The following is a 61,515-nucleotide window of genomic DNA, read 5'->3' on the forward strand; positions in this document are numbered from 1 at the left end:
TACGCTGAGTCGGTTTGTGCCACGGAAGAGCTGAAGTTTTACAAAGACAAGGTTGATCCGGTAGACATGACTTGTTTGAAAAAGCCAACTACGGAGCATGATCCGGCGTTGAAGTTTAAATCAGCCACAGACACTAAGATGGTTGATTTTGTTCCTGGCGATTCATCCAAGCAGTTCAACATCAGCACTAACCTGGATCCCAAATAGGAAAGCGCGCTCATCGAGTTCATCCGTGAGAACCGGGACATCTTTGCATGGAAGCCTTCTAACATGCCAGGTGTACCGAGGCAACTCGCTAAGCACACACTTAATATTGATCCTAAGTTTAAACCGGTCAGACAGTTTCTCCACCGCTTCAACGAAGAAAGGCGCAAGGCTATTGGTGAAGAGGTAGCTCGGTTGTTGGCCGCAGGGTTTATCGTGGAGGTCTTTCACCCGGAGTGGTTGGCTAATCCGGTGCTGGTTCTCAAGAAAAACAGCACTTGGCGTATGTGTGTGGACTACACAGACTTGAATAAGGCTTGCTCAGCGGATCCCTTTGCCCTCCCTCGTATTGATTAGATTATTGATGCTACGGTGGGTTGTGACCGCTTGTGTTTTCTGGATGCTTATTCTGGTTATCATCAGATCAAAATGGCAGTTAAGGACCAGGAGAAGACAGCTTTTATAACTCCCTTTGGAGTCTTCTTCTATGTCTCCATGCCCTTTGGGCTCAAGAGTGCCCAGGCGACTTATCAAGGTTGTGTTTAGAATTGTCTTCATAAGCAGATTGGGCGCAATGTTCATGCATATGTGGATGATATTGTGATAAAGTCCAGGAAAGAGGAAACGTTGATAGATGACTTGAGGGAAACCTTTGACAACCTTCGGGTTTACAAGATGATGCTCAATCCGGACAAATGTGTCTTTGGTGTCCCGGCGGGCAAACTCTTGGGCTTTCTAGTATCAAACAGGGGCATTGAGGCTAATCCAGAAAAAAAATTAGCAATCACGTCTTTGGCTAAACCGGCGTGTATCAATGGCGTTCAAAGTTTGGCCGACCGGATTGCAGCTTTGAGCCAGTTTATCAGTCGTCTCGGAGAGAAAGCTATCCCTTTATACTAGATGTTAAAGAAAACAGATGACTTTATCTGGAGCGATGCGGCCGATAAAGCGTTTGAGGATCTGAAGAGGCAGTTAGCTGAACCGCCTGTGCTTGCAGCTCCGATCGATAAAGAGCCTTTACTGTTGTATGTGGCTGCTAATGCTAGGGCTATTAGTGTGGCCATTGTTGTGGAGCGCAAGGAGGCTGGAAAGGAGTATCCGGTTCAACAGCCGATTTATTATATCAGTGAGGTGCTTATCGAATCAAAGCAGAGGTATCCACATTGGCAGAAGCTGGTGTATGGGGTGTTTATGGCAAGCCGGAAGCTCAAACATTATTTCCAGGGTCATCCTATCACAATGGTCAGTTCCGCCCCTCTGGGAGATATCATTCGAAACAGAGAAGCAACTGGCCAGATTGCCAAGTGGGATATTGAGCTTGGACCTCACAGGCTCAAATATACACCTCGCACAACAATCAAATCTCAAGCACTTGTGGACTTCATCAATGATTGGACAGAGTTGTAGGTACCAGAGGAAAAGCCAGATAACACGTATTGGACTATTCACTTTGATGGGTCCAGGAAATTGGAGGGCTCGGGGGCTGGAGTTATATTAACTTCCCCACGAGGTGATAAGTTTTGTTATGTTCTTTGCTTAATGTTCCCTTGTACTAACAATGCAGCTGAGTATGAGGCCTTACTCCACGGTCTTCCGATGGCTAAGGAGATGAACTTAAGCCGGGTTAAGTGCTTCGGTGACTCGGACCTGGTGGTGATAACCCACAAGTATAGGGGACCGCAACAGCTTTCGAGGGTAGAGTATTCAACCCAAATTTATTGATTCGACACAAGGGGAGCCAAAGAATATTCTCAAGTATTAGCAGCTGAGTTGTCAATTCAACCACACCTGGAAACTTAGTATCTGCAGCAAATGTTTAGTAGCAAAGTAATATGATAGCGATGGTAATGGTACCAAAAGAGTAATGAAAGCAAAGTAATGTTTTTGGTATTTTGTAGTGATTGTAACAATAGCAAGGGGAAAGTAAATAAGCGTAAACCAGTATATGGAAAGCTCGTAGGCATCGGATCAATGATGGATAATTATGCCGGATGCGGTTCATCATGTAACAATCATAACATAGGGTGACACAGAACTAGCTCCAATTCGTCAATGTAATGTAGGCATGTATTCCGAATATAGTCATACGTGCTTATGGAAAAGAACTTGCATGACATCTTTTGTCCTACCCTCCCGTGGCAGCGGGGTCCTAATGGAAACTAAGGGATATTAAGGCCTCCTTTTAATAGAGAACCGGAACAAAGCATTAGCACATAGTGAATACATGAACTCCTCAAACTACGGTCATCACCGGTAAGTATCCCGATTATTGTCACTTCGTGGTTAACGGATCATAACACATAATAGGTGACTATAGACTTGCAAGATAGGATCAAGAACACTCATATATTGATGAAAACATAATAGGTTCAGATCTTAAATCATGGCACTCGGGCCCTAGTGACAAGCATTAAGCATAGCAAAGTCATAGCAACATCAATCTCAGAACATAGTGGATACTAGGGATCAAACCCTAACAAAACTAACTCGATTACATGGTGAATCTCATCCAACCCATCACCGTCCAGCAAGCCTACGATGGAATTACTCACGCACGGCAGTGAGCATCATGAAATTGGTGATGGAGGATGGTTGATGATGACGACGGCGATGAATCCCCCTCTCCGGAGCCCCGAACGGACTCTAGATCAGCCCTCCCGAGAGGTTTTAGGGCTTGGCGGCGGCTCCGTATCGTAAAACGCGATGATTTCTTCTCTCCTATTTTTTTCTCCCCGAAAGCAGTTATATAGAGTTGGAGTTGGAGTCGGGAGGTCTCCAGAGGGCCCACGAGGTAGGGGGCGTGCCCCCACCCTCGTGGCAAGGGTGTGGGCCCCCTGGTCTTCATCTTTGATGAGGATTTTTTTTTATTTATTGTAAGATATTCCGTGGAGTTTCAGGTCATTCCGAGAACTTTTGTTTTCTGCACATAAAACAACATCATGGCAATTCTGCTGAAAACAGCATCAGTCCGGGTTAGTTCCATTCAAATCATACAAGTTAGAGTCCAAAACAAGGGCAAAAGTGTTTGGAAAAGTAGATACGATGGAGACGTATCAGGTGGCTCAACAGGTATCTGGCACTTGGGATTCTAAGGACCCACTCATGGCTGCATATCGACGAGAGGTGGACATAGTGGCTGGTCATTTCTGTTGGGTTTCGTAGTAATTTCAAAAAAATTCCTACGCACACGCAAGATCATGGTGATGCATAGCAACGAGAGGGGAGAGTGTTGTCTACGTACCCACGCATACTGACTGCGGAAGCATTGACGCAACATAGAGGAAGTAGTCGTACGTCTTCCCGATCCGACCGATCCAAGCACCGTTACTCCGGCACCTCCGAGTTCTTAGCACACATACAGCTCGATGACGATCCCCGGGCTCCGATCCAGCAAAGCGTCGGGGAAGAGTTCCGTCAGCACGACGGCGTGGTGACGATCTTGATGTTCTACCGACGCAGGGCTTCGCCTAAGCACTACAACGATATGATCGAGGTGGAATATGGTGGCAGGGGGCACCGCACACGGCTAAGGAACGATCTCAAGGATCAACTTGTGTGTCTAGAGGTGCCCCTTGCCCCCATATATAAAGGAGCAAGGGGAGGAGGCGGCCGGCCAAGGTGTGGCGCGCCAAGGGGAGTCCTACTCCCACCGGGAGTAGGACTCCTAGTTGGACAAGGAGAGAGAGGGGGGGGATAGGAGGAAGAGAGGAAGGAAAGGGGGGCGCCGCCCCCCTTCCCTTGTCCTATTCGGACTAGGAAGGGGAGGGGCGCGCGGCCACCTCTTGCCTCCTCTCCTCTTCTCCCTTAAGGCCCAGGTAGGCCCAATAACCCCCCCCCCCCGGGGGGGGTTCTGGTAACCCCCCGATACTCCGGTAAAATGCCGATTTCACCCGGAACAATTCCGATGTCCAAATATAGGCTTCCAATATATCAATCTTTATGTCTCGACCATTTCGAGACTCCTCGTCATGTCCGTGATCACATCCGGGACTCCGAACTAACTTCGGTACATCAAAATGCATAAACTCATAATAACTGCCATCATAACGTTAAGCGTGCGGACCCTACGGTTCGAGAACAATGTAGACATGACTGAGACACATCTCCGGTCAATAACCAATAGCGGGACCTGGATGCCCATATTGGCTCCTACATATTCTGCGAAGATCTTTATCGGTCAGACCGCATAACAACATACGTTGTTCCCTTTGTCATTGCTATGTTACTTGCCCGAGATTCGATCGTCGGTATCCAATACCTAGTTCAATCTCGTTACTGGCAAGTCTCTTTACTCGTTCCGTAATACATCATCCCACAACTAACTCATTAGTTGCAATGCTTGCAAGGCTTATGTGATGTGCATTACCGAGAGGGCCCTGAGATACCTCTCCGACAATCGGAGTGACAAATCCTATTCTCGAAATACGCCAACCCAACATCTACCATTGGAGACACCTATAGAGCTCCTTTATGATCACCCATTTACGTTGTGACATTTGGTAGCACATAAAGTGTTCCTTCAGCAAACGGGAGTTGCATAATCTCATAGTCATAGGAACATGTATAAGTCATGAAGAAAGCAATAGCAACATACTAAATGATCGGGTGCTAAGCTAATGGAATGGGTCATGTCAATCAGATCATTCAACTAATGATGTGACCTCGTTAATCAAATAACAACTCTTTGTTCATGGTTAGGAAACATAACCATCATTGATTAACGAGCTAGTCAAGTAGAGGCATACTAGTGACACTCTGTTTGTCTATGTATTCACACATGTATTATGTTTCCGGTTAATACAATTCTAGCATGAATAATAAACATTTATCATGATATAAGGAAATAAATAATAACTTCATTATTGCCTCTAGGGCATATTTCCTTCAGTCTCCCACTTGCACTAGAGTCAATAATCTAGATTACACTGTAATGATTCTAACACCCATGGAGTCTTGGTGCTGATCATGTTTTGCTCATGGAAGAGGCTTAGTCAACGGGTCTGCAATATTCAGATCCGTATGTATCTTGCAAATCTCTATGTCTCCCACCTAGACTAGATCCCGGATGGAATTGAAGCGTCTCTTGATGTGCTTGGTCCTTGTGTGAAATCTGGATTCCTTTGCCAAGGCAATTGCACCAGTATTGTCACAAAAGATTTTCATTGGACCCGATGCACTAGGTATGACACCTAGATCGGATATGAACTGCTTCATCCAGACTCCTTCATTTGCTGCTTCCGAAGCAGCTATGTACTCCGCTTTACATGTAGGTCCTGCTACGACGCTTTGTTTAGAACTGCACCAACTGACAGCTCCACCGTTTAATGTAAACACGTATCCGGTTTGCGATTTAGAATCGTCCGGATCAGTGTTAAAGCTTGCATAAACGTAACCTTTTACGGTGAGCTCTTTGTCACCTCCATATACGAGAAACATATCCTTAGTCCTTTTCAGGTATTTCAGGATGTTCTTGACCGTTGTCCAGTGATCCACTCCTGGATTACTTTGGTACCTCCCAGCTAAACTTATAGCAAGGCACACATCAGGTCCGGTACACAGCATTGCATACATGATAGAGCCTATGGCTGAAGCATAGGGAACATCTTTCATTTTCTCTCTATCTTCTGCAGTGGTCGGGCATTGAGTCTGACTCAACTTCACACCTTGTAACACAGGCAAGAACCCTTTCTTTGCTTGATCCATTTTGAAATTCTTCAAAATCTTGTCAAGGTATGTGCTTTGTGAAAGTCCAATTAAGCGCCTTGATCTATCTCTATAGATCTTTATGCCTAATATGTAAGCAGCTTCACCGAGGTCTTTCATTGAAAAACTCTTATTCAAGTATCCCTTTATGCTATCCAGAAATTCTATATCATTTCCAATAAGTAATATGTCATCCACATATAATATCAGAAATGCTACAGAGCTCCCACTCACTTTCTTGTAAATACAGGCTTCTCCGAAAGTCTGTATAAAACCAAATGCTTTGATCACACTATCAAAACGTTTATTCCAACTCCGAGAGGCTTGCACCAGTCCATAAATGGATCGTTGGCGCTTGCACACTTTGTTAGCTCCCTTTGGATCGACAAAACCTTCCGGTTGCATCATATACAGCTCTTCTTCCAGAAATCCATTCAGGAATGCAGTTTTGACATCCATCTGCCAAATTTCATAATCATAAAATGCGGCAATCGCTAACATGATTTGGACAGACTTAAGCATCACTACGGGTGAGAAGGTCTCATTGTAGTCAACCCCTTGAACTTGTCGAAAACCTTTTGCGACAAGTCGAGTTTTGTAGACATTAACATTACCATCAACGTCAGTCTTCTTCTTGAAGATCCATTTATTCTCAATTGCTTGCCGATCAACGGGCAAGTCAACCAAAGTCCATACTTTGTTCTCATACATGGATCCCATCTCAGATTTCATGGCTTCAAGCCATTTTGCGGAATCTGGGCTCACCATCGCTTCTTCATAGTTCGTAGGTTCATCATGATCTAGTAGCATGACTTCCAGAACAGGATTACCGTACCACTCTGGCGCGGATCTTACTCTGGTTGATCTACGAGGTTCAGTAGTATCTTGATCTGAAGTTTCATGATCATCATCATTAGCTTCCTCACTTATTGGTGTAGGTGTCGCAGAAACAGTTTTCTGTGATGTACTACTTTCCAATAATAGAGCAGGTACAGTTACCTCGTCAAGTTCTACTTTCCTCCCACTCACTTCTTTCGAGAGAAACTCCTTCTCCAGAAAGTTTCCGAATTTAGCAACAAAAGTCTTGCCTTCGGATCTGTGATAGAAGGTGTATCCAATAGTTTCCTTTGGATATCCTATGAAGACACATTTCTCCGATTTGGGTTCGAGCTTATCAGGTTGGAGCTTTTTCACATAAGCATCGCAGCCCCAAACTTTCAGAAATGACAACTTTGGTTTCTTGCCAAACCACAGTTCATAAGGCGTCGTCTCAATGGATTTTGATGGTGCCCTATTTAACGTGAATGCGGCCGTCTCCAGAGCGTATCCCCAAAATGATAGCGGTAAATCAGTAAGAGACATCATAGATTGCACCATATCTAGTAAAGTACGATTACGACGTTCGGACACACCATTACGCCGTGGTGTTCCGGGTGGCGTGAGTTGCGAAACTATTCCACAATTTTTCAAATGTACACCAAACTCGTAACTCAAATATTCCCCTCCACGATCAGATCGTAGAAACTTTATTTTCTTGTTACGATGATTTTCAACTTCACTCTGAAATTCTTTGAACTTTTCAAACGTTTCAGACTTATGTTTCATTAAGTAGATATACACATATCTGCTTAAGTCATCTGTGAAGGTGAGAAAATAACGATATCCACCACGAGCCTCAATATTCATCGGACCACATACATCTGTATGTATGATTTCCAACAAATCTGTTGCTCTCTCCATAGTACCGGAGAACGGTGTTTTAGTCATCTTGCCCATGAGGCACGGTTCGCAAGTACCAAGTGATTCATAATCAAGAGGTTCCAAAAGTCCATTAGTATGGAGTTTCTTCATGCGCTTTACACCGATATGACCTAAACGGTAGTGCCACAAATAAGTTGCACCATCATTATCAACTTTGCATCTTTTGGTTTCAACATTATGAATATGTGTATCACTAATATCGAGATTCAATAAGAATAGACCACTCTTCAAGGGTGCATGACCATAAAATATATTACTCACATAAATAGAACAACCATTATTCTCTGATTTAAATGAATAACCGTCTCACATTAAACAAGATCCAGATATAATGTTCATGCTCAACGCTGGCACCAAATAACAATTATTTAGGTCTAATATTAATCCCGAAGGTAGATGTAGAGGTAGCGTGCCGACCGCGATCACATCGACTTTGGAACCGTTTCCCACGCGCATCGTCACCTCGTCCTTAGCCAATCTTTGCTTAATCCGTAGTCCCTGTTTCGAGTTGCAAATATTAGCAACAAAACCAGTATCAAATACCCAGGTGCTACTGCGAGCATTAGTAAGGTACACATCAATAACATGTATATCACATATACCTTTGTTCACCTTGCCATCCTTCTTATCCGCCAAATACTTGGGGCAGTTCCGCTTCCAGTGACCAGTCTGCTTGCAGTAGAAGCACTCAGTTTCAGGCTTAGGTCCAGACTTGGGTTTCTTCTCTTGAGCAGCAACTTGCTTGCCGTTCTTCTTGAAGTTCCCCTTCTTCTTCCCTTTGCCCTTTTTCTTGAAACTAGTGGTCTTGTTGACCATCAACACTTGATGCTCCTTCTTGATTTCTACCTCCGCAGCTTTCAGCATTGTGAAGAGCTCAGGAATAGTCTTATTCATCCCTTGCAAATTATAGTTCATCACGAAGCTCGTGTAGCTTGGTGGCAGTGATTGGAGAATTCTGTCAATGACGCAATCATCTGGAAGATTAACTCCCAATTGAATCAAGTGATTATTATACCCAGACATTTTGAGTATGTGCTCACTGACAGAACTGTTCTCCTCCATCTTGCAGCTATAGAACTTATTGGAGACTTCATATCTCTCAATTTAGGCATTTTCTTGAAATATTAACTTCAACTCCTGGAACATCTCATATGCTCCATGACGTTCAAAACATCGTTGAAGTCCCGATTCTAAGCCGTAAAGCATGGCACACTGAACTATCGAGTAGTCATCAGCTTTGCTCTGCCAGATGTTCATAACATCTGGTGTTGCTCCAGCAGCAGGCCTGGCACCCAGCGGTGCTTCCAGGACGTAATTCTTCTGTGCAGCAATGAGGATAATCCTCAAGTTACGGACCCAGTCCATGTAATTGCTACCATCATCATTCAACTTTGCTTTCTCAAGGAACGCATTAAAATTCAACGGAACAACAGCACGAGCCATCTATCTACAATCAAACATAAACAAGCAAGATACTATCAGGTACTAAGTTCATGATAAATTTAAGTTCAATTAATCATATTACTTAAGAACTCCCACTTAGATAGACATCCCTCTAATCCTCTAAGTGATCACGTGATCCAAATCAACTAAACCATGTCCGATCATCACGTGAGATGGAGTAGTTTCATTGGTGAACATCATTATGTTGATCATATCTACTGTATGATTCACGCTCGACCTTTCGGTCTCCGTGTTCCGAGGCCATATCTGTATATGCTTGGCTCGTCAAGTATAACCTGAGTATTCCGCGTGTGCAACTGTTTTGCACCCGTTGTATTTGAACGTAGAGCCTATCACACCCGATCATCACGTGGTGTCTCAGCATGAAGAACTTTCGCAACGGTGCATACTCAGGGAGAACACTTCTTGATAATTTAGTGAGAGATCATCTTATGATGCTACCGTCAATCAAAGCAAGATAAGATGCATAAAAGATAAACATCACATGCAATCAATATAAGTGATATGATATGGCCATCATCATCTTGTGCCTGTGATCTCCATCTCCGAAGCACCATCATGATCACCATCGTCACCGGCGCGACACCTTGATCTCCATCGTAGCATCATTATCGTCTCGCCAATCTTATGCTTCCACGACTATCGCTACCGCTTAGTGATAAAGTAAAGCATTACATCGCGATTGCATTGCATACAATAAAGCGACTACCATATGGCTCCTGCCAGTTGCCGATAACTCGGTTACAAAACATGATCATCTCATACAATAAAATTTAGCATCATGCCTTGACCATATCACATCACAACATGCCCTGCAAAAACAAGTTAGACGTCCTCTACTTTGTTGTTGCAAGTTTTACGTGGCTGCTACGGGCTTAAGCAAGAACCAGTCTCACTTACGCATCAAAACCACAACGATAGTTTGTCAAATAGACTCCGTTTTAACCTTCGCAAGGACCGGGCGTAGCCACACTTGGTTCAACTAAAGTTGGAGAGACAGTCGCCCGCAAGCCACCTATGTGCAAAGCACGTTGGGGGAACCGGTCTCGCGTAAGCGTACGCGTAATGTTGGTCCGGGTCGTCTCGTCCAACAATACCGCCGAACCAAAGTATGACATGCTGGTAGGCAGTATGACTTATATCACCCACAACTCACTTTTGTTCTACTCGTGCAAATAAGATCAAACCATAAAACCAGGCTCGGATGCCACTGTTGGGTTTCGTAGTAATTTCAAAAAAATTCCTACGCACACGCAAGATCATGGTGATGCATAGCAACGAGAGGGGAGAGTGTTGTCTACGTACCCATGCAGACCGACTGCGGAAGCGTTGACGCAACGTAGAGGAAGTAGTCGTACGTCTTCCCGATCCGACCGATCCAAGCACCGTTACTCCGGCACCTCCGAGTTCTTAGCACACGTACAGCTCGATAACGATCACCGGGCTCCGATCCAGCAAAGCGTCGGGGAAGAGTTCCGTCAGCACGACAGCGTGGTGACGATCTTGATGTTCTACCGACGCAGGGCTTCGCCTAAGCACTACAACGATATGATCGAGGTGGAATATGGTGGCAGGGAGCACCGCACACGGCTAAGGAACGATCTCAAGTATCAACTTGTGTGTCTAGAGGTGCCCCCTTGCCCCCGTATATAAAGGAGCAAGGGGAGGAGGCGGTCGGCCAAGGTGTGGCGCGCCAAGGGGAGTCCTACTCCCACCGGGAGTAGGACTCCTAGTTGGACAAGGAGAGAGAGGGGGGAATAGGAGGAAGAGAGGAAGGAAAGGGGGGGCGCCGCCCCCCTTCCCTTGTCCTATTCGGACTAGGAAGGGGAGGGGCGCGCGGCCACCTCTTGCCTCCTCTCCTCTTCTCCCTTAAGGCCCATGTAGGCCCAATAACCCCCGGGGGGGTTCCGGTAACCCCCCGATACTCCGGTAAAATGCCGATTTCACCCGGAACAATTCCGATGTCCAAATATAGGCTTCCAATATATCAATCTTTATGTCTCGACCATTTTGAGACTCCTCGTCATGTCCGTGATCACATCCGGGACTCTGAATTAACTTCGGTACATCAAAATGCATAAACTCATAATAACTGTCATCGTAACATTAAGCGTGCGGACCCTACGGTTCGAGAACAATGTAGACATGACTGAGACACATCTCCGATCAATAACCAATAGCGGGACCTGGATGCCCATATTGGCTCCTACATATTCTGCGAAGATCTTTATTGGTCAGACCGCATAACAACATACGTTGTTCCCTTTGTCATCGGTATGTTACTTGCCCGAGATTCGATCGTCGGTATCCAATACCTAGTTCAATCTCGTTACTGGCAAGTCTCTTTACTCGTTCCGTAATACATCATCCCGCAACTAACTCATTAATTGCAATGCTTGCAAGGCTTATGTGATGTGCATTACCGAGAGGGCCCTGAGATACCTCTCCGACAATCGGAGTGACAAATCCTATTCTCGAAATACGCCAACCCAACATCTACCATTGGAGACACCTGTAGAGCTCCTTTATGATCACCCATTTACGTTGTGACGTTTGGTAGCACACAAAGTGTTCCTCCGGCAAACGGGAGTTGCATAATCTCATAGTCATAGGAACATGTATAAGTCATGAAGAAAGCAATAGCAACATACTAAACGATTGGGTGCTAAGCTAATGGAATGGGTCATGTCAATCAGATCATTCAACTAATGATGTGACCTCGTTAATCAAATAAAAACTCTTTGTTCATGGTTAGGAAACATAACCATCTTTGATTAACGAGCTAGTCAAGTAGAGGCATACTAGTGACACTCTGTTTGTCTATGTATTCACACATGTATTATGTTTCTGGTTAATACAATTCTAGCATGAATAATAAACATTTATCATGATATAAGGAAATGAATAATAACTTCATTATTGCCTCTAGGGCATATTTCCTTCAGCCTCCCACTTGCACTAGAGTCAATAATCTAGATTACACAGTAATGATTCTAACACCCATGGAGCCTTGGTGTTGATGATGTTTTGCTCGTGGAAGAGGCTTAGTCAACGGGTCTGCAACATTCAGATCCGTATGTATCTTGCAAATTTCTATGCCTCCCACCTGGACTAAATCCCGGATGGAATTGAAGCGTCTCTTGATGTGCTTGGTTCTCTTGTGAAATCTGGATTCCTTTGCCAAGGAAATTGCACCAGTATTGTCACAAAAGATTTTCATTGGACCCGATGCACTAGGTATGACACCTAGATCGGATATGAACTCCTTCATCCAGACTCCTTCATTTGCTGCTTCCGAAGCAGCTATGTACTCTGCTTCACATGTAGATCCTGCTACGACGCTTTGTTTAGAACTGCACCAACTGACAGCTCCACCATTTAATGTAAACACGTATCCGGTTTGCGATTTAGAATCGTTCGGATCAGTGTCAAAGCTTGCATCAACGTAACCTTTTACGGTGAGCTCTTTGTCACCTCCATATACGAGAAACATATCCTTAGTCCTTTTCAGGTATTTCAGGATGTTCTTGACCGTTGTCCAGTGATCCATTCCTGGATTACTTTGGTACCTCCCTGCTAAACTTATAGCAAGGCACACATCAGGTCTGGTACACAGCATTACATACATGATAGAGCCTATGGCTGAAGCATAGGGAACATCTTTCATTTTCTCTCTATCTTCTGCAGTGGTCGGGCATTGAGTCTGACTCAACTTCACACCTTGTAACACAGGCAAGAACCCTTTCTTTGCTTGATCCATTTTGAAATTCTTCAAAATCTTGTCAAGGTATGTGCTTTGTGAAAGTCCAATTAAGCGCCTTGATCTATCTCTATAGATCTTTATGCCTAATATGTAAGCAGCTTCACCGAGGTCTTTCATTGAAAAACTCTTATTCAAGTATCCCTTTATGCTATCCAGAAATTCTATATCATTTCCAATCAGTAATATGTCATCCACATATAATATCAGAAATGCTACAGAGCTCCCACTCACTTTCTTGTAAATACAGGATTCTCCGAAAGTCTGTATAAAACCAAATGCTTTGATCACACTATCAAAATGTTTATTCCAACTCCGAGAGGCTTGCACCAGTCCATAAATGGATCGCGGGAGCTTGCACACTTTGTTAGCTCCCTTTGGATCGACAAAACCTTCCGGTTGCATCATATACAACTCTTCTTCCAGAAATCCATTCAGGAATGCAGTTTTGACATCCATCTACCAAATTTCATAATCATAAAATGCGGCAATCGCTAACATGATTCGGACAGACTTAAGCATCGCTACGGGTGAGAAGGTCTCATCGTAGTCAACCCCTTGAACTTGTCGAAAACCTTTTGCGACAAGTCGAGCTTTGTAGACAGTAACATTACCATCAGCGTCAGCGTCAGTCTTCTTCTTGAAGATCCATTTATTCTCAATTGCTTGCCGATCAACGGGCAAGTCAACCAAAGTCCATACTTTGTTCTCATACATGGATCCCATCTCAGATTTCATGGCTTCAAGCCATTTTGCGGAATCTGGGCTCACCATCGCTTCTTCATAGTTCGTAGGTTCATCATGATCTAGTAGCATGACTTCCAGAACAGGATTACCGTACCACTCTGGCGCGGATCTTACTCTGGTTGATCTACGAGGTTCAGTAGTATCTTGATCTGAAGTTTCATGATCATCATCATTAGCTTCCTCACTTATTGGTGTAGGTGTCGTAGAAACAGTTTTTTGTGATGTACTACTTTCCAATAAAGGAGCAGGTACAGTTACCTCATCAAGTTCTACATTCCTCCCACTCACTTCTTTCGAGAGAAACTCCTTCTCCAGAAAGTTTCCGAATTTAGCAACAAAAGTCTTGCCTTCGGATCTGTGATAGAAGGTGTATCCAATAGTTTCCTTTGGATATCCTATGAAGACACATTTATCCTATTTGGGTTCGAGCTTATCGGGTTGAAGCTTTTTCACATAAGCATCGCAGCCCCAAACTTTCAGAAACGACAACTTTGGTTTCTTGCCAAACCACAGTTCATAAGGCGTCGTCTCAACGGATTTTGATGGTGCCCTATTTAACGTGAATGCGGCCGTCTCTAGAGCGTATCCCCAAAACGATAGCGGTAAATCAGTAAGAGACATCATAGATCGCACCATATCTAGTAAAGTATGATTACGATGTTCGAACACACCATTACGCTATGGTGTTCCGGGTGGCGTGAGTTGCGAAACTATTCCACAATTTTTCAAATGTACACCAAACTCGTAACTCAAATATTCCCCTCCATGATCAGATCGTAGAAACTTTATTTTCTTGTTACGATGATTTTCAACTTCACTCTGAAATTCTTTGAACTTTTCAAACGTTTCAGACTTATGTTTCATTAAGTAGATATACCCATATCTGCTTAAGTCATCTGTGAAGGTGAGAAAATAACAATATCCGCCACGAGCCTCAATATTCATCGGACCACATACATCTGTATGTATGATTTCCAACAAATCTGTTGCTCTCTCCATAGTACCGGAGAACGGTGTTTTAGTCATCTTGCCCATGAGGCACGGTTCGCAAGTACCAAGTGATTCATAATCAAGAGGTTCCAAAAGTCCATCAATATGGAGTTTCTTCATGCGCTTTACACCGATATGACCTAAACTGCAGTGCCACAAATAAGTTGCACCATCATTATCAACTCTGCATCTTTTGGTTTCAACATTATGAATATGTGTATCACTAATATCGAGATTCAATAAGAATAGACCAGTCTTCAAGGGTGCATGACCATAAAAGATATTACTCACATAAATAGAACAACCATTATTCTCTGATTTAAATGAATAACCGTCTCGCATTAAACAAGATCCAGATATAATGTTCATGCTCAACGCTGGCACCAAATAACAATTATTTAGGTCTAATATTAATCCCGAAGGTAGATGTAGAGGTAGCCTGCCGACCGCGATCACATCGACTTTGGAACCGTTTCCCACGCGCATCGTCACCTCGTCCTTAGCCAATCTTTGCTTAATCCATAGTCCCTGTTTTGAGTTGCAAATATTAGCAACAGAACCAGTATCAAATACCCAGGTGCTACTGCGAGCATTAGTAAGGTACACATCAATAACATGTATATCACATATACCTTTGTTCACCTTGCCATCCTTCTTATCCGCCAAATACTTGGGGCAGTTCCGCTTCCAGTGACCAGTCTGCTTGCAGTAGAAGCACTCAGTTTCAGGCTTAGGTCCAGACTTGGGTTTCTTCTCTTGAGCAGCAACTTGCTTGCCGTTCTTCTTGAAGTTCCCCTTCTTCTTCCCTTTGCCCTTTTTCTTGAAACTAGTGGTCTTGTTGACCATCAACACTTGATGCTCCTTCTTGATTTCTACCCCCGCAGCTTTCAGCATTGTGAAGAGCTCGGGAATAGTCTTATTCATCCCTTGCATATTATAGTTCATCACGAAGCTCTTGTAGCTTGGTGGCAGTGATTGGAGAATTCTGTCAATGACGCAATCATCTGGAAGATTAACTCTCAATGAATCAAGTGATTATTATACCCAGACATTTTGAGTATGTGCTCACTGACAGAACTGTTCTCCTCCATATTGCAGCTATAGAACTTATTGGAGACTTCATATCTCTCAATTCAGGCATTTGCTTGAAATATTAACTTCAACTCCTGGAACATCTCATATGCTCCATGACGTTCAAAACGTCGTTGAAGTCCCGATTCTAAGCCGTAAAGCATGGCACACTAAACTATCGAGTAGTCATCAGCTTTGCTCTGCCAGATGTTCATAACATCTGGTGTTGCTCCAGCAGCAGGCCTGGCACCCAGCGGTGCTTCCAGGACGTAATTCTTCTGTGCAGCAATGAGGATAATCCTCAAGTTACGGACCCAGTCCATGTAATTGCTACCATCATCTTTCAACTTTGCTTTCTCAAGGAACGCATTAAAATTCAACGGAACAACAACACGAGCCATCTATCTACAATCAAACATAAACAAGCAAGATACTATCAGGTACTAAGTTCATGATAAATTTAAGTTCAATTAATCATATTACTTAAGAACTCCCACTTAGATAGACATCCCTCTAATCCTCTAAGTGATCACGTGATCCAAATCAACTAAACCATGTCCGATCATCACGTGAGATGGAGTAGTTTCATTGGTGAACATCATTATGTTGATCATATCTACTGTATGATTCACGCTCGGCCTTTCGGTCTCCGTGTTCCGAGGCCATATCTGTATATGCTTGGCTCGTCAAGTATAACCTGAGTATTCCGCGTGTGCAACTGTTTTGCACCCGTTGTATTTGAACGTAGAGCCTATCACACCCGATCATCACGTGGTGTCTCGGCACGAAGAACTTTCGCAACGGTGCATACTCAGGGAGAACACTTCTTGATAATTTAGTGAGAGATCATCTTATGATGCTACCGTCAATCAAAGCAAGATAAGATGCATAAAAGATAAACATCACATGCAATCAATATAAGTGATATGATATGGCCATCATCATCTTGTGCCTGTGATCTCCATCTCCGAAGCACCATCATGATCACCATCATCACCGGAGCGACACCTTGATCTCCATCGTAGCATCGTTGTCGTCTCGCCAATCTTATGCTTCCACGACTATCGCTACCGCTTAGTGATAAAGTAAAGCATTACATCGCGATTGCATTGCATATAATAAAGCGACAACCATATGGCTCCTGCCAGTTGCCGATAACTCGGTTACAAAACATGATCATCTCATACAATAAAATTCAGCATCATGCCTTGACCATATCACATCACAACATGCCCTGCAAAAACAAGTTAGATGTCCTCTACTTTGTTGTTGCAAGTTTTACGTGGCTGCTACGGGCTTAAGCAAGAACCAATCTCACTTACGCATCAAAACCACAATGATAGTTTGTCAAATAGACTCCGTTTTAACCTTCGCAAGGACCGGGCGTAGCCACACTTGGTTCAACTAAAGTTGGAGAGACAGTCGCCCGCAAGCCACCTATGTGCAAAGCACGTCGGGGGAACCGGTCTCGCGTAAGCGTACGCGTAATGTTGGTCCGGGTCGTCTCGTCCAACAATACTGCCGAACCAAAGTATGACATGCTGGTAGGCAGTATGACTTATATCACCCACAACTCACTTGTGTTCTACTCGTGCAAATAACATCAAACCATAAAACCAGGCTCGGATGCCACTGTTGGGTTTCGTAGTAATTACAAAAAAATTCCTACGCACACGCAAGATCATGGTGATGCATAGCAACGAGAGGGGAGAGTGTTGTCTACGTACCCACGCAGACCGACTGTGGAAGCGTTGACGCAACATAGAGGAAGTAGTCGTACGTCTTCCCGATCCGACCGATCCAAGCACCGTTACTCTGGCACCTCCAAGTACTTAGCACACGTACAGCTCGATGACGATCCCCGGGCTCCGATCCAGCAAAGCGTCGGGGAAGAGTTCCGTCAGCACGACGGCGTGGTGACGATCTTGATGTTCTACCGACGCAGGGCTTCGCCTAAGCACTACAACGATATGATCGAGGTGGAATATGGTGGCAGGGGGCACCGCACACGGCTAAGGAACGATCTCAAGGATCAACTTGTGTGTCTAGAGGTGCCCCCTTGCCCCCATATATAAAGGAGCAAGGGGAGGAGGCGGCCGGCCAGGGTATGGCGCGCCAAGGGGAGTCCTACTCCCACCGCGAGTAGGACTCCTAGTTGGACAAGGAGAGAGAGGGGGGAATAGGAGGAAGAGAGGAAGGGAAGGGGGGCGCCCCCCTTCCCTTGTCCTATTTGGACTAGGAAGGGGAGGGGCGCGCAGCCACCTCTTGCCTCCTCTCCTCTTCTCCCTTAAGGCCCATGTAGGCCCAATAACCCCCCGGGGGGTTCCGGTAACCCCCCGGTACTCCGGTAAAATGCCGATTTCACCCGGAACAATTCCGAGGTCCAAATATAGGCTTCCAATATATCAATCTTTATGTCTCGACCATTTCGAGACTCCTCATCCTGTCTGTGATCACATCCGGGACTCCGAACTAACTTCGGTACATCAAAATGCATAAACTCATAATAACTATCATCGTAACGTTAAGCGTGCGGACCCTACGGTTCGAGAACAATGTAGACATGACTAAGACACATCTCCGGTCAATAACCAATAGCGGGACCTGGATGCCCATATTGGCTCCTACATATTCTGCGAAGATCTTTATCGGTCAGACTGCATAACAACATACGTTGTTCCCTTTGTCATCGGTATGTTACTTGCCCGAGATTCGATCGTCGGTATCCAATACCTAGTTCAATCTTGTTACTGTCAAGTCTCTTTACTCGTTCCGTAATACATCATCCCGCAACTAACTCATTAGTTGCAATGCTTGCAAGGCTTATGTGATGTGCTTTACTGAGAGGGCCCTGAGATACCTCTCCGACAATCGGAGTGACAAATCCTATTCTCGAAATACGCCAACCCAACATCTACCATTGGAGACACCTGTAGAGCTCCTTTATGATCACCCATTTACGTTGTGACGTTTGGTAGCACACAAAGTGTTCCTCCGGCAAACGGGAGTTGCATAATCTCATAGTCATAGGAACATGTATAAGTCATGAAGAAAGCAATAGCAACATACTAAACGATCGGGTGCTAAGCTAATGGAATGGGTCATGTCAATCAGATCATTCAACTAATGATGTGACCTTGTTAATCAAATAACAACTCTTTGTTCATGGTTAGGAAACATAACCATCTTTGATTAACGAGCTAGTCAAGTAGAGGCATACTAGTGACACTCTGTTTGTCTATGTATTCACACATGTATTATGTTTCCGGTTAATACAATTCTAGCATGAATAATAAACATTTATCATGATATAAGGAAATAAATAATAACTTCATTATTGCCTCTAGGGCATATTTCCTTCAATTTCAAGGGTTATCAAGTTGACCATATAGACCGGCGAAACAATGAGGCGGTGGATGCTTTAAGTCGCCTTGGCTCTCAGCGTAAACCGGTCCCACCTAATGTTTTCCTTGACGTCCTACACAATCCGTCGATTAAGATACCAACAGAGGAGGAGTTGGCTATTCCTGACCCGGAGGCCCAATTGGTGGCAGCTTTGCATGTTATACCGGATTGGACAGTACCGTACTTGGTTTACATGAACTGGGGCGAGTTACCTGAGGATGAAACCTTGGCCCTGGAGATAATTCGGCGTTCCAAGTCAATGACCATAATCAATGGGGAGTTACATCGTTACAGTGTCACAGGGGCAATTCAGCGTTGTGTATCTCCTCAAGAGGGTTGTGAGATTTTGCGAGAAATCCACGAAGGAGATTGTGGTCACCACGTCGGTTCAAAATCCTTGGTGGCTAAGGCTTTTCGTCACGGTTTCTATTGGTTGACAGCCCATGCTTATGTTGAGGATTTAGTCAAAAGGTGTGACAGTTGTCAAAAATTTGCACGTCGCGCTCATGTTCCGGCTTAGGAGTTGACGATGATTCCAATAACTTGGCCATTTGCAACTTGGGGGCTTGATATGGTTGGACCCTTTACGAGATCCAAAGACAAAAAGACCCACCTATTAGTGGCAGTGGATAAGTTCACCAAGTGGGTGGAAGCAGAGCCAGTCAGTAAGTGTGATGCAGCCACGGCGGTTCAATTCATCAAAAAGGTGATATTCCGGTTTGGTTTCCCACACAACATTATAACTAACAATGGTACTAATCTATCAAAGGGTGAGATGGAGGAATTTTGCCAACGAGAGCACATCCGGCTTGGTGTAGCATCAGTGGCTCACCCCCAATCTAATGGTCAAGCAGAGAGGGCAAATCAAGAAATTTTGAGAGGTAGTAAACCCCGGCTTATGGTTCCTTTAAAGCGGACACCGGGTTGTTTGGTGGAGGAGTTACCTTCTGTGTTATGGAGCATCAACACCACACCTAACAGATCTATGGGTTACACGCCTTTCTTCGTGGTTTATGGAGCAGAGGCGGTTCTTCCTAGTGACATCCGTCACGACTCGCCCCGTGTGGCGGCTTATGTTGAAGCTGACAATGAGAAGGCACGCCAGGACTCACTGGACCTACTAGATGAGGAGCGTGATCTTGCAGCAGCACGTTCAGCGATTTATCAACAAGATCTCCGACATTATCACAGCCGCCGGGTTAAGACCAGAACTTTTCAAGAGGGTGATCTGGTGCTCCGACTCATCCAGGATCAGACTGATATGCACAAGTTATCCCAACCTTGGGAAGGACCTTTTGTGGTCAGCAAAAATCTGCACAACGGGTCATACTACCTCATTGATGTTCGAGAGCACAAAGACTCACGTAAATCGGAGGAGGAGACCAAGCGGCTGTGGAATATAGCCCTTCTTCGGCCTTACTATACTTGATCCACTGGCTCTTCTTATGTACATACTTATGACAATGTATATATTATATAATAAACCGGAGCCTCGAATAAAGCGGGGTCTCTGTTCTTTTTACATCATGTGTGAGCTACAGGAGCTTCTACTGACAAAGCGGCATTTTATTAACCCGGCCTATACAGTCACACAGATATAACGAAAATCACTAGGGGGCTTGGTCGTATCCGAACCATAGCTACGCCTCTTGATTGGTTTAAAACCAAAAAGGTATATCACTAGGGGGCTTGGTTGTCTTCACACCATAGCTACACCTCTTGATAGGCTTCAAGCCAAAAGGAAATTATGTGGAACCAAAGAGAGTCTGTTGCATTAAGCACAACTCAAACATAGGTTACCACTGACCACAGCTCAAATATTACCTGGGGGCTCCTTGCTTCTCAAAGAACAACGACCTTGCACCCTTGTAATAGGCTATCAAGCCAGGCTCGGAAGCCAAGTGTATTCACCTAAAACCCCGGGTTATCCTGCCTCTTTAAGTAAGCCACTCCGTCCAGGTAAACCTGGTATGACCCATCGAACGTTTGACAAGTCAATCCCATGGACCCTGAACTTGTCAACGTTAAAATGGTGATTGGTTAAAGATTGAGGTCCATCTTAAAAGGCTTTGCAAAATGGTTTAACTCAGCGGCCTGGCAGCCCATGAAAAGCCTTGATTTAGGGCCTGGCAGCCCATGAAAAGCCTTGCATTTTTTTGTCTTTGTTGTTTTTTATGATAAGGGATTTATGAATATCTTCTGATAAACCGGTGTTCGATACAACCCGGCATGACTTTCAACGCTTAGTTGTCAGTACATGATCAGTTTTAAATCGGTAGTATATTCTTCCGGTCTGGTTTTTGACTAGATGTCACCAGCATTATGCGGCTATTATGGCCCAATATGGTTTCTATATGAACCGGCAAGAGGGCAAGGAGTTAATAACACTCCGGATTAGTGTTTTTTCACCTTTACCATACAAGCAGTTGGTCAGCCAACGAGGTATGTCACAGATATTATTGATTTTATCTGGTTACTATAAATCTTGGTTATCCATCCAAGTTATGTATATATTTTTTGGGCATCATGACCCGTCCAGTGGTAAACCACTAGGACACTTTCAAGTTCTTATATGCAGGAACACAAAGTATAATGGGCTATGCATAAATAGATTCCAAGAGTAGAACAAATTTTCAAAATATCAAACAACACAAGCATGCTCGATGGCATAACAGATAAAGGTGTTTCTGCTATCCTATTACAAGGAGCTTCAAAACGGCCCAAATTGAATAATTGTTTTCAAGCAGTGGCAAACGATAGCTAATAAACCGGTCACCGGTCTAAGATGCTTCATCGGGACGGCTTGACGATTGAGGGTCATCTTGTGCAGTCACATCCTCTTCATCCCTCCCCAGACGCTGGAAATCAACCGTTGACCAATCGATTCCGGTTAAAGCTTGAAGTACGACCTCTTCATGGACAAGGCTGGAGGGGTCAATGTCAGGAGCGTAAGTATGCTTATGGATTGGAGGCACAAGTTCTTCAACATCATGGATCACGGCAGGCTGTCTCTTTCCTTCAGCATTGTAAACCAGTTGGAAGTGAGATAAATCTGTGTCTTCCGCCAGTTTGCTTGCTATTGGTCGCATCTCCTTTATTAGCCTTCGCCGATCGTCGTTATTGAAGTCTGAACCGTCCTCTTTCACGCCAGGATATCCTTTGATGATATCTGTCGGTTCAAGATCCGGAATCCATGCCTTCACCCGGATTAGCGCGGTCAACGCTCCTGATCTTGCGGCTGATCTCTTCAATTCGGTGATCTGGACAGGTAGCATGGCCAGCTTCTCAAGTGTTTCCTTTATCAACGATGGCGCCGGCTTGTTATATGTTGTAGTGCAAATAGCACGTTGGGATCCAGAATATAGCTGTTCCATCAAGGTGTACGCCACTTTAAGCTTCATCCGCATGTCAGAGCCCAGATGAGCAATGCGGGTCCCTGTCATGGTTCGGCATCAGTAAACCGGCCATCGATAAAATTTTATGATTAGACAAACTGCACAAGAGAGCACTTACCAAATACAGCGGATGTCATGGCGCCAATCTGCCGCTTTAAGCCAGGCAGTTCTTCCACTACCGGTTTCAGGGCTGCATCTGCGTCCTCGGCCTTTTTTATCAAACCGGCTTTTTCTGTTTCCCAGTCAGCACGCTCCTTGTTGAAAGTCTCTTTCAACTTCTCCATAGCTGCCAGGGCATTGGTCAGCTCCTCTTTGGCTTTGGAAGCTTCTGCTTGTTGAGACTTTACGTTCTCTTGAAGATCAGCAGTTTGAGCATCCCTTTTACTCAGCTCGGCCTACAAAGGTGAAGATATATCAACAATGAGATATGTATTTTCTAAGTACCAAGTGTATAACAAGTTATACACTTGGTACTTGGGGGCTAATGTCTATTTGCTTTCTCATCAACATATTTGTCACAAGTCTCAAGTACAATGCAAGCATTATCCTTAACACTTGGGGGCTAATGTACATATGTTCAAAACTAACGCAATTATTAAAGACCCGGTTTACCTTGCCAAGCTAAACCAGACCTTAGGGGCTACTGGGGCTGATGTTTATACTTTGAAATCAAGAAAGGAAAGGTAATGAAAATACCTCATAGCGTTCTTTCATCAGGTTACCAAACTGGCTTCATAATCACGGTTTGAGTGCAGACGGTTTAGAAAACTGGAGTGGAGTTCTTGAGCACTGAGACGAGCATAGCTTGACAAGTCAGTGGTCCATTTGCCTTTTTCTATGGCAGCACGCTCTTCCTTGGCGCTTTGTTGGGCCAAGATTGCAGGATGGCCAGGCGAGGTGTGACCAATACCAGTAATGGTAACCTCGTCTTCTTTATCTCCAGCAGCTTTGTCTGGAGTTGATGGAGTTTCAGTAGCTCTCACCGGACTAGCCCAGATTGGATCTGCCAGTTCAGTATCAGGCACAGCAGTATCAGCTTCTGGTTGTTCATCGGTATTGTGATCTTGAGGAGGTGGCTCATCAAAGGTGACTTCAGGGTTGGAACCCTCCGGTTCACCAGTCTGGTCCGGTTCACCTGTTTGCTCCTGTTCAAGAACCACCTGGTCTTCAGACAGATTGTTCACCCGAGCTTTTTTGCTGGGTCTGGCTTTGGCTCTACAAACAAACAAAAGATGTGAAAATTAAGCATAGTATACAAGGTATGAAAACATACAAAGAAGGGGTTGGAGTACTTACCCAGCTACAGTTTTGAGAGGAGGGAGTTGGGTTGCTATTGACTCGCCAGATGATGAGGGAGGTGTCACCTGATAATTTGAATCGGACGGATTAAGAGGTTGTCGAAAATAACCTGCCTTGGGGTAAGAATTGTCAGAAGAAGGTGAGACCTCAGATCGGCGCTTTCGAACCAGGGTGTCAGGTAAACCGGTCGAGGTGACCTTTTGGCCGCTATGCAGGGTTGTACGGCGAGCCTCGTGCTGCTGCTTCTTCAAAATAAATGTTGGATCCAAGTGAGCAAGAGGATGTGAAAAGCTTACTTTCCAGATGGCTTGACGGATTTTTTGTGTTGGCAAAGAGTCTGAACCGGAGGAAAGGACAATTACCTCTACATCGTCGGCTTGGCTGCCTTCCGCGCCCTCCTGATAAATATCATTGTTAATGAGATGCATAAATAGGGAACCAAGCGAATCAAGTTCTACCTCAACTTCCGGTTCATCCGTATCGTCATCCAGCTCCATGCTGATATGTTCAGTTGCCTTCCGCTTTGAGGTTTTCTTGACGGTTTTTGTTTTAGGGCGGGAGGGCTTTGCCGCTTTCTCTGCAGGTTTCTTCTTCCAGAATGGATCATCACCCTGTTTATAAACAAGCAGAAGGATATTCACAGGTTGAATAGTTTAAAAAGATGTCGAAGGTAAAAAGGAAGGACAGTACTTACAGCAGGCAGTTTGTTTTTTGTGTAAAAGGGGTTTAAGCCGGTTTGGCGGCAGACAGATTTCGATTCGTTCAAAATCTTCTTGACACCCTCAGTAACTTCTTCATTAGTTAATTGAATGTTGATGTGGCATTGGGAGTCTCCTACTTCACCAGTGTACTCACACATTAAATCGGAGCGGCGGCTTAATGGCAAGATGCTCCAGGATATCCAGCAACGCACAAAATCGACGCCTGATAAACCGTTGGCCATAAAGGCTCGAAGCTTGGCAGTTGAGGGGCATATGAGGCCCGTTCTGTAGCGCTTAAACGTTGCGGCAGTGGATGAGTGTTGGAGAGCCGATGAGCACGGTAGCTCGGCAGAGGGTTCTCGTCTTCGGGGGAGGTATCTTTACAGTAGAACCAGGTTTGGTTCCAATCTTTGGGGTGGCTGTGCAGCTTGGCATGAGGAAATTAGACCTCTTTCCTTTTTTGAATTGAGACACCCCCAAGTTCAGTTTGGGTCCATCTACAAATTCAATGCGCCGGTTCAGATGAAAAAAATCCCGGAACAGTTCAGCAGTTGGTTCTTCCTGTAGGTACACTTCACAGAAGACTTGGAAGTTGCATATATTGGATACCGAGTTAGGTCCAATATCTTGAGGGTGGAGCTGGAAACTGGCAAGCACATCCCGGAAAAACTTTGACCCAGGCGGTTTGAAACCACGTCCTATGTGATCCACAAATACCACTACCTCACCCTGCTTAGGGGTAGGAGGATTCTCCGATCCAGGAACTCGCCACCAGATCTCATTCTTTTTTGGCAAAGTACCAATCCTGACCATTCCGTTAAGATGTTCTTCAGTGACTCGGGAAGGAGCCCAGTTACAAGCATAAAACTGTTTGGCCATTGCAAGCGAAAAGTTGAAAGGAAATACCGGTTTACAAATCATTCATGTTGATATATAAGATGTGACGGGATAAAGACATACATGTATGTAAATTGCGTAAACCGGAGGCTGATACAATAATGAATGACAAGGCCATATCAGAACAAAGGTATGCACATGCTGTTAAATCGGAGTATAACAACGGAGGTGAAAGGTTTGTCCGGTTCACCAGGGGGCTAATGGTATATGATATATTGCTCTTACAATGGTAAACCGCCTATGTGGTAAAGAGGATACAGATCTAAGGCAAAATTGACTAAGTAAGGTAAAAACAAATTTCATAAGGATGCAGAGAAATTTTGGATCTACCGTAAGACAGGAAAATAAAAGGATTTAGACCTAAAAGGTTGATCTCGAAGCAGTTCATGGGGGACCAGATCAGTGTTTTATGCGCGTAAAGGTTTGTTTTGGTAACAGAAGATAAGCCATTATGTGGAATACATCAAGTTTGAAGTTTTTATCCATGGACTAAGAAGAAACAACGGAAGAGCAGCGCTGGAGCCTCGATGAACTTCGACGAACGAGGAAACCCTAGGTAGATCTACAACGGATCAAGGAAGGGACTTACAGTGGCTGTTGAAGCAGCGGAGGTATACCGCGACTCTCTGGGGCAACCAGGTTGATACAGCGGCCAACAGAGAGACGGAGGCGAAGCTCAGTGGCGGCGGCGGTGCTCAGGGGTAGAGGCGTCGCAAGGAGGAAGAAGAAGTGAAGGGGACGAAGGGGAAAAAAGAGAAGGGCCTGTGGTCCTATTTATAAGGCAAAGCGATAAACAACAAGTGCGGGAATCGAGGAGCTCAAATGGATAGTTAATAACGATGTCGCCTCGATGGTTGGATATTCATTAATGAAGGGAATCTTCGGCTTCAACGGGTAGATGACATCATAACGATTTGCTACGGATCTAAAGGATGACATCACGGCGGTTTACCAGACTTATACGAAGTTGCCAGGGCAAGAATTTTTCTAAGTATTGAAGATTGACATGAACAAGTTCAAATCAATCTGGGGCCTAATGTTGGGGATATGATTACTGGAGGTAAACCGGCTAGGAGTGGCTGGGTTAGCTCCATGAAGATAGAATCCCATGAAGACATGAGGATGGTGGCGCTTTACGAAAGGCCCAAGGCCCATAGGCGGGTTAAGGCCTCTAGATGTAAAACCGACTCTTTCATGCAACTTGTATTGTAAGTTAAAGGAATAGAGACCGAGCCGGACACGTTTATGATCCGGCCTCGGGACTCTGTAAACCCGCGGGCGTCAACCTATGTATATAAAGGGACGACCCGGCCGCGGTTTAGGGACAACAGACAACTACTCGAGAGCCAGGCAAGCGGATTCGCTCCCTGGTCATCGAAACCCTAACAATACCAATCACAACTAGACGTAGGCTTTTACCTTCAACGAAGGGGCCAAACTAGTATAAAATCCCTTGTGTCCCCTTGTCCGGTTTAACCCCTTTAAGCTAACCCGTAGCGATGACTCCACGACTAAGTCCTTTCACGAGGACATCTGCCATGACAAACCCATGACACAACTCAAACCAATCTAGATCATCAATCAACCCAAAAGACAAAAGAAATCTACTCAAAATACCATAGGATGGCAACACATCATTGGATCATAATATGTGGCATAAAAGGACCATGTTCAAGTAGGGGATTATAGCGGGGTGCAGGAGAGTGGACCGCTTAAAAGATATGAGGAAGGTGATGAAGATGGTGATGTTGATAAAGACAATCACCGTGGCGATGGTTCCCCCGGTGGCACTCTGGTGCCACTAAGAGAGAGGGGGGCAGGGTCTCCCTTTGTGCTTCCTCCTCCATGGCCTCCCCCCTAGATGGGGAGAGGTTCTCCCTCTGGTCCTTGGCCTCCATGGTGATGATGGCCCCCTCCGGGTTCCTCCTCCATGGCCTCCGGTGATGATGTCCCCCTCCGGCAGGGTGCTAGAGAGGGCCTAGATTGGTTTTTTGTGGCTACATAGGCTTGCGACGGCGGCACTTCCGATCTAGGTTTCTTTCTGGTGGTTTTGGTATTTATAGGAATTTTTGGCGTCGGTCTCATGTCAAGGGGGTCACACGAGGCAGCGGCAAGATAGGAGCACCCTCCCGGGGGTAGGGCGCGCCCCCCTACCTTGCCGTCGCCTCGGGACTCTTCTGGCCCAACTCCGATGCCTCGGGGGTCTCTTTTGGTCCATAAAAATCACCGTAAATTTTCAGCCATTCCGAGAATTTTTATTTCTACACAAAAAATGACACGACGGTAGTTCTGCTGAAAACAACGTTAGTCCGAGTTAGTTCTAATCAAATCATACCAAAATTATATAAAATTGTTGTAAACATGGCATGAATACTTGATAAATTATAGATACGTTGGAGACGTATCACATAGAAAGCATGTCAAACCCGCAAGTCATGCGATATCACTGCTTCAGCTATGATGATGACTTCTTTGACGTGACCTTGGTATTGCCCACACAAACTTTTTGGGAAGTTCTTCCATTGCGAGTGCATGCAATCAACTAAACCTAACATACTAGTAAATCCTCTTGCTGATCCAATTGCCAACAATTTTTCTGTGTCCTCCATAGTTGGCTCTCTCATACTCTGGTCCGAACACCTTCACCACAATAGGTGCAAATTGCTCTGTGGTGTCCAGGACCGTGGTCTCTCCCATCCAGATTTCTGCATCAATTGCATCCGCTACTTTACCATAAGCAAGCATCCCAAGAGCAGTCATGCATTTCTGTAGAGGAGAGAAGGATAATTTTCTGCAACAACCCTTTCTCAGTTTGAAGTTGCCATCAGCCTTCTCCACGCCTTTCCACTACCCGCATGAACAAGTTTCTACTCATCCGGTAGCAACGATGAAAGAAAGTTTCATGAAATGTTGGGACCGCTGTGAAGTAGTTTGTGTACAGAAGACGTGGACCGGCCCTTGATGGAACCCTTGAAGTAATGCTCCGCTCGCACATTTCATCGAACACGTAGAGCGCGAGGTGCAAATATACGAGAGTTTGCCGTACCGGAGCGGCGCCGGTGGCGACCTGGTCGGCAGCGTGTGAGTTGGGGCGTCCGGTGGCGAAGCCTTGGGTTGGGAATGGCGGCGGAGCACTGATAGCGACAGAAGTCCGGTGATGGTTGTGCGGAGAAGGACGGGCAAAGATGAGAAGAGAACTGCTCGAGCAAGGTGGGAGGAGCGAATATGGGTGAATTGACGCGAGCCCTAGCGGTCAATCCGATTGGCACACGCGTCTGGGCATCTCTATGTTCGCCCTAGTTATAGGTAGGATATAGGGAATGTCGGTCAGTCGGGACGTTTGAGTTTTTTTTTTGCGGGTCTGGACGTTTGAGTTGGTTGTGCGGAGACCCATCGGGTAGCGTTTTTGCGTCCGGTCCAATCATTGGCCGAGTAGCCCGTCCGGATCGTTTGACGCTCTAACACAAATATCAGTCTTGCTACTGAGACTTCGTTAAGTCTCAGTCGATACTATGAGCATAATTGGTTTTGTGCCAAAAATTGGCATGCCAATGTTTGGCATTGTGCCAAATATTGATACTAATTAATTGGTTACCAAGTTGTCTTGCCTAACTCATATAAAGTTGCCAATATTTAGCAAGTCTTGGTATTGCCAACATTTGGCTAGCCAAATATTAGCAACAAACCAATTATGCTCTATATCCCTGAGATCTTACATTAAGATTCATGCAAAATTTTAATTTTTAATTTTTCATTTTTCATTTGCATATTATGTTACTTGACTGAGACTTGGTTAAATCTCTGTCGATTGAGACCTGATCATACCCCAAAAATATAGCCGGTGCATCAATGCGCCTCCCTGATCTGCAAATCTCCAGCCCGAAATCTAATCAACTATTCCGGCGGGCCGAAATCTGCAAATCAATTGAAGAACCTCCCGTGTTTCTGTAAAAGAGAAGCCAGCGGCATCACAACAAGTAATCATCCATCCCCGGGCAGCACCTTGCCATAAAATACATAAATAGGCTTTTTGGTAGGAAATAAATAAATGTGAACTTTTTTTAGCAGTAGTTGAAAAATAAATGTGAACTTGAATAGGGACGGGACATGCAGGCAGTGCAGCACCGGCACAGGAGAAACCTCGAAAAGGCGCCGCCCCACCCACCCCACCCCCCACCGCACCTGAAAACCCCACTCAATCCCAGTCCATGCCGCTGCGCTAGAACAAGCGAAGAGAGTGATATTGAGAACCAGAAGCAGAGCAACACGCGGAGGGGATGGGCGACCTGGATACACCTTCTATCACAAATCCGAAGGCAAGACATTTGTTGCTAAGAATGGATCCTTTCTAGAGAAGGAGTTTCTCTCGAAAGAAGTGAGTGGGAGGAAAGTAGAACTTGATGAGGTAACTGTACCTGCTCCCTTATTGGAAAGTAGTACATCACACAAACCAGTTTCTGTGACACCTACACCAATTAGTGAGGAAGCAAATGATGATGATCATGAAACTTCAGAACAAGTTAATACTGAACCTCGTAGATCAAGTAGAGTAAGATCCGCACCAGAGTGGTACGGTAATCCTGTTCTGGAAGTCATGCTACTAGATCATGATGAACCTACGAACTATGAAGAAGCGATGGTGAGCCCAGATTCCGCAAAATGGCTTGAAGCCATGAAATCTGAGATGGGATCCATGTATGAGAACAAAGGTGGACTTTGGTTGACTTGCCCAATGATCGGCAATCAATTGAGAATAAATGGATCTTCAAGAAGAAGACTGACGCTGACGGTAAAGTTACTGTCTACAAAGCTCGACTTGTCGCAAAAGGTTTTCGACAAGTTCAAGGAATTGACTACGATGAGACCTTCTCACCCGTAGCGATGCTTAAGTCTGTCCGAATCATGTTAGCAATTGCCGCATTTTATGATTATGAAATTTGGCAGATGGATGTCAAAACTACATTCCTGAATGGATTTCTGGAAGAAGAGTTGTATATGATGCAGCCGAAAGGTTTTGTCGATCCAAAGGGAGCTAACAAAGTGTGCAAGCTCCAGTGATCCATTTATGGACTGGTGCAAGCATCTCGGAGTTGGAATAAACGCTTTGATAGTGTGATCAAAGCATTTGGTTTTATACAGACTTTTGGAGAAGTCTGTATTTACAAGAAAGTGAGTGGCAGCTCTGTAGCATTTCTGATATTATATGTGGATGACATATTGCTAATCGGAAATGATATAGAATTTCTGGATAGCATAAAGGGATACTTGAATAAGAGTTTTTCAATGAAAGACCTCGGTGAAGCTGCTTACATATTGGGCATTAAGATCTATAGAGATAGATCAAGACGCTTAATTGGACTTTCACAAAGCACATACGTTGACAAAGTTTTGAAGAAGTTCAAAATGGATCAAGCAAAGAAAGGATTCTTGCTTGTGTTACAAGGTGTGAAGTTGAGTAAGACTCAATGCCCGACCACTGCAGAAGATAGAGAGAAAATGAAAGATGTTCCCTATGCTTCAACCATAGGCTCTATCATGTATGCAATGCTGTGTACCAGACCTGATGGGTGCCTTGCTATAAGTCTAGCAGGGAGGTACCAAAGTAATCCAGGAGTGGATCACTGGACAGCGGTCAAGAACACCCCAAAATACCTGAAAAGGACTAAGGATATGTTTCTCGTATATGGAGGTGACAAAGAGCTCATCGTAAATGGTTACGTTGATGCAAGCTTTGACACTGATCCGGACGATTCTAAATCACAAACCGGATACGTATTTACATTAAACGGTGGAGCTGTCAGTTGGTGCAGTTCTAAACAAAGCGTCGTGGCGGGATCTACATGTGAAGTGGAGTACATAGCTGCTTCGGAAGCAGCAAACGAAGGAGTCTGGATGAAGGAGTTCATATCCGATCTAGGTGTCATACCTAGTGCATCGGGTCCAATGAAAATCTTTTGTGACAATACTGGTGCAATTGCCTTGGCAAAGGAATCCAGATTTCACAAGAGAACCAAGCACATCAAGAGACGCTTCAATTCCATCCGGGATCTAGTCCAGGTGGGAGACATAGAGATTTGCAAGATACATACGGATCTGAATGTAGCAGACCCATTGACTAAGCCTCTTCCACGAGCAAAACATGATCAGCACCAAGGCTCCATGGGTGTTAGAATCATTACTGTGTAATCTAGATTATTGACTCTAGTGCAAGTGGGAGACTGAAGGAAATATGCCCTAGAGGCAATAATAAAGTTATTATTTATTTCCTTATATCATGATAAATGTTTATTATTCATGCTAGAATTGTATTAACCGGAAACATAATACTTGTGTGAATACATAGACAAACAAAGTGTCACTAGTATGCCTCTACTTGACTAGCTCGTTAATCGAAGATGGTTATGTTTCCTAACCATAGACATGAGTTGTCATTTGATTAATGGGATCACATCATTAGGAGAATGATGTGATTGACATGACCCATTCCATTAGCTTAGCACCCGATCGTTTAGTATGTTGCTATTGCTTTCTTCATGACTTATACATGTTCCTATGACTATGAGATTATGCAACTCCCGTTTACCGGAGGAACACTTTGTGTGCTATCAAATGTCACAATGTAACTGGGTGATTATAAAGGTACTCTACAGGTGTCTCCAAAGGTACATGTTGGGTTGGCGTATTTCGAGATTAGGATTTGTCACTCCGATTGTCGGAGAGGTATCTCTGGGCCCTCTCGGTAATGCACATCACTTAAGCCTTGCAATCAATGCAACTAATAAGTTAGTTGCAAGATGATGTATTACAGAACGAGTAAAGAGACTTGCCGGTAACGAGATTGAACTAGGTATTGAGATACCGACGATCGAAACTCGGGCAAGTAACATACCGATGACAAAGGGAACAAACGTATGTTGTTATGCAGTCTGACCGATAAAGATCTTCGTAGAATATGTAGGAGCCAATATGAGCATCCAGGTTCCGCTATTGGTTATTGACCGGAGACATGTCTCGGTCATGTCTACATTTTTCTCAAACCCGTAGGGTCCGCACGCTTAATGTTACGATGACAGTTTCATTATGAGTTTATATATTTTGATGTACCGAAGGTTGTTCGGAGTCCCGGATGTGATCACGGACTTGACGAGGAGTCTCGAAATGGTCGAGACATAAAGATCGATATATTGGACGACTATATTTGGACACCAGAAAGGTTTCAAGTGAGATTGGGACAATACCGGATCACCGAGAGGTTATCGGAACCCCCCGGGAGGTATATGGGCCTTATTGGGCCTTAGTGGAAAGGAGGGGAAAGGAGCAAGGGAGGGGCGCCCCCCCCAAGCCCAATCCGAATTGGGAAGCCCCCCCCTTTCCTTCCTCCCTCCTTCCTCTTCCTTCCCTCTCCTACTACTAATAGGAAAAAGGGGAGCCCTACTCCCTGTGGGAGTTGGACTCCCTCCTAGGGCGCGCCACCCTCCTTGGCCGCCCCCCTCCTCCACTCCTTTATATACGGGGGCAGGGGGCACCCCAGAGACACAACAATTGATCATTGATCTCTTAGCCGTGTGCGGTGCCCCCCTCCACCATAATCCTCGATAATATTGTAGCGGTGCTTAGGCGAAGCCCTGCGACGGTAGGACATCAAGATCGTCACCACATCGTCATGCTGACGGAACTCATCCCCGACACTTTGCTGGATCGGAGTCCGGGGATCGTCATCGAGCTGAACGTGTGCTAGAACTCGGAGGTGTCGTAGTTTCGGTGCTTGATCGGTCGGGCCGTGAAGACGTACGACTACATCAACCGCGTTGTGCTAACGCTTCCACTTCCGGTCTATGAGGGTACGTAGACAACACTCTCCCCTCTCGTTGTTATGCATCACCATGATCTTGCGTGTGCGTAGGATTTTTTTTGAAATTACTACGTTCCCCAACAGGTGGAGCTTCTCATCACAGAGTCTCTTGAACAAAGGAGATTGTTGGAGCACATTGATGTCATTGCATGAACCTGACGTGCCTTAGAAAGCATGTCAAATCCAGAAGTTATGCGATATCACTACTTCAAGTATGATGGTGACTTCTTTGACGTGATCTTGGTATTGCCCACACAAACTTTTCGGGCAGTTCTTACATTGCGAGTGCATGCAATCAACTGAACCTAACATACTGGTAAATCCTCTTGCTGCTCAAATTGCCAACAATTTTTTTGTGTCCTCCACATTTAGCTCTCTCATACTCTGGTCCGAACATCTTCACCAGAATGCGTGCAAGTTGCTCCGTGGTGTTCAGGACCGTGGTCTCTCCCATCCGAATTTCTGCATCAATTGCATCTGCTACTTTACCATAAGCAAACATCCTAAGAGGAGCCGTGCATTTGTGTAGAGGAGAGAAGGATAATTTTCGGCAACAATCCTTTCTTAGTTTGAAGTTGTCATCAGCCTTCTCCACGCCTTTCCACTACCCGCACAAACAACTTTTCACTCATCCAGTAGCAACGACGAAAAAAGTTTCATGAAATGTTGGGACCGCTGTGAAGTAGTTTGTGTACAGAAGACGTGCACCGGCCCTTGATGGAACCCTTGAAGTAATGCTCAGCTCGCACATTTCATCGAACACGTAGAGCGCGAGGTGCAAATATAGGAGAGTTTGCCGTACCGGAGCTGCGCCGGTGGCGGCCTGGTCGACGACGTGTGAGTTGGGGCGTCCGGTGGCAAAGCCTTGGGTTTGGAATGGTGGCGGAGCACCGATAGCGACAGAAGTCCGATGATGGATGTGCGGAGAAGGACGAGCAGAGATGAGAAGAGAACTGCTCGAGCAAGGTGGGAGGAGCGGATATGGGTGAATTGACGCAAGCCCTAGCGGTCAATCCGATGTGGCACACGCGTCTGGGCATCTCTATGTTCGCCCTAGTTATATGTAGGATATAGGGAATGTCGGTCAGTCGGGACATTTGAATTGGTTGTGCGGAGACCGATTGGGTAGCGTTTTTGCGTTCGGTCCAGTCATTGACCGAGTAGCCCGTCCGGATCGTTTGACGCTCTAACACAAATATCAGTCTTGCTACTGAGACTTCATTAAGTCTCAATCAATGCTATGAGCATAATTGGTTTTGTGCCAAAAATTGGCATGCCAATGTTTAGCATTGTGCCAGATATTGGCTACTAATTACTAATTGGTTACCAAGTTGTCTTGCCTAACTCATATAAAGTTGCCAATATTTGGCAAGTCTTAGTATTGCCAACATTTGGCTAGCCAAATATTAGCAACAAACCAATCATGCTCTATATCCGTGAGATCTTATATTAAAATTCATGTAAAATTTTCATTTTTCATTTTTCATTTTTCTCTTGCATGTTATATTACTTGACTGAGACTTGGTTAAATCTCAGTCGACTGAGACCTAGTCATACCCCGCAAATATAGCCGGGGCATCAATGCGCGTCCCTGATCTGCAAATCGCCAGCCTGAAATCTAATCAACTATTCCGGCGGACCGAAATCTGCAAATCGATTGAAGAACATCCCACGTTTCTGTAAAAGAGAAGCCAGCGGCATCACAGCAAGTAATCATCCATCCCCGGGCAGCACCTTGCCATAAAATACATAAATAGGCTTTTTGGTAGGAAATAAATAAATGCGAACTTTTTTTAAGCAGTAGTTGAAAAATAAATGTGCACTTGAATAGGGACGGGACATGCAGGCAGTGCAGCACCGGCACGGGAGAAACCTCGAAAAGGCGCCGCCCCACCCACCCCACCCCCCACCCCCCACCGCACCCGAAAACCCCACTCAATCCCAGTCCACGCCGCAACGACGCTAGAACAAGCGAAGAGAGTGAGATTGAGAACCAGAAGCAGAGCAACACGCGGAGGGGATGGGCGACCTGGCACACTCCCGTGGCTGCTGCCCACGCGACCCGCCCTTGTAAATCTCCTTCCCAAATCTCACTCGCCAGAACCCCACTCCCCATACCAGTCGCGGTCAGCATACCCCGCCCGCCCGCCGAGGAAGAGGCATTGTGAGGCCGGGCACGGCGGCGGCAAGGAGCAGCCACGGCGCCAGGAATGAAGGGGGGCGGCGGCGGCGGCGGCGGCAAGGAGTCCGCCACCGGCTCCTTCCTCCGCTTCCTCCTCCTGCTCCTCCTCCCCCTCACCGCCCTCTACTTCTTCTACACGCTCCACCTCCTCCTCGCCTCCGCCGCCTCCTCGTCCACCGCGTCCTGCCCGCCGGACCCCACCGCGGTCTCCTCCCGCGTCTCCACCAACCGCACCGCTGCGGCGGTGGCCGACAGTAAGGCCGCCCCCGCGGCGTCCGCGGCGACGACGCTGCAGCACGTGGTGTTCGGCATCGCGGCCTCGTCGCGGTTCTGGGACAAGCGCAAGGAGTACATCAAGGTGTGGTGGCGCCCGCGCGGCGCCATGCGCGGCTACGTCTGGCTGGACCGCGAGGTGCGGGAGTCCAACATGTCGACGGCGCGGACGGGGCTCCCGGCCATCAAGATCTCCTCCGACACCTCCGCCTTCCCCTACACGCACCGGCGCGGCCACCGCTCCGCCATCCGCATCTCCCGCATCGTCTCCGAGACCTTCCGCCTCGGCCTCCCCGGCGTGCGCTGGTTCGTCATGGGCGACGACGACACCGTCTTCTTCCCGGACAACCTGCTCACCGTCCTCAACAAGTTCGACCACCGCCAGCCCTACTACATCGGCTCCCTCTCCGAGAGCCACCTGCAGAACATCTACTTCTCCTACGGGATGGCGTACGGCGGCGGCGGCTTCGCCATCAGCAGGCCGCTGGCGGAGGCGCTCGCGCGGATTCAGGACGGCTGCATCAGCCGCTACCCGGCGCTCTACGGCAGCGACGACCGGATCCAGGCGTGCATGGCGGAGCTGGGGGTGCCGCTCACCAAGCACCCGGGGTTCCACCAGTACGACGTGTACGGGGACCTGCTGGGCCTCCTGGCGGCGCACCCGGTGGCGCCGATCGTGACGCTGCACCACCTGGACGTGGTGCAGCCGCTGTTCCCCAACGCGCCCGCGCGGCCGGCGGCGGTGCGGAGGCTGTTCAGCGGGCCCGTGAGGCTGGACCCGGCGGGGATAATGCAGCAGTCCATCTGCTACGACGGGGCGAACCGGTGGACGGTGTCGGTGGCGTGGGGGTTCGCCGTGCTGGTGTCGAGGGGGGTGACCTCGCCGCGGGAGATGGAGATGCCGGCGCGGACGTTCCTCAACTGGTACCGGCGCGCCGACTACACGGCGTACGCCTTCAACACGCGGCCCCTGGCGCGCACGCCGTGCCACAAGCCGGCCGTGTACTACCTGTCGTCGGCGCGCAGCGCGGAGGCCGCCCGCGGCGGGGAGACAACGGTGACGCGGTACGAGCGGTGGCGCCCCGCGAACGAGACGCGGCCCGCGTGCCGTTGGAACATCACCGACCCGGACGCGCATCTCGACCACATCGTCGTGCTCAAGAGGCCCGACCCCGGGATATGGGACCGGGTAATCCCCTTCGCTCCTTCCCTTAACTCAATTCCTTTTTCAGCATATACACAAATGGCCCAATTGCTAATTAAAAACGAGTATTATACACTAAACTATACAGTCCAAAGATAGGAATGCAATACAAGATAGTTAAAAATTCTAGCAATGGTAGGAGAAGCGTATCCACTGTTAATTGCGTACTAGGTTTGGTTGACTACCTGAGCGAATGTTAGCATACGTACGTTTAATAAAGGATTGCTGATGTGTGTGGAAACACTAGTACTTATATTGCCTTTGGCGAGTTTGTTTACTGATGATGCATGGCTCACATGGATGTTGTGCAGTCGCCGAGGAGGAACTGCTGTAGGGTGCTGTCGTCGCCCAAGGTGGGGAAGGAGGGGAAGAAGACGATGACCATCGACGTGGGCGTGTGCAGGGACGGCGAGTTCAGCCAAGTAGTCTAGGTCTAGCCTAGCCTCTGTTAGGAGAACACTGTAGGACGATACAATATTATTTTTTCTCTCTTCTTGTATTCTTGCTGGAAGGTATAACAAACGAGAGCCTCGTTCGGTCATCTCCTGCCTGCGTACCTACTACCGTGCTGGTGCTTTGCGCCTCACGGGCCATCACCAGGCACGAGAAGGACTCGAAGCTTTGGCCGGGCTTCCTCTGCACTGCATCGTGCCGCTGCTGCCCCCACAACAGTTGAAGGAGACGTGGCAGGGCATGCATGAACGCATGCCGGTTCGCTGTGCTAAAAGGCGTGTGGGGCTACTGGGATTTGGACTTGGGAAAGCTTTGGTTTCAGCCTTTGGTGGCAAGATCCAGGCGTTCGGCCAACACCCACGCGGGGTGGGATGGCGTGGGGGCTTGTGTTTGTGTGTGAAATTGGGTCAGCGCGTCGGTTTTTACTTCGTTTCTGGCACCCGGCGTGGCTCGCCTCGGCCGTGTCGGGCAAGAGGGGAAAGCACGTCCGGCGACAGCATGTATAGGGATCCGGCTTGGCATGCTTTCTGGCAACAGGGACGACCAAATCTACCAGCCCCATCCGCCCGAGACATAATTAAGGTGATGTGGAGAGTGTTCATTCATTCCTCCGAACCATCAGCAACAGAGCTATAAATGCTCGCCGAGGCCGGTTCAACAGGTGGCGCACCGGCGCAACCGAAAACCATTTACACTTGTCGGCACGCACATGGCCATGAAAAGGAGGTCGCATGCCAACGTTCTCCCGTGATTCATGTCGCTCCCGATTCCATCCTAGTCCTAGAAACGAGAGCGAAAGGCGTTGCCTAACTCGAGTATTTTATGCCATTCCTGTGGTAATGATTCCCTATGACAAGTCTACAGTGTCAATCGTATACAGTGCTACTACTTGTTTAGGGTCTGTTTGGTTTTCACTCACCCTACCAAAACGTTGTTTGGTTTGTTGCCAAGTACTCCCTCCGTTTTTATTTAGTGTGCATATTAGGTTTGACTGAAGTCAAACTTAGAAAAAATTATAAGCATTTACCATAATAAATCTATATGATGTGTTAGTACATTTAATAATGAATCTACAGTATTGATTTGTTATTGTATATATTAATATTTTTGTCTATAAACTTAGTCAAAGTTTACAAAGCTTGACTTTGACCAAAGCTAATATGCGGACTAAATAAAAACGGAGGAAGTATTTGGCTGCCAATGAGTCCTTTGTTGAATGGCCAACCCCTAGGCGGTGGAATCCCTCGCCAAATAATTGGCAAGGGAGCTACAGGCAAGAACCAGACATACCCTTAATTCCTGACGTACTCAACGGAGTACAAGCAAATTAACAAGCATATGCATAGGACTATAGTAGCCAGATCTAGAAATAAAAGCCGAACGACGCGTGTCAACATGGTCCTCGACACACCGATTCAGGACAAAGGTGTCTATCACGCCTAGACATGCATCAAAACAACACTTGCACGCATGTCGACGTTCCAGCATTTAGAGTTCCAAGGCCAAACGGGATACTCCTTGGCCCTGATGCAGACCTCCGGTGGATCATGCCACCCCATGTGTTTCAAGTTACCACGACTGAACACTGACGAATCATGGTAAACTACTCGCTAAGCAGTATGTTAGCTTTGGTCAAAGTCAAGCTTTGGTACGTAGCAAAATGTTGTAACGCAAGACAGTTATATTCTCCGGCAGCGGACGATGTATGTTCGCCAAATTGAGGACAGGCAACAAAAGTCCCACCTTGGTTCCGCAAGAGGTCCCTGCCTTCGCACGCGCACCAAGCAAAATCTCCTCTAACCCTCCAGGCTAGCGACGTTCACCTGCCATCGATACAATTCCCTGTCACTTTTTTTTCTTTTTTTACAAAACTAACTTATTCAAAACTGTAATAAGCAGCCAAACTTCTATTACTAAAGGCTAGAAATGGGGTGAAAATGGTTCATCCAATCAATCACGTTTGCTTAGAATAGTACCGACTGAAAAATGAGCAGCTCACATTACATTACAGGTAAGCTGCGCAGCAAAATATCGACTTACCCTACTTGAGTTTGAGAAAACATCAGAATCAGCAGCACTGTGTGGTGCTTCCAAACTCAACGCCATGTGACTTGATGATCCTGGCAGCTCCTAGAAGAATGTCCTGTTCTGCGTATATCAAGTCGTCCTTTCTCTGAAAGTGTGAAGAGATTCATATCAAACAAAAAGGACGATAAGTATTCTAAACTTGCACCACAGCACCAGTACAGCAGGTTACAGAGCAGCAAAAGTATTGTTCTATATGGCTACGCCCTTGTGGTGAATTGTGGATAATTACAAACTATGAACAACTCTGGGAGATGTTTGCATTACTGTAGAACATCAAACTGCTTAAGCTGGACAGACTGACAGAAAATCGTTTTGTGTTATGTTCATTTCGATGATACACTATTTTGGATCACATTTCTTAGTCTTGTTGCAGCACAACTCCAGAACAGCAACAGATAGCAGCAGCTTACAAGTTGGATTCAACAGAACAGGTTGATACGATGCAACGCAATCTAATATAGTAAGCGTTGATCACCAAATGGATACATAAAATTTCAAGTCACATGTTTTCTTCTACTCTTGACCACTGAGCCATGTCAAAGAGAAAAATGCATGTATAATGGACAAGTGTTGCCAGGTTATCACTATATGACCTTTTATCTGGTGCTACTTTCTTCACCTTATCGCCCAAACAAATGCCTTACTGAAATCCAACGTAATAACTTTGAACGAAATAAATTTAACGCACCATTTTTTGGAGGATGCACCCTATGACAAGCTCTCCATATGAACTTTCCAATCTTGAGAGGTAGCAGTAAGGAGCATCTGTTTCCGAGATAACTTTTGGGTTGGACCTTAACATAGACTTTATCTCCTCTGCTACAGCAGGAACTTTCTCAATATCCTCAAGTTTTATAGGAATCTTGGTCACACTAACTCGCCACTGAGCTCGTGATCTATTCACTATAATCTGCAATTATTCAAAGAATGTCATGAGAGAAGATAGGTCACCCTGACACTGATAATCGCATAACTGGCCAAAATCTAAACAGCATTACTTTTGGCATGCATTGTCATCTTTCAATGATTTGTCATCTTTCTGGGATATTTTAACTAATAAAATGAACAAAAACATTTGAGCAAACTTCTCCTACTCCAAACTTCGTACAGAAGTGAATCACTCAAAGTTGATTTAAATCTCCAAAATTCATGTGTTTTACTCCCCATTACAACTGCAATGAGGCCATATGTACAAAGTTCAACTCAAACAAATCCTGAAGTTTAAAAGAAGGCTGTACCCAGTCTCAGTGCGAAAAGTCCTTGTGGTCTGGGGAAAATCCTGACAAATTAAATTTCAGTAGAAAGTACTCCCTCCATTTCTAAATATAAGCTCTTTTAGATATTCCAATACGGATTACATTACGGAGGTGTATAAACGCATTTTAGAGTGTAGATTCACTCATTTTGCTCCGTATGTAGTCCTTGGAATCTCTAAAAGGGCTTATATTTAGGAACGGAGGGAGTAGTAAGCTTTAGCAATGTAACTGATAACTACTGTAGAGGCTAAGTTCTGAATTTGTCATGCTTGAGCTATAACTGAAAAGTACTATAGCTAATCACAAAAAAATTGCTCTTACATGTGCGAGGTTACCACATATTCTTGTTTGCATGTTTCCTAGGTGTTTCGGATCTTGTTTATGCCTTTATGGTGTGTCCAAAGATTGTCACATTGGGTAAAAATATCAAGGGTGTTATATTCCAGGCAGTTGAATATCACACATAGATGGTTCCAGGGTGATATACTGATATACATACATTTAAATGTGGATAGTGATTCAAGTTGCCTTAACGAGTCCATGTTACAGAACATTGCATCACAAATTGCTAACTAGAGAAAATTCAGCCTATAATAGCGAGTGATATCATTACCATCCAGTGATAAAGAAAGAAACGTGCAAAAAAAAAAACATTGCACCAAGTAAAACAGGATATGATAAGCAAAATGGGGGGAAAAAAGTAAGATGGTACAAATTACATATGTCACCATGTAGGCATAATATGTGTTGTTTAAGAATATAGTATCCAGTAGAAGATGTGATGATACCTGACTTGAGAACAGAGAATTGGGCACTGTGAAGGGAAGCTTTTCTGGACTCATCATCGAAGTTGAAGTAAGTCCTATTTCGACTACCGTGCCTTCTATTGACCCAGCCTACAAAGGAAAATGTTTTACTTAGGGAGTCTATATATGCTACACAATTATAAAGCAATAAAAGATAAAATTGGCCTGTGAACATGCATTATTATCTGCAAACATGAACTTCATGAGAAATAAGGTAACATCTGACTCACAGCAGGATAAACAGATGAAACACTTGCTCTTCAGGGACACATCTAACAGTAACATGAGATACTTGACATATTCATAACCATAGTAATTTAGGGACAGTGTATTTTTATTCATGAAAACAAACGCGGTGGTCATAACTGTAAAAGCGGGTTGTCATGTCTTGGGTCAACTTTGTTTCCTCCTTTCGTAAAAAGCCTCTCAACTACCATGACTCGGTAGCTGGTATCACTTTGCTGGAGACCTTGTTTGTAATCCAATGCTTTAAAACTGTAAGAGATGAGTTCTATTTTTCCTCAGGGCACGGATCAAGCACATATCCCAAGCTAAAGATGAACATCTTCTATTCTCCTAGGGCATTTGATAATCATGAGCTCATATTACTGAATGTTATAGTTTGACAATTTACTAGCACCAACTAGTGCCTACCACACGGCAAACATTTGTCATTTATCAACATCTATGTATACTAAAAACAAATTACACATGCAGTCCCAGGTCAACGGAATTTCATAGTACATATGGTACACTCATGGTTCTAACAATGTATGTCCAGTAATCATGTATACGAATATATGATAAGGCACCTTTATGTATTCTCCAACTGAGAATGGCCTAGAAAATTGTAAGGAGAACCCATTCAACACGTTACCCAGGACATCTCTAGCAGCAAAAGCAGTAGCAACACCTGCAATGCACATCAGTGTAAAAGGATTTTAGTTTTGTTCGGAGTATTAACAACTGAATCAAGAAATATGAGGAGTCCTCACACGGAAGAAGAAATAGTGCATGCTGTACTATTTACGCACAGATTGCTGAAGACTGTAATATTTCCTAACAGGATTTCTGCATTATAGCATGCGTAGCATAACTATACATGAGTTATCGAAGATCCATATTACGCAGCTAACAGAAAGGACCGAAAGGTCAAACACGGCTACATTCCTTATTATCATATTGTTCTAAGATATATAAACAACCACATCTCAGTTGTGGCAACTAATTTGTACAACACGGTAGGCCAAGGAAACAAAATGCGGCTTCGATGAGAAAAATCTAAGTAAAAAATTCTTTCAGAAATAGAAAAGAAGATAATGAGCTATTCACGTCTAGGAAGCACAGGACAGAACACACAATTATTTAGCGCTTACTTTTACATGCTACATTTGGTTATTAAATCTTGATGTTTTTTAGTGCAGATAATGATTGCTAAATGCATTATCATATGGGCATATCACCTATTATTCCTCAAAACAGTTCCGAACATTACCTCCCACACCACCAACAGTTAATATTGATTGAACAGCTACACCACAAGCCTCAGCAAGACCCATTACACCAAGTGCAATCAGTCCCAATGAAGACACTTGGTTAAAAGCTGATAACCTTGCTCTGTCAGTGACTAAGGCAGTTTGGTTGGCCATAGCTTTAGTGATAAAGTTTGCTTTCCACCTATGAAGAAACCAGACAACCGACAAGACGAATGCACCCCTCAATGCTTGTGGAAAATAAGGTGATACACTTGGTGCGATCACTGCAGCCCTGATGAATGAAGAAAAAACATCAGAAATGATGAACATTCTGAGAACATAATATGCCACTTTTTATCAGGCAAAAACTTAGCAAAAACATGCATACAATTAATGAATATAAATGAACGTGTACTGCTGTATCATTAACAAAAAGAACAGGCAACAAGCATCCTTGATTTTGATAGGAAGTTTCTCTTTCAAATATTAAAGAAATATGCTCAGTCTAAGAATTTTTCAAATGCAGCAGCTGCTTCTCTTGTTGTTTTTTTTCAGAAAAGAGAGACAAGACAAACGTCACCATGGTACAATTAAACTTGCATCAATTTTTTGATACAAATTGAAAGGCGACACCCCAGATTAAATGGCAACACATATAAGAGAAGATTTAAATAACATCACAACATGGTAAAAACAGTGGCAAAGCTGTGCAAGGTAAGTTCAATAGAAACTCACATCTCTGAAAATGCCATAAATGTGATCAAGTATTTTGCAGGGTCCTCCAATGCACTCCAAATGCTGGTGCTATATGAAGCATTAGTGTTGACTGAGTTCCCCAAAAGTGCTGATATCGGGTTCTGTGAACCATACTTATGAAGCCTCTTGAAGATGATAGGCATGACAAACCATGCCAAAATCGTACCGCATAATGTTCCTCCAAGTGGAACAACTACCTTTTCTAGATCTGGATTTGCCTCAAGAAAACTTTGAACATGGGGTGTAACTGCATCAGTCATCTCCTTCACTTTCTTGCCAGCATCAGTCGTAGCATCGATGGCGGAGTTGCGAGCATTTTCAAAAATGTCCATCCAAGTGGTTCCTCCAGTACCAACCTCAGCAGTTTCAGTGGGAGGAACAATCGGGATATCAGGCTTAATTCCAGTGTCTGATGAGTATGCACGGCGGATGCTGGAAACACCTAACGGTCCTGGCAATGCATTAAAACTGGGCCTTGAAGTATTCAACCAATTAGTGCCCATATAAGCAGAAAGGGGCATCATAGCCCTTGACACACCATTGGCTGGAGGAAAACGATCCATTGCTTTCATCTGCCCAATAACTGAATTGCCTGGTTTTGCCTTGCCCCTGGCACAGCTGTTGAACCCCCTCAAAGAAGCGCCAGGAGATTTGGACCCAATCGATAACTCCATAAGATTCTGAGATGACCGACGCAAGATTGCTGTACACCCAGACATTGTGCACTACTTAAGAAACTGTGCCCTGAAGTATGAAAATAATCAATATGAAAATTGGAGAATAATAAACATAACTAAAAAGAAAACAAGACTACTACCAAACTCTGTTAACGATGACTAAATGACCAAGTATAAACCATAATTCAACAGCAAAGCAACAATGTATGAAACTACCAGTTATCAACATATACCATATCAAACTTCATTAAGCTTGTAGGACCAGAAAATAACTCTGGATGCTAAATCCGAAAATTCTGAATCATGAGAACTTCAATTTCATGGTGCCAAAGAGCTCGGCAAACTATAGGTATTCAAACATCAAAAGATAAAGGACAGACGTCGGCTGCTTCTCTAACTGTTATCCATGCTGTTGGCTGCTCCGGGATTTGCATCAAATTGGTGTGCCAAACCTTATTAGGAGCAAACATAAAAAAATTACGGTGCAAAGCGACCACTCGAGCGATCCTTGCCAAATTTCCCAATCACAGCAACAATAATTCGTCGGCACAACCAAAATCAGCTTAATCAGCAGGAAAATTCAGGTCTCAAGTTAGAATCAGACAAACGAACTAGTATAAAGCAGCAATTCTTACTCAACCCAGATGCTATATTTGCATAAACCCTTAAGGCAACACCAATCAAACCAGCACTGTTACAAATAAAAGTTCACATCAAACAGCTGGAAACATAATTAAAGCAACAGAAATGGCAATGATGACTAAAAGGAATGAGGATAAACCTTAACACAACTCTCACTTGAACATGACTGGCAGAGAAACAATGTGTATGAAACTAGTACTAATTATCAAATCAACACGCACATGACAAAAGTACACCCATCGCAGTTTCTCTAACTGAACCATGCTATCCATTTCTATGTCTCGATCATAATAGCAAGCTCCGTTTTGCAACAAATGATTGGGCTAGAGCCACGGCAATAAATACATTGCAGAGCGACCACGCAAGTGACCCTTGCCATAGGTTGTACTCCTATACTTCCGAATCACACGCACATAGTTTTGGAGTATCAACGAGCACCCAAAACTTTCCGAATCACAGCGACTATAATTCGTCGGTAAAGTCAAATCAGACTAATCAGAGGGGGGAATTCGGGTCTCCCGTCAGAATCGAACGAACGAACTAGGCATCAACAATCCTTACTTGAATTCCGGATGCTACATTTGCATAAACCCTCGAATCGGGCGGCACGGAACCAGCGGCGGAGCGTCAGTAACAAAGCAAAAAACTCGCATCAAAACGCACGCCGGAGACGAAGCCCGCGGCGCACGGGGAAGGCTCTGACTACAACTGTCGGCCGCGCCATCTAGAAGCGGTAAGAACCCACATCGACGAAAGGGGAGGTTCAGCCACGGCAGTGATTCGAAGAGGGGAGGGTGGTAGGGCTTACGCTTCGGAGAGGCGGAGGAGTCCGGGAGCCGGCGGCGCTCCTGCTTCGTCCCCGCCGCGCTTCAACAGCTGGCCCGGAGGGGCGTGGGCGCGTGGGGTGGGGGGTGTGAAGCGTGAGGTCACGACGGCGACGGGGACTGCGCTGGTTTATTTTCCTTGCTCTCTGCTTGCCTTTCTTGCGGGACAGGAAACAGGCGATGTCGTGGAGAGGCTGCGGGTGGGGCCTCCTCCCTGCCCTCACCTCACCCCCGCGTCGTGCGGTGCGTGCTCAGATTTTCCTTCCCTTTTCCTATTCTTTTCTTTTCTCCGAGGGATCTTTTTTTCTCTGATGGATCTGGCCTTCTGGATTACCCATCCAAGGCTGCATTTCTCTTCCAAGCGCGGGGCAAGTGTCCTCACTGGGCCTTTACGGGTAGCAAGTACCGTTAGAAATTAGGCCCAGCATATATATAGCTAAAAAGAAAAGAAATTAGGCCCGTGCATTCCACCGTGCCCGCCAGCACCGCGCGGCTCAGACCAGCGTGGCACGCTCGGCGTCGTGAGACGGGCGGCGCGGCACGTTCCGGCGCGTGCGAGGCCAACGCCATCACGCGCGCAGGCTGCCATGCCATGCTTCACCGCCGCCCGTCGTACTTTCGGAGCTCGCCGTACAGTGGCGCCACCACGCAAGCTGCTGGCTTCACCGCGCTCAGTGCGGGATGCCGTCCTTGATCTTTTTGGGTTCACCGTACAGTGGCGCCACCACCGCCCTTGCCGGGTCCTCGTCGCTGATTAGCCGGCGAGCGAGGCGAGATTCCGTCACGCATACCACCTCCCAGCTCCGTGGGCGTTCGGTGCACCTCCGCTCCCCTCATAGCAACTCCAACGGAGCGACCCAAAACGTCCGCTCATGTCCGTATGCGTCTGTACGGACAAAAATCAACACTCAATGCGCAAACTCATTCTTATTTTTCGTTCATTTTATATCCGTGCGGATCCATTTTTCAGTCTCAGATTTAGGTCTGATTTAGGTCCAAAGCGGACACAAAATAGACATTTTCTGTGCCTTCTCGGTCCGGTCGTCGTCCGCTACATGTGAGTTAGAGCAATTCTAACAGACCCTGCATGCCCTCGGCCCGCAAAACGCGTTTGTAGTTCGTGCAAAACCGCTTTTGCGGATCGGCTTAGACGGCCACAGATGCAGACCCCTCAAACGGACCCGTAAAAAAGCATATGCGCGGAATATGCGTTTTTACGGGTCGACTTTGCGGGGTCTACTCTTTGCGCCGCTGAATCCCGTATCTTATCGGCCCACAAATATCAAATCCAACATAAAGACAACAATCGAAAGCAAAACTTAATGAAAGATCGTGGATATTGCCTAGAGGGAGGGGGTGAATAGACGCTCTAAAATAATTACGGTTTAGGCTTGAACAAATGCAGAATAAACCTAGCGGTTAATTTGCCAAGCATAAAACCTAAAACAACTAGGCTCACCTATCTGCACCAACAACTTATGCTAAGCAAGATAAGCAACTATGTGATAGCAAGATATATGATAAAGAACAATATGGCTATCACGAAATAAAGTGCATAAGTAAAGGGCTCGGGTAAGAGATAACCGAGGCACGCGGAGACGACGATGTATCCCGAAGTTCACACCCTTGCGGATGCTAATCTCCGTTTGGAGCGGTGTGGAGGCACAATGCTCCCCAAGAAGCCACTAGGGCCACCGTAATCTCCTCACGCCCTCGCACAATGCAAGATGTCGTGATTCCACTAAGGGACCCTTGAGGGTGGTCACCGAACCCATACAAATGGCAACCCTTGGGGGCGGTCACCGAACCCGTACACTTTGGCAACCCTTGGGGGCGGTCACCGGTACCCGTCAAATTGCTCGGGGCGATCTCCACAACCTAATTGGAGACCCCGACGCTTGCCCGGAGCTTTGCACCACAATGATTGAGCTCCGAACACCAACAACCGTCTAGGGCGCCCAAGCACTCAAGAGGAACAAGCTCAAGGGTACCAAGCACCCAAGAGTAATAAGCTTCTCAACTTGTAACTTCCACGTATCACGTGGAGAACTCAAACCGATGCACAAATGCAATGGCAAGGGCACACGGAGTGCCCAAGTCCTTCTCTCCCAAATTCCACCAAAGCAACTAATGCTAGGGAGAAAAATGAGAGGAAGAACAAGAAGGAGAACACCAAGAACTCCAAGATCTAGATCCAAGGGGTTCCCCTCACATAGAGGAGAAAGTGATTGGTGGAATTGTGGATCTAGGTCTCCTCTCTCTTTTTCCTCAAAAACTAGCAAGAATCTATGGAGGGATTGAGAGTTAGCAAGATCGAAGAAGGTCAACAATGGGGGAAGAACACGAGCTCAAAAAGATAAGGTTCATTGGGGAAGAAGACCCCCTTTTATAGGTGGGGAAAAATCCAACCGTTATGCTTACAGCCCGCACAGAGCGGTACTACCGCTCTAAGGAGCGGTACTACCGCTAGGGCGGAAGTATCCCTTTGAAAAACAACAGCGAGGAGGCAAAAGGCCAGAAGAACCGCCGGAGCGGTACTACCGCTCGTCCTCACGGTACTACCGCTCGACCTCACGGTACTACCGCAAATGGTAGCGGTACTACTGCTTGCGAGCGGTACTAAAAGAAATACATCCGGGCCTACCACCGCAAGACTTGGGACGAATTTTTGGTCCGGAGCGGTACTACCGCTGTAGGAGCCGCGGTAGTACTGCTCTGGAGCGGTAGTAAAAAATTACATCCGCTCCAATTCGCGGTAGTACCGCTGCAGCCTTTTCAGAACACCAAAACTGCCACAACTTTTGCAAACGGACTCCGAATTCGATGAAACCAAGCTTGTTGGAAAGCTAGCGACAAGGGCTAACACAATCTTCAAAGAAATATCAATAAGAAGCAAATGAGAAAAGGCCCATAATAAAATGGTGAGAACCCTTCCTCGGAAAAGAGCGGTAAAACCTCCAACACCGAAAACATCATAGAAGACGCATGCGAACTCCGTTTTCGATGAACTCAAGCTTGTCATCAAGATGACCATAAGCTCTAAGACTCACAAAGAGAACCAAACAAGAACCAAGAAACATGATGCAAGGATGCAGTGGTTTGAGCTCTCGACGAACGATACGATCAAGCTACTCACTTGAGAGCCCCCCTTGATAGTACAGCTATCGATCCTATAACCCGATCTCCCAACTACCACCATGAGTCCGGTAAAATAGAAAACCTATCAAGGGCAAACCTTTGCCTTGCACATGATCCACTTGAGTTAGATGATGACGATCTTGTCCTCCTCAAGATGGACCACCTTTCTTAATTGCGTTGGGTCGATGAAGACTAGATGATTGCTCCCCCATACTCCACTATGGGTGAGCCACTCTTCGGCACATCTTCACGAGTCCATTGACACCACAATGGATGGCAAGCTTCAAGCACTTGATCTCTTCGTGATTCTCCACTTGAAATTGCACACGGCAATCTTGATGACGATCACACTTGATGTCATCCTGTTGGGGAACGTTGCAGAAAATTAAAATTTTTCCTACGGTTTCACCAAGATCCATCTATGAGTTCATCTACGCAACGAGTCTAGGGAGAGAGTTTGCATCTACATACCACTTGTAGATCGCGTGTGGAAGCTTGCAAGGTGATGATGTAGTCGTACTCGACGTGATCCAAATCACCGATGACCTGCGCCGAACGGACGGCACCTCCGCGTTCAACACACGTACGGAACAGCCACGTCTCCTCCTTCTTGATCCAGCAAGGGAGGGAGGAGAGGTTGAGGGAGATGGCACCAGCAGCAGCACGACGGCGTGGTGTTGATGGAGCTGCAGTACTCCGGCAGAGCTTCGCTAAGCACTATGGAGGTGGATGAGGTGTTGGGAAGGGAGAAGGAGGCAACCAAAGGCCGAGACGTTCAGGTATGAAGTCCCTCCTCTCCCCCACTATATATAGGGGTGCCAAGGGGGGGTGGCCGGCCCTAGGAGATCCAATCTCCTAGGGGGTGCGGCGGCCAAGGGGGGTTTTCCCTCCCCCCAAGGCACCTAGGAGGTGCCTTACCCTCCTAGGACTCTTGCCCCCCTTGAACCCTAGGCGCATGGGCCTATGTGGGGCTGGTGCCCTTGGCCCATTAGGCCAAGGCGCACCCCCACCAGCCCATGTGGCCCCCCGGGACAGGTGGACCCACCCGGTGGACCCCCGGGACCCTTCCGGTGGTCCCGGTACAATACCGATAACCCCGAAACTTGTCCCGATGCCCGAAACAGGACTTCCCATATATAAATCTTTACCTCCGGACCATTCCGGAACTCCTCGTGACGTCCGGGATCTCATCCGGGACTCCGAACAACATTCGGGTTACTGCATATACATATCCCTATAACCCTAGCGTAACTGAACCTTAAGTGTGTAGACCCTACGAGTTCGGGAGACATGCAGACATGACCGAGACTATCTCAGTCAATAACCATCAGCGGGATCTGGATACCCATGATGGATCCCACATGCTCCTCGATGTTGTCATCGGATGAACCACTATGTCGAGGATTCGATCAAACCCTGTATGCAATTCCCTTTGTCAATCGGTACGTTACTTGCCCGAGACTCGATCGTCGGTATCCCAATACCTTGTTCAGTCTCGTTACCGGCAAGTCACTTTACTCGTACCGTAATGCATGATCCCGTGTCCAACACCTTGGTCACATTGAGCTCAATATGATGATGCATTACCGAGTGGGCCCAGAGATACCTCTCCGTCATACGGAGTGACAAATCCCAGTCTCGATCCGTGTCAACCCAACAGCTACTTTCGGAGATACCTGTAATGTACCTTTATAGTCACCCAGTTACGTTGTGACGTTTGGTACACCCAAGGCATTCTTACGGTATCCGGGAGTTACACGATCTCATGGTCGAAGGAAGAGATACTTGACACTTGCAAAGCTCTAGCAAAACGAACTACACGATCTTTTATGCTATGCTTAGAATTGGGTCTTGTCCATCACATCATTCTCCTAATGATGTGATCCCGTTATCAATGACATCCAATGTCCATAGTCAGGAAACCATGACTATCTGTTGATCACAACGAGCTGGTCAACTAGAGGCTTACCAGGGACATTGTGTGGTCTAAGTATTCACACGTGTATTACGATTTCCGGATAATACGGTTATAGCATGAATAAAAGACAATTATCATGAACAATGAAATATAATAATACTTTTATTATTGCCTCTAGGGCATATTTCCAACAGTCTCCCACTTGCACTAGAGTCACCAATCTAGTTACATTGTGATGAATCGAACACCCATAGAGTTCTGGTGTTGATCATGTTTTGCACGCGAGAGAGGTTTAGTCAGCGGATCTGCGACATTCAGATCCGTGTGCACTTTGCAAATCTCTATGTCTCCATCTTGAACATTTTCACGGATGGAGTTGAAACGACGCTTGATGTGCCTGGTCTTCTTGTGAAACCTGGGCTCCTTTGCGAGGGCAATAGCTCCAGTGTTGTCACAGAAGAGTTTGATCGGCCCCGACGCATTGGGTATGACTCCTAGGTCGGTGATGAACTCCTTCACCCAAATCACTTCATGTGCTGCCTCCGAGGCTGCCATGTACTCCGCTTCACACGTAGATCCCGCCACGACGCTCTGCTTGCAGCTGCACCAGCTTACTGCTCCACCATTCAACATATACACGTATCCGGTTTGTGACTTAGAGTCATCCAGATCTGAGTCGAAGCTAGCGTCGACGTAACCCTTTACGACGAGCTCTTCGTCTCCTCCATAAACGAGAAACATGTCCTTTGTCCTTTTCAGGTACTTCAGGATATTCTTGACCGCTGTCCAGTGTTCCTTGCCGGGATTACTTTGGTATCTTGCTACCAAACTTATGGCAAGGTTTACATCGGGTCTGGTACACAGCATGGCATACATAATAGATCCTATGGCTGACGCATAGGGGATTACACTCATCTCTTCTTTATCTTTTGCCGTGGTCGGTGACTGAGCTGAGCTCAGTCTCATACCTTGTAACATAGGCAAGAACCCCTTCTTGGACTGATCCATTCTGAATCTCTTCAAAATCTTATCAAGGTATGTGCTTTGTGAAAGACCTATGAGGCGTCTCGATCTATCTCTATAGATCTTGATGCCTAATATATAAGCAGCTTCTCCAAGGTCCTTCATTGAAAAACACTTATTCAAGTAGGCCTTAATGCTGTCCAGAAATTCTATATTATTTCCCATCAGGAGTATGTCATCTACATATAATATGAGAAATGCTACAGAGCTCCCACTCACTTTCTTGTAAACGCAGGCTTCTCCATAAGTCTGCATAAACCCAAACGCTTTGATCATCTCATCAAAGCGAATGTTCCAACTCCGAGATGCTTGCACCAGTCCATAAATGGATTGCTGGAGCTTGCATACTTTGTTAGCGTTCCGAGGATTGACAAAACCTTCCGGCTGCATCATATACAGTTCTTCCTTAAGATGCCCGTTAAGGAATGCTGTTTTGACATCCATCTGCCATATCTCATAATCATAGTATGCGGCAATTGCTAACATGATTCGGACGGACTTTAGCTTCGCTACGGGAGAGAATGTCTCGTCGTAGTCAATCCCTTGAACCTGTCGATAACCCTTAGCGACAAGTCGAGCTTTATAGATGGTAACATTACCATCCGCGTCCGTCTTCTTCTTAAAGATCCATTTGTTTTCTATCGCTCGCCGATCATCGGGCAAGTCTGTCAAAGTCCATACTTTGTTTTCATACATGGATTCTATCTCGGATTTCATGGCTTCAAGCCATTTGTTGGAATCCGGGCCCGTCATTGCTTCTTCATAGTTCGAAGGTTCATTGTTGTCTAACAACATGATTTCCAGGACAGGGTTGCCGTACCATTCTGGTGCGGAACGTGTCCTTGTGGACCTACGAAGTTCAACAGTAACTTGATCCGAAGTACTTTGATCATTATCATGGTTTTCCTCTTCAGTTGGTGTGGGCATCACAGGAATGGTTTCCTGTGCTGCGTCACTATCCCTCTCAAGAGGTAGTACTTCATCGAGTTCTACTTTCCTCCCACTTACTTCTTTCGAGAGAAACTCTTTTTCCAGAAAGCATCCGTTCTTGGCAACAAAGATCTTGCCTTCGGATCTTAAGTAGAAGGTATACCCTATAGTTTCCTTAGGGTATCCTATGAATACGCATTTTTCCGACTTGGGTTCGAGCTTTTCAGGTTGAAGTTTCTTGACATAAGCTTCGCATCCCCAAACTTTTAGAAACGACAGCTTAGGTTTCTTTCCAAACCATAATTCATACGGTGTCGTCTCAACGGATTTAGACGGTGCCCTATTTAAAGTGAATGTAGCTGTCTCTAGAGCGTATCCCCAAAATGATAGCAGTAAATCGGTAAGAGACATCATAGACCGCACCATATCCAATAGAGTGCGATTACGACGTTCGGACACACCGTTTCGCTGAGGTGTTCCAGGCGGCGTGAGCTGTGAAACGATTCCACATTTCTTTAAGTGTGTACCAAATTCGTGACTTAAGTATTCTCCTCCACGATCTGATCGTAAGAATTTTATCTTTCGGTCACGTTGATTCTCCACCTCATTCTGAAATTCCTTGAACTTTTCAAAGGTCTCAGACTTGTGTTTCATTAAGTAGACATACCCATATCTACTCAAGTCATCTGTGAGGGTGAGAACATAACGATATCCTCCGCGAGCCTCAACGCTCATTGGACCGCACACATCGGTATGTATGATTTCCAACAAGTTGGTTGCTCGCTCCATTGTTCCGGAGAACGGAGTCTTGGTCATTTTGCCTAAGAGGCACGGTTCGCACGTGTCAAACGATTCATAATCAAGAGACTCTAAAAGTCCATCGGCATGGAGCTTCTTCATGCGCTTGACACCAATGTGACCAAGGCGGCAGTGCCACAAGTATGTGGGACTATCGTTATCAACTTTCAATCTTTTGGCATCTACACTATGAACATGTGTAATATTACGCTCGAGATTCATTAAGAATAAACCATTGACCATCGGAGCATGACCATAAAACATATCTCTCATATAAATCGAACAACCATTATTCTCAGACTTAAATGAGTAGCCATCTCGTATTAAACGAGATCCAGATACAATGTTCATGCTCAAACTTGGCACTAAATAACAATTATTAAGGTTCAAAACTAATCCCGTAGGTAAATGTAGAGGCAGCGTGCCGACGGCGATCACATCGACTCTGGAACCATTCCCGACGCGCATCGTCACCTCGTCCTTCGCCAGTCTCCGTTTATTCCGCAGCTCCTGTTGTGAGTTACAAATATGAGCAACGGCACCGGTATCAAATACCCAGGAGTTACTACGAGTACTGGTAAGGTACACATCAATTACATGTATATCAAATATACCTTTGGTTTTGCCGGCCTTCTTATCTGCTAAGTATTTGGGGCAGTTCCGCTTCCAGTGACCCTTCCCCTTGCAATAAAAGCACTCAGTCTCAGGCTTAGGTCCATTCTTTGACTTCTTCCCGGTAACTGGCTTACCAGGCGCGGCAACCTCCTTGCCGTCCTTCTTGAAGTTCTTCTTACCCTTGCCCTTCTTGAACTTAGTGGTCTTATTGACCATCAACACTTGATGTTCTTTCTTGATTTCAGCCTCTGCTGACTTCAGCATCGAGAACACTTCAGGAATGGTCTTTTCCATCCCCTGCATGTTGTAGTTCATCACAAAGCTCTTGTAGCTTGGTGGGAGCGACTCGAGGATTCTGTCAATGACCGCCTCATCTGGGAGGTTAATGTTCAGCTGGGTCATACGGTTGTGCAACCCAGACATCTTGAGGATGTGCTCACTGACAGAACTGTTTTCCTCCATCTTACAACTGTAGAACTTGTCGGAGACATCATATCTCTCGACCCGGGCATGAGCTTGGAAAACTAGTTTCAGCTCTTCGAACATCTCATATGCTCCGTGATGCTCAAAAACGCTTTTGGAGCCCCGGTTCTAAGCTGTAAAGCATGCCGCACTGAACGAGGGAGTAATCATCAGCGCGAGTTTGCCAAGCATTCATAATGTCTTGGTTCTCTGGGACGGGAGCGTCACCTAGCGGTCCTTCTAGGACATATTGTTTCCTGGCAGCTATGAGGATGATCCTCAGGTTCCGGACCCAGTCCGTATAGTTGCTGCCATCATCTTTCAGCTTGGTTTTCTCTAGGAACGCGTTGAAGTTCATGTTGACATGAGCGTTGGCCATTTGATCTACAAGACATATTTGCAAAGGTTTTAGACTAAGTTCATGATAATTAAGTTCTAATCAAATTATGAACTCCCACTCAGATTAGACATCCCTTTAGTCATCTAAGTGTTACACGATCCGAGTCGACTAGGCCGTGTCCGATCATCACGTGAGACGGACTAGTCATCGTCGGTGAACATTCTCATGTTGATCGTATCTTCCATACGACTTGTGTTCGACCTTTCGGTCTCCGTGTTCCGAGGCCATGTCTGCACATGCTAGGCTCGTCAAGTTAACCCTAAGTGTTTTCGCTGTGTAAAACTGTCTTACACCCGTTGTATGTGAACGTAAGAATCCATCACACCTGATCATCACGTGGTGCTTAGAAGCGACGAACTGTAGCAACGGTGCACAGTTAGGGGAGAACACTTCTTGAATTTTTTTGTAAGGGATCATCTTATTTACTACCGTCGTCCTAAGTAAACAAGATGCATAAACATAATAAACATCACATGCAATTATATAATTGTGACATGATATGGCCAATATCATATATCTCCATTGATCTTCATCTTCGGGGCTCCATGATCATCTTGTCACCGGCTTGACACCATGATCTCCATCATCATGATCTCCATCATCGTGTCTTCATGAAGTTGTCACGCCAACGACTACTTCTACTTCTATGGCTAACGCGTTTAGCAATAAAGTAAAGTGAGTTACATGGCGTTCTTCAATGACACGCAGGTCATACAAAAAATAAAGACAACTCCTATGGCTCCTGCCGGTTGTCATACTCATCGACATGCAAGTCGTGAATCCTATTACAAAGAACATGATCTCATACATCACAATTCATCATTCATCACAACTTCTGGCCATATCACATCACATGATCAATCGCTGCAAAAACAAGTTAGACGTCCTCTAATTGTTGTTGCATCTTTTACGTGGTTGCAATTGGGTTCTAGCAAGAACGTTTTCTTACCTACGAATCACCACAACGTGATTTTGTCAACTTCTATTTACCCTTCATAAGGGCCCTGTTCATCGATTCCGCTCCAACTAAGGTGGGAGAGACAGACACCCGCCAGCCACCTTATGCAACTTGTGCATGTCAGTCGGTGGAACCGGTCTCACGTAAGTGTACGTGTAAGGTTGGTCCGGGCCGCTTCATCCCACAATACCGTTGAGCAAGAAAAGACTAGTAGAGGCAAGTAAGATGACAAAATCCACACCCACAACAAAGTTGTGTTCTACTCGTGCAAAGAGAACTACGCATAGACCTAGCTCATGATGCCACTGTTGGGGAACGTTGCAGAAAATTAAAATTTTTCCTACGGTTTCACCAAGATCCATATATGAGTTCATCTACGCAACGAGTCTAGGGAGAGAGTTTGCATCTACATACCACTTGTAGATCGCGTGCGGAAGCTTGCAAGGTGATGATGTAGTCGTACTCGACGTGATCCAAATCACCGATGACCTGCGCCGAACGGACGGCACCTCCGCGTTCAACACACGTACGGAACAGCCACGTCTCCTCCTTCTTGATCCAGCAAGGGAGGGAGGAGAGGTTGAGGGAGATGGCACCAGCAGCAGCACGACGGCGTGGTGTTGATGGAGCTGCAGTACTCCGGCAGAGCTTCGCTAAGCACTATGGAGGTGGATGAGGTGTTGGGGAGGGAGAAGGAGGCAACCAAAGGCCGAGACGTTCAGGTATGAAGTCCCTCCTCTCCCCCACTATATATAGGGGTGCCAAGGGGGGGTGGCCGGTCCTAGGAGATCCAATCTCCTAGGGGGTGCGGCGGCCAAGGGGGGTTTTCCCTCCCCCCAAGGCACCTAGGAGGTGCCTTACCCTCCTAGGACTCTTGCCCCCCTTGAACCCTAGGCGCATGGGCCTATGTGGGGCTGGTGCCCTTGGCCCATTAGGCCAAGGCGCACCCCCACCAGCCCATGTGGCCCCCCGGGACAGGTGGACCCACCCGGTGGACCCCCGGGACCCTTCCGGTGGTCCCGGTACAATACCGATAACCCCGAAACTTGTCCCGATGCCCGAAACAGGACTTCCCATATATAAATCTTTACCTCCGGACCATTCCGGAACTCCTCGTGACGTCCGGGATCTCATCCGGGACTCCGAACAACATTCGGGTTACTGCATATACATATCCCTATAACCCTAGCATAACTGAACCTTAAGTGTGTAGACCCTACGGGTTCGGGAGACATGCAGACATGACCGAGACTATCTCAGTCAATAACCATCAGCGGGATCTGGATACCCATGATGGCTCCCACATGCTCCTCGATGTTGTCATCGGATGAACCACTATGTCGAGGATTCGATCAAACCCTGTATGCAATTCCCTTTGTCAATCGGTACGTTACTTGCCCGAGACTCGATCGTCGGTATCCCAATACCTTGTTCAGTCTCGTTACCGGCAAGTCACTTTACTCGTACCGTAATGCATGATCCCGTGTCCAACACCTTGGTCACATTGAGCTCAATATGATGATGCATTACCGAGTGGGCCCAGAGATACCTCTCCGTCATACGGAGTGACAAATCCCAGTCTAGATCCGTGTCAACCCAACAGCTACTTTCGGAGATACCTGTAATGTACCTTTATAGTCACCCAGTTACGTTGTGACGTTTGGTACACCCAAGGCATTCTTACGGTATCCGGGAGTTACACGATCTCATGGTCGAAGGAAGAGATACTTGACACTTGCAAAGCTCTAGCAAAACGAACTACACGATCTTTTATGCTATGCTTAGAATTGGGTCTTGTCCATCACATCATTCTCCTAATGATGTGATCCCGTTATCAATGACATCCAATGTCCATAGTCAGGAAACCATGACTATCTGTTGATCACAACGAGCTGGTCAACTAGAGGCTTACCAGGGACATTGTGTGGTCTAAGTATTCACACGTGTATTACGATTTCCGGATAATACAGTTATAGCATGAATAAAAGACAATTATCATGAACAATGAAATATAATAATACTTTTATTATTGCCTCTAGGGCATATTTCCAACACATCCTTCCCATGGGTTGTATGATATCATCCTCTTGACGCAAGCCCATGAACACGTACCTAACCCCACATAGACTCTCACATAGACCATGGGTTAGTACACAAAGTGCAGTGGACAATGCTTACCATACCATGGGATCACTTGATCCCTCTCGGTACATCTTCTACTCTTTGTGAGTTGATCAACTTGATTCACTCTTGACTTAGTCTTGATCAACCTTGAATCTTTCCAACTCTTTTCGTTTGGATGATGTCTTGAAGGTAAACATGAATGATCACACAATCTTCTTCTTCAAGACATGCTTGCAATAAGCTCAACTCTCACATGACCAAGCTTTGGATAATTCCTTAATAGCACCTTGATCAACCCATAAACTCCTTGAAACCAACACATGGACTCCAAGAAAAGCCTATGGACAAAACCTTCAAATATAACTCAAGGCAATCATTAGTCCATAGAGATTATCATCAATTACCAAAACCAAACATGGGGCACCGCATGTTCTTTCAGTTAATTACTCCCTCCATTTTTGTATACAATGCCACTGTGAGAGAGTTGTCTTATTGTGCGTTGTAGAGAAAAATACACATTAACTAACATGTCAAGCAAGGAGGAAAGACTAGTTTGCAACATTGGTTTAAGTAGCCATTAATTTCTACCTTGGTACTTGTAATATGGGTTTGTGGCCTTGTATACAAAAATGGAGGGAGTATTCAAATCCTCCTGAAGTAGAAAGTGGGTGTTTGCATTTTCAATCTCCTTGTATGTTTGAAGAAAAGCTCTAATACGGTTAGGGTCTCTAACTGGTTTGACACGACTACCCACATTGTCATAGAAGAATTCCAAGTTCATTCCTTTCTCATCTTCAAGAATCATATTGTGCAGGATAACACAACATGTCATAATATTTTTTAAGCTTTTCTTATCCCAAAAAAACAAGCAGGACTACGGACAATGACAAGTCTAGATTGCAAAACACCGAATGCTCTTTCAATGTCTTTTCGGGGAATGCAAAGACGCCCGATGGTCGATCCTCACCTCCTCTTCCGGTTCTCGTCTTCGTGCTCCTTCACGGCAAGTGCCATGACCAACGTTTGTTGCCGAAAGTTTGCAAGCATGGTCTCAACATATGAGTCGTCTGAATCGTCTGAATCGGAGAGCAAGAACTTCTTGCACGGGCTCAACTCCATCTACATGCGCATCGGCGCGTCAAATTAACTAAACCTATATTGCAAAAAAACAACAAAACGCACTAATCGGGGGCGGACGCGGCGGGTAATCCCGGGCGGCGACGAGGAGGCGGGCACGACGGTGGTCGATCCCCGGCAGCGGCGGCGACGAGGGCGACTCTTCTCGCCGGATCCGGGGGGCGGTGCAGCGTCTCGGGGCGAGAGGGTGTGGCGGCTCCGCGGACCGATTCTGCCCATAGATTTGGCCGGAAATCGTCGGCGGCGGGCGGGCGGAAGTAAGGGCGGTCAGCGGCAGAAGGAGGTGGGAAAGCGCGCGGGCTGAAATGTCCGTCCTGCCAACTGCTTCTCTGTGATGCAGGGCACCGCAGCCGCGAGGGGGAAACCCGCGTATTCCCGGGTTGTGGTCGGGATTTTGCCGCGCCCCTCAAAATATTTTTGCGGGCCGGGACGGGATGTGGGGTCTAGCCAGGCAGGTTTTTCCGCCCCTATCCGCATTTTGGCGGTTATTTTGCTGGTCGGACCGGATATGGGGTCTGCTAGAGTTGCTCTTATGGCCCACCCATCACAGTCCCTTTCCTCTCTCCTACTTTTTCTCTCCACTGGCCCACACCCACCTACCGCACCTCGCCTTTGTATCTCTCATGGGCCACGGCGATGGGCACAGCGGCGACGTTCCCTCTTGGCCGATGGCGGGGAGACCTCTCCAGGTCTGCTCTTGGGCGCGACAGCGGCGCGCGGAGACCACGGCTGCGGCGCGGCGGCACGCGGAGACCTTGGATGCAGCGAGCGGCGAGGCCGACAACGCCGACAACTACAACTACTGCTTTGCTCCCTCCGGTGGGCTCCCACGGCTGCGGCAGGCGCGTAAGACATACTCGACAGTCGGCGGTTGCATCCTTGCGCGCATGCTAGCTAGCTAGTTGCGGCTGCCGCATGCCACGTGCACAGCTTCATGCGTGCTCGCCGTGGTAGCCCGCGCAATGGAGCTCGCAATCGCGTGCATGCGAGCTAGCTAGCTAGCGTCGGAGCACATCCGCAGCGCGCGCCCCCTTGCGTGCATGCGAGCTAGCTAGCTAGCGGCGTACTAGCTACTTAGAGCATCTTCAACAGGTTGTATGTTAGTTTTGTTGGTAAAATGTCTATGTCATCAACCAACAAGATATCATACAACTACTCTAATAGACTATATCTAAATTATTCAATGGTTGGTGAGAAAATAAATGTGATTGCTTTCTATTTGATATTGGAGCTTATGCAAAGATTGTTGGTTAATCTACATACAACTTTGATCTCTTCACATTTATTACATGCCACATTATCACTATGTCTTAGGTGACAAATTTATCAACACGTATCTTACAATTATTGAAGATGCTCTTACCAGCTGGCCGCACATGCGTGCATAGCTGCGGCCGTGCTCGCCGTGCGTCCAGCCGCCTCGCGTCGCCGCGCCCAGCCGCAACGCACCGCCGTGCTCGCCGCACGCCCAGCCGCAACGCATCGTCATGTCACGCCGCACTCGCCCTGCTGCGTCTCGCCGACGTGGGGTTCGAGCTCGACCGCCCGCCTCGCCTTGCTCCTAAGCCCGCGTTCGGTCGGTGCTCCTGCAGACGTTGGCCTCGCCTCTCCGCACCTAGCCGCTGCGAGCTCCCCTGCCTGCTACATGTTTGATAAAATGCTAGAACGGACATGTCAAAATGGGTTTAACTACCGTTGGGCACACGGATAAAAGCGGACAAACACGTCCGCGCGGTCAATCCAAACAGACGAAAAACAGACAAAACCGCGTCCCTCTGAATCTGTGCTTTGGAGTTGTTCTCGTAGACGGCCACACGCGTCACCCGATCGCATGGCAGACATCACCAAGTTGACCGAGGGGAGAGCCGAGAGGGGACGGGACACGACGCAAGTTGACCATCTAGCTAGCGATGGCGCCACTCGTGACAGTAGTAATAATAGCACTAGATTACAATATATTGCACGATAAATGGTTGACAGTAATATACACAGCCCCGCAAATGATTACAATACGTATCCTCTCTACATGCACATTGCTGCCACGGTACGCACACGGTGATAAATACGTGCAGCTGAATCAAAAATAATGCACGGCGAATCAAGGAGTAGAGAGTATTGCAACGATTT

The 61,515-nt window shown here is 46.2% G+C and overlaps 3 protein-coding genes across 3 annotated transcripts; 1 reads left to right on the forward strand and 2 right to left on the reverse strand.

Annotated features, from left to right (window-relative positions):
• Positions 1-21,770: 21,770 nt before the first annotated feature.
• Positions 21,771-23,696, reverse strand: LOC119359774. The gene is made up of 3 exons (XM_037625863.1): positions 23,197-23,696; positions 22,619-22,895; positions 21,771-22,541 (listed from the first exon to the last, which is right to left on the reverse strand). Exons 1-3 carry the CDS (start codon positions 23,212-23,214, stop codon positions 21,886-21,888), a joined length of 951 nt encoding a protein of 316 aa, XP_037481760.1. The 5' UTR covers positions 23,215-23,696; the 3' UTR covers positions 21,771-21,885.
• Positions 23,697-35,172: 11,476 nt separating this feature from the next.
• On the forward strand, positions 35,173-37,449 carry LOC119355988. The gene is made up of 2 exons (XM_037622882.1): positions 35,173-36,893; positions 37,220-37,449. Exons 1-2 carry the CDS (start codon positions 35,460-35,462, stop codon positions 37,337-37,339), a joined length of 1,554 nt encoding a protein of 517 aa, XP_037478779.1. The 5' UTR covers positions 35,173-35,459; the 3' UTR covers positions 37,340-37,449.
• A 1,188-nt stretch (positions 37,450-38,637) lies between these two features.
• On the reverse strand, positions 38,638-46,021 carry LOC119355989 (mechanosensitive ion channel protein 1, mitochondrial-like). The gene is made up of 8 exons (XM_037622883.1): positions 45,870-46,021; positions 43,722-44,486; positions 43,007-43,278; positions 42,324-42,424; positions 41,494-41,601; positions 40,138-40,359; positions 39,402-39,534; positions 38,638-39,184 (listed from the first exon to the last, which is right to left on the reverse strand). Exons 2-7 carry the CDS (start codon positions 44,459-44,461, stop codon positions 39,430-39,432), a joined length of 1,548 nt encoding a protein of 515 aa, XP_037478780.1. The 5' UTR covers positions 44,462-44,486; positions 45,870-46,021; the 3' UTR covers positions 38,638-39,184; positions 39,402-39,429.
• Between the last annotated feature and the right edge of the window lie 15,494 nt (positions 46,022-61,515).

Source organism: Triticum dicoccoides, chromosome 2A (genome assembly GCF_002162155.2).
Source record: "Triticum dicoccoides isolate Atlit2015 ecotype Zavitan chromosome 2A, WEW_v2.0, whole genome shotgun sequence".
In the NCBI taxonomy this organism is placed as follows: domain Eukaryota; kingdom Viridiplantae; phylum Streptophyta; class Magnoliopsida; order Poales; family Poaceae; genus Triticum; species Triticum dicoccoides.

Bases quoted from the DNA above. Each gene is read 5' to 3' on its own strand.
- LOC119359774 (XM_037625863.1), bottom strand. The intron at 22,542-22,618 runs GTAAGTGCTCTC...GAACCATGACAG, and splicing joins CATGACATCCGCTGTATTTG to GGACCCGCATTGCTCATCTG.
- LOC119355989 (XM_037622883.1), bottom strand. From the start codon at position 44,461: ATGTCTGGGTGTACAGCAATCTTGCGTCGGTCATCTCAGAATCTTATG. The intron at 42,425-43,006 runs GTAATGTTCGGA...TGTGCATTGCAG, and splicing joins AACTGTTGGTGGTGTGGGAG to GTGTTGCTACTGCTTTTGCT. The intron at 39,535-40,137 runs GTGCGTTAAATT...TCACACTTTCAG, and splicing joins GGTGCATCCTCCAAAAAATG to AGAAAGGACGACTTGATATA.
- LOC119355988 (XM_037622882.1), top strand. From the start codon at position 35,460: ATGAAGGGGGGCGGCGGCGGCGGCGGCGGCAAGGAGTCCGCCACCGGC. The intron at 36,894-37,219 runs GTAATCCCCTTC...GATGTTGTGCAG, and splicing joins ACCCCGGGATATGGGACCGG to TCGCCGAGGAGGAACTGCTG.